This window comes from Podarcis erhardii (assembly GCF_964252035.2).
Source record: "Podarcis erhardii genome assembly, chromosome: 7".
Lineage (NCBI taxonomy): Eukaryota > Metazoa > Chordata > Lepidosauria > Squamata > Lacertidae > Podarcis > Podarcis erhardii.
The window spans coordinates 56857807-56909456 of record NC_138511.1 but is presented as its reverse complement, the minus strand read 5'-3'; the positions used below and the strand labels follow the sequence as shown (position 1 = coordinate 56909456).

Sequence of the window (51650 nt, the reverse complement as noted above, 5' to 3'; positions counted from 1 at the left end):
TTGTGGAGACTTTTTAAAAAATCGAATAATAAATAGGAATTTTATAAGCACAAATATAAAACAGTCAGGTTTTTGGAAATGCATATTTAGTTCAGATGGGAATTTGATATTTAATAAGAATAGCGAAAAATAGCAGAGCTAAGTAGTTGACCAGCTATATAGGTGCTCCTGAGTTTTAGGCTGCAATTCTATACCCTCTTACTAGGAAGTCAATCCCATTGTTCTTAATGGGAGTTTTTGTGTAGACTTGTATAGGATTGCACTGTTGATCATGTGTGGTGTGAAACACTGGGTGGGAACAAGGATAGAAGACAGCCCTCTTGGCCTTTGAAAATGGAGTTCATGCATATCCCCCACATCTCTTGAACACTTTCTTCTTTTCTAGTACTAATATACACACACAAGTACACAGAATCAATTATTATTTATATAGCACCACCACCATCTCCCCCCCAGAAGATTACATTCTTAAGATGAAGCCACAGATGCATAACCTATCCTGTTCTACTCCCATATTTTTTGCACTTCATTTTGTATTGTGCTCCTTGTATGTATTCTCAAATTTCACCTAACATTGCTCCGCAGTCCTGTACCAAGGACACAGCCATTCTTTCCAGTGTTTTTAGGGGAGTCTCATAAAAGTGCAAGGTAAGTACACTCTTCACACTGGCAATTATGCTAAAACATGGGTGGGCAGACTTCCAGCTTGCAAATTCTACATCATTTTTCACTATAACCTCAAGTGGCCTTCAGATGCTGCTGGACTACAACTCCCATCATCTGTGACCATTGATTATGCTGGCTGGAGCTAATGAGAGAAATCCAACAAGATGTAGGGACCATGTTCACTTCCCATGACTTACAATTTTGTGCCCAGGAACTAGGGTATCAGAACTGAATTAGGTGTCTTTCCACATATCTGACGCCCCCCGCCCTTTGTTGGTTTCAACAGTGGGGAGTCCAGAGGTCATTTTGGGCCTGTTAAGAGTCAGAATCCTTGCTGATCTACTGCATATCTACCTTCTACCTAGTCCTGCCCAAGTCAACCCTGATGGCCAGTCTCCCATATTTGTAGACCCCAGAACTTTAGGACCAGAGTGTGAATGCATAAAGGACCAAATTTTGTCCAGCAAATTCACAGTGAGTTGCATAAAGCGCTCTGTACAGAAGGTAAGAAAGGGATTCTGCTAAAGCTGTGGCTAACAGTGCTGGTGGCAGAGAGGAAACCCACCTTTTGTCTGTTTTTCCAATGATCTTATTCCAGGCTCACTTCCATGCCCAAGAGGGCTCTAAAAATAGCCACTGACACACATAGCAGAAAAGCTAGAGAGCTTATCTAGCTGGTTGGAAAGCTCACCTGATGCAAAGGAAGTGAGCTTGAACCTGTATCTTTATATTCAGGCCAATAGGCTTACAGCCCAACATCCAATGATAGGGTTGCTCTTTGGAATACACCTAGTTGTAGAAAGTTGTGGAAATGGATTGTCCATGTCTGCTCTGGATCCATTCGAGTCCGGCTTCCGCGCTGGCCATGGGACTGAGACGGCTCTGGTCGCCCTAACAGATGATCTCCGCAGGCAGCTGGATCGAGGCGGGTCGGGGCTGCTGATTCTTCTAGATCTGTCAGCAGCCTTCGACATGGTCGTTTCTCTCTGGTCGGGGACAGAGGGTGGCGCTTATGGGGGAATTGTCATCGCGCCACTCCTTGGTGTGTGGAGTGCCTCATGGTGCGATTCTCTCCCCGATGCTTTTTAACATCTTTATGCGCCCCCTCGCCCAGCTTGTCCGGAGTTTTGGGCTGGGCTGCCATCAGTATGCTGATGACACCCAACTCTATCTGTTGATGGATGGCCATCCTGACTCGGCCCCGGACACACTGGCGAGATGCCTGGAAGCTGTGGCTGGATGGTTACGTGGGAGCCGGTTGAAGTTAAATCCTTCGAAGACAGAGGTCCTCTGGCTGGGCCGGGACGATATGGGATTGAGGGGGCAACTCCCATCTCTTGCGGGGGTGCAATTAGTGCCAGCACCGTCCGTTAAGAGTTTGGGTGTAATCTTCGATACCTCCCTCTCTATGGAGGCGCAGATTACAGCTATAACAAAGGCGGCATTTTTTCATCTCCGCCAAGCTAAGCAGTTGGCCCCTTATCTCTCTCGCCCTGACCTAGCCACCGTGATCCATGCGACGGTCACCTCCAGACTGGATTATTGTAACTCGCTCTACGTGGGGCTTCCCTTGAGACAGACCCAGAAACTCCAGCGGGTGCAGAATGCCGCGGCGAGACTCCTTATGGGGTCTTCGCTGCGAGATCACATTCACCCAGTACTATACCAGCTGCACTGGCTCCCGGTGGAGTACAGGATCAGGTTTAAGGTGCTGGTTTTAACCTTTAAAGCCCTATACGGCCTAGGACCCTCGTACCTACGGGACCGCCTCTCCTGGTATGCCCCACAGAGAAACCTACGGTCTGCAAATAATAACATCCTCAAGGTCCCAGGCCTCAGAGAGGTTAGGCTGGCCTCAACTAGAGCCAGGGCCTTCTCGGCTGCGGCTCCAATCTGGTGGAACGCTCTGTCACAAGAGACTAGGGCCCTGCGGGACCTGACATCTTTCCGCAGGGCCTGCAAGACAGAGTTGTTCCACCAGGCCTTTGGTCAGGGCGCAGCCTGACTCCCTCCTCTGGCAACCTGCACAGAATATTGCTTAATCGGTTGCCACTAATTTGATTTTAATTTTTATAATGAATATTTTGAATGTGTGATTATTTGATTATTTGATTATTGTTAGCCGCCCTGAGCCCGGCTTCGGCTGGGGAGGGCGGGATATAAATAAAATTTATTATTATTATTATTATTATTATTATTATTATTATGTCCACAACTGCCATCTAAATGCAGAACCTTGTTTTCTTTTTATAGGGCACTCCCCAGTCTGTCACTTTTTTCTAGTGGGATTCCGTCACATTCTGGCAAATTCAGGCAGTGCAATTACAGTTGGTTGGGAGGTCTTGTGCAATAAACCTGCTTCCCTCAAAAGATCAGACTTTTTGAGATAAGGAAAGCGATGGGGAAAATCTCTGGAAAGTGCAGGCTAACATTTGGTTGACGCAACTTTGGCCATGTACACACCATACATTTAGCGCACAATTAAAGCACATTACTTGCCCCAAAGAATTCTGAGGAAACTTATTTGTTCAGGGTGCTGAGAATTGTAGCTCTGCAGAGGGCAAACTATAGTTCCCAAGATTATTTGAGCGAAGCCATGTGCTTTAAATGTATGGTGTGTACACAGCCACTACCCCAAAATGGCTGATTGCTCAGTAAATGACCAACATCGTCTGGCTTCCTTTGCAAACAAATCAGGATGGATCCTCAATGAACAGGATGTCTGGAACACCCATAATCAGCTTGTGGGATTCATTGATCAAAGTAAAGATTCACTGGTTTTTAACACAGTGATCATGTGCAGCAATAAGCCAGTGTTAGGGGTACAACAACATTGAACATTAGCATATAACACTTTAAATCCCTCTTCTCCAGTGTGAACCATAACCAGGGGTGTAGTTAGGAGGTGGCCCAATGGATCTCAACCCTAGATCTTTTGCAGCTCAATAGTCTCATTTGCCTACTTTTGAAACTTAATCTCTTGCTTATAGAGCAGCTGCACCCACTCCAAAGCCACCTGCTATTTTAACGTCTCAGAGGCATCTAAAGGGTAGAGCTCCTTTGAGCAATTTTTATTCTTAATACTCTAATATTAAGCCCAATTTCAGGTTTTCTTTGCGAGGGGAGGGGGACACTGCTGCAGCATAAAACAACTCTTCTATTGGAGTTTTGTTACTGTAGATAGCGGGTGCATCTCAGAACCTTTCATCATGGATGGAAACTGAATGCCCCCCAGGGCTTAACATTTGTACCAGGGGCCACTAGACGGCAGAGCTTGTTTTCAACTGTTAGGAGAAATCAATGTAAAATAAGCCTGCTACAGTGTAATATGAACATACTTTTACTGCATCTTTCTGTGCTGGAGGGACACAAGAACGTAAGAAAGGCTTGCTGTGCACCAGGCAAGTGGCCCATCTTGTCCAACCAGTGGCGTAGTGTGGGGGGTGCAGGGGGGGCCGGCCGCACCGGGCGCAACATCTGGGGGGGGGGGCACGCTCGCCGCCTCCGGAGTTGCCGAAGAGCCTCGGGCGCAGGCTGTAGCAGAGCCCCATGTCTCGCGGAACCGACGAGCTGTGCACGTGTCTGGGCTGAAGGCGTCCGGCAGGCAGCGGCTCTCAGTGCTCGCCACGGTCCCCACGCGTCAGGGCCACGGAGGGCGCGCCAGGCAGCCCCTCCTCACAGCCCCGCCACCGCTGCTGCTGCTGCTACTGCAGCTGCTGGGCCATGTTGCATTTTCCTCGTCTCTCTGCCCTCCTCCTCCTCCGGGCAAGCGGCGTCGTTTGGGCAGCAGCGCCAGTGGCAACTCACCTCAGATCACCTGACACGGACCCACCGCCGCCGCCGTGGCTACCTTACCGTAAATACCCCAGCCCAGGCAGCAGCAAGAAGAAGCTGGCAGCGGCAGCAGGTTAGGGGTTAGGGCCGCAAATTACTTGCCTTGCCCCGGCTTAGGGGGCACAAATTACTTGCCTTGCCCCAGGTGCTGACAACCCACACTACGCCGCTGTGTCCAACATCCTGTTCTCACAGTGGCCAACGACATGCCAACCAGATTTGAACCCGAGGACGCTCTCTCCTGCTGCAATTCCAAGCAACTGGTTTTCAAGAAAGACGCAGTGGCTTCAGCAGTGTAGGCAGAGCATAGCCATTGTGGCTTGTAGCCGTTGGTAGCCTTATCCCACATGAATTTGTTCAGTTCTCTTTTAAAGCCTTTCACTGTACCACATCCCCAGGTTCACGTAAGACCAAATATCTGAAACTGTATAAGGCAGCTTCCAACGAACCTGGGAAATAGTGTTGCGCTTCTCACCCCTCCCTCCCTCCCTCCCTCATGTGATATTGTTTTATTGCCTAGAAATCATGCTGTTTAATTGGCTTCTTTATTGGTTGTCCAGTTTATTGTTCAGCCATTGTGGGGTATTAAAATGTTGCAAACCGCTTTGGATGAGCTGGACCAGGAAAGCGGCTTTAAGAGACCAATTAACAAATTAATAAATATGAGGAAACGAGCTTCTGAGCATGCCGCAAGTACACCCCACTCCCAACCAACCCCAGCACATCTGGCTTCCACAAGATGTGACTTCCTTAGCCCTTGCAATTTAAGAAACTGAATATTGGCTCCACGTATTTTTAAACCCCACCCAGTCCCAAAACGAGAAGCGAGGGAAGGCTGTATTTTATTTTATTTTATTTTATTGGAGGAGACGGTGCAGGTGGGGTGGGTGGGGCGCCGGAGCGTATAAAACGCTACAGGCGAGCCACACGCTCTTCCTCAGGCCTCCTTAAGGCTGGACTACATTTCCCGGCAGGCCTCGAGCGCGACGCGCGTTGCGTCACTCCCGCCTGCGGCGTCCCTTGCTCCAGCTGCTTCCTGGGCAGTCCAAGATGGCGGCGCGCTGGAGTAGCGAGAATGTTGTGGTGGAGTTTCGGGACTCGCAGGTAACCGGGTCTCCTCGGCTTGCGCCGAAGCGGGATGGCTGGCGGGGCTTTTGTTTTGAGGTCTCTTCCTTCCCATACAAGTGTCTTCCCTGGGAGGGGAGGGCAGCAGCTGTCTCCCCCTCTGTTCCTTCCTACCTACCACCCATGGGTGGGGTGCACCCATGTCCCTTGACGCGTCACACGGGGTGGGGGGCGTCCTCTGGTGTAGTTGGGGCACCTCTCCTTCCTTCGTGGTTTGCTGAAGAGGGATGCTTCACCTTAACGGAAAACTTCCAAATCCAGTTTTGGGCAACACCTTTCTTTGTCAGGCCAACCAAAACGCTGCCAAAAAATCGAGTTTTGCAGAACTCTTCACCAGACTTGATGGCAAGCCCAAGTGTATGTGTGTGTGTAGGGAGTTTTTAAGAACATAATTTATTAAGTGTGGCTGTGTTCAAGGCTGTAGCCAGTGTGGTGTAGTGGTTAAGAGCAGTAGACTCGTAATCTGGGGAACCGGGTTTGCGTCTCCACTCCTCCACATGCAGCTGCTGGGTGACCTTGGGCCAGTCACACTTCCTTGAAGTCTCTCAGCCCCACTCACCTCACAGAGTGTTTGTTGTGGGGGAGGAAGGGAAAGGAGAATGTTAGCCGCTTTGAGACTCCTTAAAGGGAGTGAAAGGCGGGATATCAAATCCAAACTCCTGTGGTCACCTAAGAGGCCCATTTATTTATAGTAGTTATATACCACTTTTTAGGAAGACCTCACAAAGCTCTCAACGTAAGATTGTTACAGCAAGCATTTTTTGAAGGTACAATAGAATGGAAAGGGCAACTTGTTTAGAAAAAGAGCAATATGAGGGGTTTTCAAATAGCAGTGTGACCTTAGTTTGTATTTAGTGGTTTTTTATGCTGTATGTTGCTTTTAGATGCTTTTCTACAAGGTAATGAATAAGCTTAATAATAACCTTTTTTTCCTGATGATGGATACCAGGTCTACTAATTTTTCTGAAAGTATTTGCCAGCTTAAGGGGTGTTCAGGGCCCATGTTTTTCATAATATCAGGTCAAAGGCCAAACTAGTCCAGCATCTTGTTCTCCTAGTGGTCAATGTGATGCCTCAAAGGGAAGCCTGAAAGCAGGACCTGAGTGCAACAGCAACTCTTCTCACTTGGGATTCCCAGCAGCTGACATTGAACAGTGGAGGTAGAACAAGTGAAAGAACTAACTTCAGATACAGATAGGTAGCCGTGTTGGTCTGCCATAGTCAAAACAAAACAAATTCCTTCCAGTAGCACCTTAAAGACCAACTAAGTCAGTTCTTGGTATGAGCTTTCGTGTGCATGCACACTTCTTCAGATACACTGAAAGAGAAGTTTCCAGACCCTTCTATATAGTGAGAAGGTGGGGAGGGGTATTACTCAGAAGGGTGGTGGGAATGGGTGATTGGCAGATAGCTGTGATGAGCCTGTTGACGACTCTTAACTAACTTCAGAATTATGCAACAAATAAGGTGCTGTTTTTCATGATGGTGCTGGTATTGAAGAAAGTGTTTTTATTTTTCTTCACTCATCTCCCTAGAAAGGCTCAATTGTGGTTATTAAAACATTATATATTTCGATTTGTAGAACAGCAGCAAAAAATATTAAGCGCTCTGACCAAAAACCTCAGCAATTTTCAGGTAGTCCACCAAAAAATCATTGTATTGCAGCATAAGCTTTTATGGACTTAAGCCCACTTTTCAGGAAACTTACACCATAGTAAATAATTTTGTTAGTGTTACAGGACCCACCTGTCTCCTTCTCCCCACAAGAAACACCCTGGTGTATCATGCAAATGGTTCATCTAGGCAAGCATCCTTACAATAGCCAACCTGCAGTCTCTGGGATTAATTAGGCCTGGCCCAAATCTCAGGCTGGTCTGTGAAACCATTCCCTGCAAAGCATGCTGATCAGCATGTGCAGGCACTGGGGGAGATATTTCCTGCATTGTTACCAAATAAAGTTACTCAGGAAAGAGAAACAAGCCTCCCTCTCCCTGCCTCTGGAACAGTAGGTGCTTCCAGTGGTTCCGGCCATTGACAGCATGTGATTCTTGGCTCTGTGTTTCTTTGAAAAGTGGCGGGGGAAAGGACAGGTGTTTTTCAGAGTAGGGAGCATGTGGCTCTCTAGGTGTTGGACTTGGATTTCTACTGGTCCTAGCCAGCATGTCCTGTGGTCATGGATGATGATGTTAGCTCATAGAATCATAGAATTGTAAGGTTGGAAGGGACCCTGAGGATCGTTTAGTCCAACCTCTGTTATGCAGGAATCTCAGCTAAAGCATCCATGGCAGATGGCCATCCAACCTCTTCTTAAAAACCTCCAGTGAAGGAGAGTCCACCACTTTCCAAGCGAGACTGTTCCACCATCAAACAGCTCTTGCTGTCAGAGAGCTCTTCCTGATGCTTAGTCAGAATCTCCTTTCTTCTTGTTGGCATCTGTCTCAAGACAAGAGACAATGGAAGAGTGTGCCATTGGGGGTGAAGTCAAACTGTTGCATAGTTATTTCCTGTGGCTGTAGAGGCCAATACAGGAGATACATGCTTTATTGCAGCTGGGGCAGATGAAGGTATCCAGTTTCACTGTTACAAATGCACCATGGTGTTTCTTCTCTCTGCTCCTCCCAGTGGTCATTTCTCATCTGGTCACTGCTGTGGCTATGTGACCTGACTCCAGGCACTGTGGTGGTCTACAAGGAATTTCCACGTAGTGGGGTTAACGTTGTCTGCCTTCATGTAGTGTTGTTTCTTGTTGTAGTCCAGCAACATCTGGAGAGCCACAGGCTCCCCATCCTTGCTGTATGGAGTCTATCAGATGTTCCTGTGGTGCCACTCATGATGCTACTTCTTTGGGCAGATAGTATCACTTACTTCCAGCCCCGAGACCTCTTAAGCCAGGGACAGTAACTGTTGAAAGTTTATTAAGTGGTGAATAACGTGCCCTTGTCTACTCCTCTTACTGGTGTTGTTGCTAAGGGGGAATAGCTCCCCCATCTCCCAACAGGATACTGGGCTTCTGCTTATCAGCTGGATGGATGGGTGTCTATTTTGCGCGGAGGGTAAAGAAGCTTCCTTTTTCCAATAGTGGTAGTTTTTATTAATTCATTTCTGAAGCTGTTATTACAGAGCTGCAATAATAGCTTTGCAGCTAAAATGAGACCCTTTACCAGTGTGTTATCTCTGTACCACCTGAAAATTCCGTTTGCAATGTGCTCAACTTGTACAGCATCCTTGTACACAGTAAGTTGCCTTCGTTTCCATCTTGTAGATGGTGAACTGATTGTGGTCTGCTGTTCAGTTTCAAAAAATCAAAAGCTTGTCATGTGAGAACTGAATTTACACAAAGATACAGCGATCTGTCATACTGATTGGTTTAAAAATAGTGTTGAGGAAATTTAACATTTGTAGTTAAGGCTTCCTGAATATTGCATTGGGGTATGCCGTAGGCAGTTTCTATGAATATAGCTTGTTCCTGCTAATTTATTCTATACAGCTGTTGGGCAGTTCCACTTCTAAAGTAATGTAAAATAAGTGTACTTGTGTTTCTTATTGAAGGCATGCTGCACTTAACTAGTGCCTACTTTCAAAGCTTGGTGGAAACAGAATCTTCGTCGCCATCTAGCATGCAACCTTTTTGGCAGCTGTGTCATATCTCATGTTCCATTGTGACTGCTCTTGGAGTCATTTTATCTTTCTATACCATTTACTGGGACCCAAGTGGAAGCGGTGCTGTTGCTATTGGGTTTTGCTTATGGGCTTCCCATAGTCTATCTGATTGACCACTGTGAGAACAGGAAGCTAGACTAAATGGGCCTTTGGTCTGTTTCAACAGGGCCTTTTTTTACATACTTTAAAAGGTTACATTTAGTGTTGGAAGAAGCACAGACTAAACATGCCCTTTCATCATTTAGCACTTCAGCACTATTGTATCTGACTGCAGCAGACAGTACTTGACAGGAATTTTGGACAACTCTGTTTAACCTGTCCAGGCTTAGATGAGACCCTTGCAGGGATGTGTGCTCTTTGCAGAATGGTTCAGGGTAAGGGAACTTCTCCTGTTATCTTCTTCTACTTGAAATCAGGCTTAAGTGTGCAACTAGGAGCATGAGAAGAGGCAAGTATAAATAAATAAAAATAAAATATCTCTCCTCCACATCCTAGAAAACTCTTGAATGCGTGTGAATTCTCCCTGTGTGGAAGCCCCTCATTCCAGAATATTACTGTTGTGGGAACAAATTCATTACATAGAATAATGGATATATCTACTGAGGAGTATCTGTGCAGTATGTTATGGAATAAGACAGGCAAACTCACTTCCTGAAAGGCTTTTCAAGTGCAGCATCCCCAATACATAAGTCACAATACTTTTCTGCACATAAACTGGAGGGGGGATGGAAGTAGTTAAACTTCATGGAAATATGTGTGCAGGTGGTGTACTAATATATTTTTTTTACTAGGATTAGGATGGTGGTCAGTTGACTATTATTTGTCAATATTTGATTGCAGCAAAGTATGCAATGAAGCCTTTTTAATTGCATCATGATGACATCTGATAGTATAGACCAGCATGTGGGATCCTTGCTTGTTGAATCCTTTTTTTTTTAATAAATATTAAAGTTTTGAAATATGAATGCACAAATAATAAACAATCTTACTTCTATCACAAACGTAGTTTCATCACTTCTTTGGACTTCCTCGCATCTCCCGCTCCCATTTACATCGTTAAAAGATTTTTCCAAACAAATTATCAACTTGTTTACAATCTCATGTCCACTCCAAATATAATCTAGCAATTCTTCCAAAAAATTTTATATTTTCTTTAGTCCCACTTATCATCAAATTTAAATCTAATTTAGTGGTGGCCAATTTTTTATAATCTAGCATCCTTCTTAACATTCAACCAAATTACAATGTTTTTGTAGATACATCTTAAATTTCTTCCAGTCTTCCTCAATCTTCTCTTCTCCCAGGTCTCGGATTCTGCCAGTCATCTCGGCCAGTTGCATATAGTCCATCAGCTGCATCTGCCACTCTTCCAGTGTGGGTAGATCTTGAGTTTTCCAGTTTTTTGCGATGAGTATCCTTGCTGCCGTTGTTGCATACATAAAGAATGTTTGGTCCTTCTTTAGCACCTTCTGGCCGACAATACCCAGAAGGAAGGCCTCTGGTTTCTTAGTGAAGGTATACTTAAATACCTTTTTCAGCTCATTATATATCATTTCCCAGAAGGCCTTCACCTTAGGGCATGTCCACCAGAGGTGAAAGAATGTTCCTTCATTTTCTTTACATTTCCAACATTTATTATCAGACGAATGGTATATTTTGGCAAGTTTAACTGGGGTCATGTACCATCTATATATCATTTTCATTACATTTTCCTTCACAGCATTACATGCGGTGAAGTTCAGCCCAGTGGTCCACAACCTTTCCCAATCCTCAAACATAATGTTATGCCCAATGTCCTGCCTTGCTTGTTGAATCCTAGTCTTCCAAGACTCTAGGAGTAAATGCGTACACATTAATGCTATTGAGAAACAAATACCCTGAGGACCCTTCAATCAAAAGGTGGGGTACATAAACATTCAAAAGAGATAACAATCTCAATCAGGAAAGACCTTGCAGGAACCAGAGGGATAACAGCAATTGGATCTCTGCTTTCCAAAAACTTAGATCATGGAGCCTAGTTGGGCTCTAGGAACAGAGATATGTGAATCTTTTGAGTGGCATTTGCAGGAAACCTAAAAATTGTTACTGAGCTGCTGTAGTCCTGTAGTGGCTCCAGATTCCTTGCAAGCTTTGCAGCTGCTTCAGTGCAAGTCTGCTAGCAGGTATTTCTATAATGGGAGCAATTATGGATGCCCCAAGGACCCACTTGAAGGAGATTCTGCTGTTGTTTGGCTCTGGGCAGACTTTCAGAGGTCATGAAGAAATCTTTCCCAGAAGGCCAAGCCCTTTAGGCATTTTCTAATGCTGGAATTTCTCCTTCCAGAACTGAGCTCATCTTTCTCTCCATTCCTCCCAACAGCCGTTGTGTTCACCTACTGACCTAGTCTGTCACATTGACAGTGTAGAAGCACAGCAAAGAGAGGCTGGAAAGGCAAGCGTTTCATCTGCTTCTAATCACTTGCTGCCTTTCATGGTGTTTCTCTTTCATTTCAAGGTAGTCTGATTGCTATCGAGCAGTGCAATATGCTTGCAGATCAAGTGCTTTTAATAAAACAAGTTTACTGAGTTTGCATTGCAGGCTCATTCCATTTGTCTATGCCTTTCTGGGAAAAGTACTACCAAAACACTGTAGTAGCTGCTCTTTACCTGCCTTGATTCACTGCCAATTTGCAGCAAAGCAGTTGGGGTGCAGGATGTGATCCTTGTTAGGTAGATACCGAGTTATGCCACTGATGCATGTAGCTTAGTATTTTCTTCATTGACTGACAGTGGTTCTCCAATCTGAGATGGGTCTTTATGTAGCACTGCCTGGAGACGCCAGGGACTGAACCTGGGACCTACTGCATGCTTTACCACAGAGCTACTATCCTAGGTCTTACTGGCGGACTCAGAACTTGGACTCCAGTATTGATTTGCTTGTTGGGATTAAAAGCTTTATGCTAAATTTTACTACAGCACCCAAATAGAAGTCGAGTTACTGGTTTGAAGACAAGGTAGCACAGCAGAGCTCTAGCTTTAAGCTAAAGTGTTGACCAAATGAGTGACACCCCCCAACTCCCTTTTTGAAGAGCAGGGCAGGTATTTTGGATTAGCTTTAGTTGCTGAACAGTCTTCAAGGGGAGCACATTGCAGCAATCCTGCCTTGAATAACTGGATAACTGGCAAGGCTATCTCTTTCCTTGGGGAGGGGGTGGACATGGTGTATTATGCTCAGTTTTAGAAGGTCATTCCTGCCACTCAGGCTGTTTGAGTTTCAAGGGATAAAGGCAAATCAAATAGCATTCCCAGGCTGCATACCAAAGCCTTTAGCAATTTTAGGTTTTATGATATGTCTTGTCTACTTCAGGTTCTTATCACAGGCTTTTCCATTGTGCTTGTGTGTATTTTGGTTTGCAAATATGCTTGTTTTTTAGTGCTCCTGAAAAAGGTTGTTTTCAACCAAAATGTCATGATCCTTTTTAGTTTTTCATGATAACTACTTTTTAATAGTAACAACTAGTACTATTTTACTGCCCTTCCCTTTTCTTTGCTTCCATTACTTATGTGGAACTTGCAAAACGGGGACAAAAAAAACCCCTTGGCGTGAAGAGGGGCTGCAGCCCTTTAAATTGGGTATGCTTGGATTTAAGCATACTGAGTATATATATTTAAATCTCAGTATCTTTGGAGCAGGTGATTTGTGCATTTGCAGGCAAGAGCTCACTTGACTCCCCCTCTGCTCTAAATTGAATTCCTTTCCTAGGCTTAGAGTGCAACCCTACTCGTGCCCACATGAAGGTAAATCCTGTTGTTGTCAGTGGCACTTACTCTCTAGTAAGTGTGTGTAGCTCGCCTTCCTAATTGTGTGTTTAATCAGGTTTATTTCATCCCTATCAGGTTGACTCTAGTGGTCTCTTTTCCCCACCACCAAATTTTCCAACCTAACATTCTCTTCTTTTTCCTAAGCAATGAATGTATCGACAAGCTAAGCTAATGTGAGGGACCTTATTTCTCTCTCTCTCCTATTTTGCAGGCAACTGCAATGTCCGTGGACTGTCTTGGGCAGCATGCAGTGCTTTCTGGGTGAGTGCCAACACCTTTGGGATAGAATTGCAGTTAGCCCTGGCAGCTGCTTGAAGGTGGATGTGGAGGGAAGATGGACACATCTTCTCGGGTTGATGTTCTTCCTCTTCCTAGTGCTTCACATTCTCAGTGGGGCAGAAGAGAAGAGATTGATAGCATAAGTTCAAGCGCCAAAAGCATAAAAGACCCCTCCTGGATCTGACTCTAGGATCTGTTCAGTCTAATGCCCTGTTTTCATGACTGGCCATTCAAAAGCCTCTTCTGGGAAACAGAGCATGAAGGCAACCCCCACCCCACCCCACTGATTGCTGTCAGGATGTCCTGTTTAGAAGCACACTGTCTCTCAAGGTGGAAGCTCCATTTAGTTGTTGTGGGCTAATAGCCTTTGATAAGACCTAACCTCCTTGAATTTGTACATACCAGCCTTTCCCAGTCTAGCCCCTTCCAAAGGATTTGGGCTACAGTTCCCATCAGCCCCAGTATCAATACTCCCATGATAGCTTGGGACTATGGGAGCTGTACTCTGAAACTTCGAGGTGGGGGAGGCGGTTGTAAACTTTTAAAAAAGCTGTCTGTTACTAACGTTTTCTACACCTTGTAGCATTGAATTCCATATGTCAATTATATGTTGTATGAAGAAAGACTTTGTTCATGCTGAGTCTATGCCATATTTTCCCTCCCAGCAGATTTTTTTAATGAGATGCAATTTATTTTGGCAAAGTCTTAAAAAAAAATTGAGGCACAGGTCGCTGCTCAGATCCAAAATCATGAGGCCTTGACTTCGGAGTCTTACACTTTGCCTCTCCCCACACTGCTTCTTTTCCATGTTGCTGATGTTTGAAGCCTTGTTCAGTCTTATCCCTAATCCCATCTTGCATGTATTCAGCTCTGTTCAGTGACCTTCAACTTCTGCTGATTTGATTATCTGATGTCCTCCTGCTTGTGTGTTTTCCAAAGTCTAACCTTCATGCTTCTTTTCATCCTTGTATGCTGTTTCTTTCCCTAATGCCCTATGCAGACATTAGTTCTCTACATGTAGATGTGGATTGATTGCACTTGCACCAACCCTGCCCCTCCTGCCCCCTCCATGCCAGGTCAGGACATCAAAAAAATTGAAATTAGCATGGGGGCAAACAAAAGGATGCCTTCACTCTAGTGTGGCTGCCCTTTATTTCATACACAGCTCAACAAGATACCAACATAAACCCTCCAACAGCATAGAACCCACCCTTCACTGCAATCAACTGAATACAACTAGTCATGCCCTGGGCTCCCCAATCTCTCCCACTACCAACGAAAATTAATAAATGAATAGATGCAGAACCTATCCACATGACAGTGACACAAAAACCATGCACATACACTATGCAAAAGAAGAAAAAAGCATTACCCCCTTCTTTCTCCCACCTCTCTCTCCCCACCTCTTTCTCCCCCCCAATCCTCACAATGCCTATGATAGCATTATCTCACACCAAATGTAGATAGGACTCCATGAACTGAAAACGTAGTCACTATATGTACGTTTGCTATCCATGAAAAACTTTCAATAAAAACAGTAAGGAAAAAAGAAAAAAAGAACTGAGAGTGTACTGGCAGAGTATCTGAACAAAGTTGGTGCAGCTTTGCACCCAGCTGTTCCCCAGGTTGTTTCTAAGTCTCTGGACATTTACTCTGCATGGGGGTTCATGCCTGTTCCTTCTTGCCTTCCCAGAGTGATATTTTGTAACTCTCATTTTATATTTTGATGTGACAACATTATCCTTGTGGTAAATATTATATTCAAATGTGCCTGCCCCGGATAGAATGCAGTGCTTATCATCTGGAGACAAGCTTATTTTCAGTGAATATACCATAGGTGGTGAATGCCAGCTTTTGCCATGTGAGAGCGCGTTCAAATTATTTTTTTATTAGGTAAAGGCTGGCATCATAGAATCACCTTGTGGTCAAAAATCTGAGATTGATTTCAGCTTCTCAAGCCAGGCAAGCATCTAAATTGTGACCTAGTTCTTGCAATCCACAGACGAGGCAGTAAATCTGTTTCAGGATGACTGGTATGAGTTCATCTAACTGGAAGGCTGCTTCTTCCATACAGGGTTTTTTGTTTTTTGTTTTTCCAAAAGCCCCATGCATAGAATTGGTTGGGATCATTTGCCTTGGCTTACTCGTTTGCATGGAAAGAGCATTCAGTCATGTCAGCCCCACCTGTAGTCTGAAGTGATACACACCAGACACATGTTTACACTCCCTTCCGTTCTTTGCAGAAACTAGGCCAACATCCTGACTGAGAATGGAATGTTGGATATAGTTGTCTCCAGATCATATTCTGTGATATTTTTAAGCCTCTTGGGAGGCATTCCATGGTGGTGGATCTAGCTGCCCTCCCTGTCAGTCTCTCTGGCGCAATGTCACACACCGTGTAGGACTTTGTGTCTTTAAGCCGTCTGACCGTGTAGCCTTACATTGCTGTCAGCCAGCGCCTCCGTCAGTCCCTTGGAGGAACCAGGCCAGCCACAAGCCTGGCGTCCAACTAAGGCAGTTTGCATTAGCCTGGCCTGGAATATGTCATATAGGATTGCTGTTGTGAAGTTCTGCAGCAGCAAAGTTAATGTCCTCTTGTTCACGGCTGTCTTTAATTTGCATCTCTTTCACTTTAACTTTTCACGATTTATGTCGCAGAGCCAGTGTAGGGTTGTGGTTGGAGTGCTGAGCAAGGAGGCCCAGATTCAAGTCTTTGGTCATGGCTGTGAAGCTTAACAAGAGATGCTGCATGGTTCTCGCTCAACCTCATGGACCTTACAGAGGTTCCCAATACTCTGGTGTGACTGAATAGCAGAATCCCATCAAACTTAGCTTGTTTACCAGGGGCTGGGGTCACTGGGAAGAAAGTTTCTCTCCAGCCTCAGAACCATCCTTGAATCAAGTGGCTGCCACCCATTGCTTTCAGGGAAAGTCTGAGCTATTCATGGGAGCAAAATCTGCACTCCACTCGTGATGGAGTGTAGCTTAACCCATTTTGACCAGCATCGATAAAGATCCACCCCCCCCCCCCAAGTTTCAGAAACAAGATGGAGTTTGTAGGTGGTCGACTGTGCTCTACTCTTCTGGTGCTTTGGAAATCGTAGCTGCAGCAACTCACAGGCTGGTTCCAGTGTGATGCTGCTGATGTCTTCTTTGTGTGTGTCTGTCTCTTGCAGGCGCCGCTTCCTCTACATTGTTAACTTAGATGCACCTTCTGATGGCCACCGCAAGATCTCGCGCCAGAGCAAATGGGACATAGGAGCTGTGCAGTGGAACCCGCATGACAGTCACTCACACTACTTTGCTGCGTCGGTATGCTCCATGCTGGCCCTGATCCTGTGATTACATTTCCTCCCAATTGGATCCCAGGAGTGCAACAAATCTGTCCAACTAGCTTGTGGGAATGGGGCTATGTTAGTGTTCAGAGTCCCACCTTCCGCACGTGGTACCCTAAACGGAAATAACAATAGCAACAATCATGTTTATTCCACACACCCCTTTACTCTGCAATCAACCTGCAATAATTAGCCCCTTTCAGTTCTTGGGACAGGCCGCTTGAATTCCACAGAACTTCTTGGAAGCTTGCCCACATCTGGCCCTTTCCAGTGTTACACATAAAAACACATATTCAGCTCTCTTCTAGCCACTTCCCTAGAAGCATTTTAAACATTTGGTGAGGGAAATGTAACATTGGACATGGTCCCAAGTCATGTGTGTGTATGTGGCCAGGACATCTTCATTCATGGACAGGGATTGGAGGCAGCACAGTTAATGACTCTATATGGCCCTTTTTATCCTGTCAATCAGGATATTTCAAGGGTTTGTAGTGGAGTAGTTGCATTGCGTGTTCTTATAAATGCTAACTTTTCTTGGTTGTGTGAAAAGTTAAACATGTTTTCTGGTGGGAAAGGGTGCTCCTCTTTCCCAAGATGGTCAGAAGATTTGCAGTCATAAGAACATAAGAAAAGAATAAGCCTCAGAAGGGAAACAAACCATAAGCCCAGTTTTGAGCAGGAAATGAGTGGAGCAAAAGCTTTTCAGCAGTTCACATGCTGCTTGTTCATATTAAACCATAGGTTTTTTTAAAACGATGGTTTCATGTGATGTGTGGACCAAAGCACAATTTGTTTTTGCTAAACTTTATTTGATGATCAAGGCAACTAACAAACTTCAGAATCAGTAAAGCATTTTGAGGATCAAAATGAATCAGCAAGCCATTAAAAACAGGTGAGGTTGTATAAATAAAGGAGAACTTAAAGCAGCCAAATCAATTCTCGTAAGTTGTCTTGCATCATTTAGGAAAAATTAAATGGGTAGTGCATTGATGCATCTCTGTGGGGATTTCATTTCAGACTTTTGGGGGTGTGGTGTGGCTGGGAGGGAGGGAGGAAGAGCTGTTGTAGCAAAGATGCTGGCAAGCTAGTTTCTCCTGTTGACGTGCTTCAGAGCAGGGCCTTTCTTGCTGATTTTAAAGGGTGGTGTAGTGTTCCAATGCTAGGGAGCACTTCTGTAGTTACATAGCACTCTGCTGCCCGTGTTGTGGCTTCTCATGTCTTCTGTTTAATTTCAGAGCAACCAACGAGTTGACCTGTATAAATGGAAAGATGGTAATGGGGAAGTTGGCACTTCCTTGCAAGGGCACACACGTGTGATCAGGTACGGCCCTGGGGAGCCCTAGCGCACTCCATTGTCATGCGGGCCAGTGAGCCTTGCACACTGGCTCATGGTGTTGGGAATTTCAGTCCTGATGTGATGAGCTTGATGCTTGGACCCCCCCTCCTTTCCCCCCTCTGAAGCCCCCCTTTTGGCCCTCCCTGCTTGGAGTGCATGAAGTGCATCAGTCACTGCTGCAGTAACTTTGGTCTCATAGAATCATAGAGTTGGAAAAGACCCTGATGATTATCTAGTCCAACCCCCTGCAGTGCTGCAGTATGGAGCTGTCCCTTATTGGGATCAAACTTGCAACCTTGGCGTTATCAGCACCACAATCTAACCAACTGTCTGCGGACATGCCCAGATATTCCAGCTTAGCAAATCCTGAGTTTGTCTGGACATATTTTCAATATTCATGCAGTGAATTAGAGGGAGAACAAGATTAAGCACCCCCCTCTCATCCTGATTAAATGATGGTCTCAGCAGCAACAGGGTGTTTTTCTCTGGTGAGCTGGAACTCCCCTAGTCCCCAGAGCTGTGCTTTTCAAACTTTCTACCTCTTTGCATGCCAGTTTGTTTTCTGTGAAACTGCTTTGCATTATGGAGGATTCAGAAGAATATTCCAGGACACAAATTCTGTTGGGAGCTGAGGTAGCGTAAGGGCTAAGGGACTGGGCTACAGGTCATGAAGTCTCCATTTTGAATCTCACCTCTGACATGAGCTCGATAACTGACCTTAGGCAAACAGCACTCTTGGTCACGGCCTCCCTATTTGAAATATGGCTAATAATAATACCGATGTACCTTGCAGGGTGTTAATGTATAGGAAGCATCATACAGATGTTAAGCTGTGGCTGTGTTATAGGGAGATCTCAGTAGTAGTGGGCTAGCTGTTTTTCAAGAACACTGTTTGCCATCATGGATCTTGTTTTTGTGGAACCTTCTGCTCCAGGGCTGTGGTGGGGAACATTTTAATCTCATGGGCAATCTTGTGGGATGAGGTGGACACAATCCAGTGGTGGGTGGAACCAGGGGTAAAAGTGGGTGGATCAGCAGATGTGACTCCTGCCTTTTGTACAATGTGCTACATTCCAGCCACACAAGTGAGTTTTACACCCCCCACCCCCCCACACCCCTTTCCATCCTCCAAGAAGTATTATATTTCAAGAACATATTTTAGCCAAACCAAAGCACTCTGGGGAGGGTCCTGGGAGCTCCCTTTGGCCCATGGGTTGGAGGTTCCGTACCTCTGCCCTAGAGAAACACAGTGGCCAGGAAAATTAGCAAAGGGCATGTATCTAAAGCTCCCTGGATGATGCTTTCTGTCTTTGGAAAAGCTGGTCTTTGGAGCTGTGAAACTGGGCCAATGGGGCATTGTGTTAAGAAGGCAATGAACAAGAGAATTACTAATGACCATGCAGAGTCTGGCGTTTGTAGCTGTCCAAGATAGATCCCTCTTGCTGATGCTCCCCCCCTTCCCTTGTTTGCAACTTTTCTAGTGATTTGGACTGGGCAGTTTTTGAGCCGGACCTGCTGGTTACCAGTTCGGTTGACACGTACATCTACATCTGGGATATCAAGTAAGTGCAGAGGCACATTGGGAAAGATATTGCTGGTCTTTATGGGAGCAAATGCCCTGTGGCACTTTGGACTGCTGCCACTGGAGCAGTATAGTTTGGAAGGGTGAAGCTGTCCATAGTAATATCCTCTTGGTGAATGGGTTTTGCTCTTTCATATTTGGGATCATGAAGGAGCACTCCCCAGGCAAGTGAACTAGAAACCCCAGCAGCCTGTGTCTGTAAGGCCCCTGTGCATTCTGCACTTTGCCTCTCTAGCATAGTCCACCCCCCCCCGCCGCATTGTGCAGAAGCTACCATGCAGCTGAGCTTCAGTTGTGGGAGCTGGTGGTGGCAGAATGATTTGCTATCTGCCTAGGTCAGTCGTTTTCAAATTCATTGCCATGAGAAATGAGCAAATAATAATAATAATAAAAATAAAGAAAAATAAAAATAATAAAATTTTATGTAGACCCCACCCTCCCTGGCCAGGGTGGCTAACACCGAATACAGTGGTGCCCCGCAAGACGAACGCCTCGCAAGACGGAAAACCCGCTAGACGAAAGGGTTTTCCGTTTTGGAGGCGCTTCGCAAAACGAATTTCCCTATGGGCTTGCTTCGCAAGACGAAAATGTCTTGCGAGTTCCTGCGGGGTTTTTTCCCTCCCCCCCCTTTTCCTAAGCCCTAAGCCGCTTATCAGCTGATCCGCTAAAAGCCGCTAAACCGCTAATAGCGCTAATCCGCTAAGCTGTCAATGGGCTTGCTTCGCAAGACGAAAAAACCGCTATACGAAGAGCCTCACGGAACGGATTAATTTCGTCTTGCAAGGCACCACTGTATAAATTACAATAAAACATAATAGAAAAAAAGGAAAAAGAAAAAAAGTTAATTAAACTATTAATGAAAGCTCAGAGTCCTCAACTGCAGAGAAGATTGCCTGCTCTGTCTCTGCATAGTTTCCTGGCCTGGCCTGGCCCTCTTCTGTCCACCTTCTCTGGAGGCAAGTAATGCTGTTGCCTCTCTGTATCACATGTCACTGGTCAAAATGAGTGAAGTTTGTTCCCCCCAAAATTCAAAACTTACTGAGTGTAAGAACTTTGTGTCTCCAGTTTTAAGTTGGAGAAGCAAAAATTGAGAGGTACTAACCTGAATAGAGAGGGAACAGTATGTATGCTTATGCTGGTATTGTTGTATTTCAGGGACACTCGGAAACCTACTGTCTCACTTTCTGCCGTCGGTAAGTACCAGTTGGTTAGGTGGAATTTGAAATATTGGCATAGTATTTCACTCAGTAGTTGGTGTTAAGTGCCCTGCAATGCAAAGAAGAGGTCTTGGCACTGGTTTCCAGTAGCCCACAAGGTGTCCAACCTGTGGCATGCCTGCCACTATTGGAGCAGGCAGTAGCAGATCTGGCAATGGTATTAAGCAGCCTTCCTCAACCTGGCGCTCTCCAGATGTCATGCCCTACAACTCCCATCAGCCCCAACTAGCATGGTTGTGGTGGGTGGGAGTAGTAGCCCTAAGTATGTGGAGGGCACCAGCTTGGGAGAGGCTAGCATAAAGTGTCAACTTCTGCCTTACTCAGACTTTATTTCAGCAGCATAATTTAGGACAGGGCAGGGGAGACATTTTGTTGGTGTTCTTGCTAAGGCATTGTGATCCAGAGCTTCTTGGCAATCAGCTGCAAATCACCTAGGAGTCTTCTAGTAGAGCCCAGTCTACCTTTTGCCTACACCTGCGATAACCTATTTTTCAAACTTGACCCATGCCCCACTTGCCCAGAAAGTTGCCTGCTGCATCAGTAGGAGGCAGATGAGCTGGCTTGGTTCTTGATTGGTGCCCTGGGCTGGCCTTCTCAGGTGGCTGTGCTGCACCCTGCAGCATTCCGTACTACGACTCTGGTGACCACTCCATTTTCGAAAGCTCTTGCCCTATTCGTTGTCAATTATTTGTGCCCAGCAAGATACAATACCCAGGCTGGGCTTGACTTGACACCTCACTTGCATTTGCTGTGTCGTCGTCATACCCACCTGACCGTACAACCTATTGGCATGTTGGTGTTCTTTTAAATTGTGTGTGTGTTCTGTTCCTTCTGCAGCTGGTGCCTCCCAGGTAAAATGGAATAAGAAGAATGCCCACTGCTTGGCAACCAGCCATGACGGGGATGTACGCATTTGGGACAGGCGGGTGAGTCACTGTTGCCCCTCTAAGGGAGATGGTTGTGGTCATCTCTTGTGCAAGCTTTCAAATGAAATCTCTTCTTGCAGAAACCTGGCACTGCGGTGGAGTACTTGGCTGCTCATCTCTCTAAAATCCATGGCTTGGACTGGCACCCAGACAATGAGAACATATTGGCTACGTCCAGCCAGGACAACTCTGTCAGGGTAGGTGGGTGGGTGGGGCTGGGTTTTGAGGGCCCTTAAGCCGAGTTCTGACATGGCACATACCTTTTAAACTGTCTGAAATGTGAACTTCACCAGCCAGGCAGGTGGAGAGTTCCAGCTGTGCTGGTCCCTGCCAGTCTTCACAGCCATTGGGGGTCACTGGGAAATGAATGGAGGGTATGTGTGGGCACCATCCTGTTTTGAGGGAAGGGGTGTCCTGGTGAATAAGCAACCAGTCTTTTCCAAGACTCCTTTCCCATACTCCTCGCTGCATGTCACAGTGTGTGATGCTGCCACAGGCTAAAAAATTATTGCAGTCTTTGTGCATCTTTGCATTTTGTTTTGCAAAAGCTGGATCTGCCTGTTTTTGTGTGTGTTCTTATATTTGTTTGTGAAGTTCCATCCATGTGCAGTGACCCTGTGCGGTAGCTTAGGCTGAGAGGTCAAAAGTCACCCAATGGGCTTCATGGCTGGCTGGGAACTTGAACCTTGGTCTCCCAGGTTGCAACCCAACATTCTTAACCACTGCAACATACCGGCGTAACATAACCTTTCCCCTAATGCAGGGGTGATTCACCTGAGGCCCTCCAAGTGTAGTTGGTTTCCAGCTCCCATCAGCCCCAGCCTAATGTGGCCAACAGGGGTGATGAGAGGCGAAGTCTGGCCACATTTGCAGGGTCAGGCATTCCCCACCCCTGCTTGAAAGCATCATAGCTTATGGCGGTTTATAGGACTTTATGGGTCATTGCTTTCATTTTTTAATTATACCTGGTAGCTTTCAGAGAGATGGTATACTGAGTGCACTTCTCTTACTTAGCTGTGTCTTTGGCCCAGTTCTAGCAAGAGGAGGGCAGCAGCATTTTGTTTCCAGACTGTTTTCAAGGACAGCCCTCCACAGAACATATTTACTGGTACATTAATGGAGGTGACAAGGGCTTTTTCCTCTGAGGAGGGCCCCAACTGTGTATTGTGGTGTTGATTAAAAAGCATTCCCAGCTTCAGGTGCCTCCCGGGTATCTGGAGCAGGATTGGTCATCTTACTGTGGTAACTTGATGCTGAAAGGGCAATGGGGAGCCCAGGTACTAAAAATCCTTCATGAATACCCCAGTCCTTCAGTGGGATGTTATTCCAAATAGCATATGTACACTTACTGAAGGCCAGAAGTCCTTTCCACTCTGGCCATGTTGTAGCGCTCTTGTTGTGCTGTGATCTCCCAGGTGTGTGTATGTTGCTGCTGGTAAGCTTCCTCCTCCTCCTGAACTGGCTTGTTATCTCTTTCGTTGAAGTTTTGGGATTACCGACAACCCCGAAAATACCTCAACATCCTGGCATGTCAGGTTCCTGTCTGGAAAGCCAGATACACGGTAAGGACAGAGCCAACTTGAGAAAGCTGGTAAGCCAAATGTTCAAAGAGAAAAAGCATATTTATCTGTTGTCAGGTGATGGACATATGTATCTCAGCAGGGATGTCTTAAAAGAGGCTTTCCTCCTTTTCTCCCTTACAGTGGGAACGACTCTTCTAAGTGTGCAAACTTAATCTAAGGTGTTTGTGTATCTCCTTCATACAAATATATCCCAAGCAAAAAAACAACCCTCCAACACTCCTAGGTTCACATGTTTACAACTAAGATGATGTAAGACCCTCTTCTTCTCTGCCTCATGGGTGGAGTAGGAAGTAGCAGAGGTGACAGAGAGAAGAACAGTAAATGAAGAGCATGGAACAACTTGAGATTGCAGCCTGCTTCACTCTCCACCCAAGAGCCATAAGGAATAAAGCTTGTGAAAATCACTGAGGTTTGATACATTGGCACTGTTAATTAGCACAAGAGCTGGGCACACACCCAGGGGTGTTCCGCTAACTGTCAGGTCTTTCAGATGTGATCACTCACACATTACAAAGATGCATGTGTGTTGCCATGTTGTACCTTTTTTTGGTGGGGAAAGGGCAACTGAGAAACATTTCAGAGTTTCTGAACCTCCAACCTTCTCCTGTGACTTCTTTTAGCCTTTCAGCAATGGACTGGTGACAGTGATGGTGCCCCAGCTGCGGAGAGAGAACAGCCTCCTCCTCTGGAATGTCTTTGACCTGAACACGCCGGTCCACACCTTTGTTGGGCACGATGATGTTGTGCTAGAATTCCAGTGGCGGAAGCAGAAGGAAGGTGCGTGACAGATGCGTCCTTCTCATAGTGGCCTCAGTGTGCCTGCTTGGCTGTCTGGCCCACAAAGCACAGAGGTGGCTTTGCAGCTTAAAGCCCGTTCTGGCTCTTTTCAGGCAGTGTGTTTTCGATTGCATTGCGTCTTCTCTGACTTCCCTCTCTGTGTCATGTCTTTCTGTTCTTCAACTAGTTCATTTAAAATTAAATTGCAATAAACCATAAGAGATCCACCCCCTCACCAGTTTGCAACTGTATTTGCCGTGGTGTGTGTGTGGAAATCTATGATGGCCAAAAGAAATTGAGAACTTTGGTCTAGCTACGCAGAACAAAATGCCAGGCATTACACAAGCAGGGAAAGGATCTTGGGCACTTGTGGCACAAATATTGGGTTTAAGCTGCATTTCACACAGACTTCAACTTACCCATTCCTTTTCATCAAAGGAACATGGGCTGGTTTGAGCTCTTTGTATGTGATTTTTATTGAGTTTCGAAACAGGTGAAACCAAAAGAGTACATACAGAAGTGGGTCTGCAAGCAAAACCCAACATTACCAGACATCATACAAAGATAATTCTAAATTCACCCTTCTCCCTCTCCGCCACCCTTGAGAGAGCAAAAGTACAAAAATGTGGGCCAAGCATTTAGAATGATTAAGTCCACCTCAAAGAAAAACATCTCAAGCAGAGCACAGAGATACACCTTCAAAATACCAGAACATCTCAAAAGAGCCAGAGTTTAAACTCTTTAATCTGAAATGCCTTTCAGGATCCAAAGACTACCAGCTGGTCACCTGGTCTCGAGATCAGACACTTCGGATGTGGCGAGTTGATTGCCAGCTGCAACGGGTAAGTGACAGGTGGCATAGTCTTTTCTTTTTTGTTTTGTTCAAAGTTGCAGATGTCAGAAACCAAAAAACATCTATTTTCCAGCTAAATTTTCAGGTACCTCCTGTACCTGTTGTCCTGGGTCCATCTCCTGTTGTGGGGTTTGCTTTCTGTGCTTCTGTATCAAACCTCTTTCCTGTTCCTGACTTTATGGTGGTTTCGGCAGAATAAATCAAGCAAATGGAACCCACCTTGAGAGTATCTGGATCAACCCTTTGCACTGGCAAAGTCTCTTAATTCTGATAGAAGTTCATCACCTGCTTAAACATCAGCATGGAAGCACCATTACACTAGTGCCCTTGGTCAATGTCTTTGTACCACTGCTTTTTGAGTCAGGAAGCATTCCCTCAGTCTAGCCTACAGCTGCCTCACCAAAACCTGGGCCTTTTCTCCTTCCCTTTGGGGCCTTGGTCAAGAGCTGTCTGCCTTCTTTTGGTGGCGGAGGTGGTGGTGGTTCAGCAGTTGTGAAACACATAACTCTGTCCTTGTATCTTCTTTCCTCTAAGCCAGCATTCCTCAAACTGCAGTGTAAGCTCCCCTTGCCCCCAACAGGAAGGGGGCATGCAAGGTGTGCCAGCAGGAAAGCTGTACAGTTTTGTCCACCTTTGCAGATGATAAACCTATAAGCAAGCAAGGCTCAGGGTTTCCCAAAGTGTGGGTGGTGATCCCTTTGGGATGGTTGCAAGGAAGCAATAATGCAGGCGAGGTCTCTTGACTCTTGTGAGAATGTTGAAATGCTGCCAGGAGATGGAGCATATTGGAGCTTACGGGGAAAAGCTGGTGTGGAGGTTATATGAACCGGGACGAGGGTTATGTGGGAGCTTGGAACAAGCAGCGTGAAGCCAGTGAGGTCTCTAGACAAGGGATGGTGCAGAAATCCTAGCCAATTTGCAACTTGGGGGGGGGCATGTTTTCCAGTTGCACCATGTTTGCTGTGCCGTATCCGTGGCCGCCTCTGTTTCTGCTTTGCTGCATTTGCTGCTTCTTGTTCCAGCTGTGCTCCAATGACCTCCTGGAAGGGGTGGAGGAGCTCATCGATGGGATTTCTCTCCTGCCAGAGCCAGACAAGGCCCTGCCTTCCCAAGACACTGAGCCCCAGCAAAATGCCAACCATGGAGAAGAGGAAGGTGAGGCGAGGGGATGCCTGGGTGGTTCGTGGAGCTGGCAGACTCTTCTGTGCCTTGTTTTGCATGTCGCTCTGTGGATGCCTCCCTCAACCATGTCCCATTACCTCCCAGTATTACTATTATTAATTCATAAATTGAATTTAAAAACAAAAATGGAAGCAATAGAATTCTAAAACAGTTAAGACACTCCAAAAACAATTACAATTAAGAACATCTAAAAGTAGTTAGTTTAAAACATTCTTGCAGCCAGTGATCTCAAGGTTGCTAGGAACAGTGGTCTTCAGCCATGCTTTCTAATTCCTCCTGAAAATTAATAATGTTGGAGACAGGTGCACCTCGCTAGGGAGGGCACTCCACAGCTGGCGAGCCGTTACTGAAAAGGCCCTGTCACAGGGTCAGCCCTACTACCCCTGGCTCTATCTCTCAGTAGCTGCCTTGCCCTCCACCCTAACAGCCACAATGGGCACCAGCCATCACTGCAACCACCATGGATTCAAAGGCAGTATGTCTACAGAGAAGATTACCAGCAACAGATCTGTGCTGAACAAGCAGAGCATTTTGCAGGCAAGGGGGTTTCTACTTCAAAAGTAGAGATGGTACATAAGTTGCTGAAAGCAATTAAACCATTGGTCTTCAGTGGATGCTACACAACATGCTCTGGTGGGGGGCGGGGAAGGGGCACTTGTTAGTGAACAGAGTCTTCAGTGGGTGTTTGAATAGCATAAAAGGGAGCAGACAAATGGGTGGAAGTCGCACAGCTGAAGCTCTACAACATCAGGAAGGGCTCTGTCCTGAGTTACAAAGACTTGCCTACAGGAGCTGCTCACTCTTCGCAGGTGTCAACTGAGTTGCATATCTGGACTTAGACCCCAGAAGAGGGCTTGGCAATGGTAGCCCTTGACTCATTTTAGGCAGGTGGCAAAGAGAAGAAGAGGTGGCAGAAAGTGTGAGAGGGGGACGGACAGAGGGGGTGGTAGAAAAAGGGAAAGGGGTCTAGCTCAACCCTTTCCCGCTTTTGACCCACTGCTGGTGTTATGTAGACCCTGACAGAATGCTACTCTCAGGAGGAAAAGTTCCCCACTTCAGCCTTAAAAGCACTGCTGAAGTATCAGAGCTCCAAAGAGTCCATCAGACTTCTATGAATAATCCTCCTGTCTGCCGCTGTTCAATTCCACTCTAATTCTCTCCTCATCACCCCGAAATGCCTGGCACTTTCAGCTTGTTGCCCCACCTCTCTCCACTTTCTCTGACGGGGAATGGGAGGAGGAGGGCACAGATCCTTAGCACTGCCTTCTCTCCCTGACAGCCTTGAAAGAAGACTCCCAGAAAAGTCTCCTGGTGGGGAAAAAGCTGGACCAGCTGGGGCTGCCTCAAACCTTGCAGCAGGAATTCTCTCTGATCAACGTGCAGATCCGAAATGTCAACATGGAGGTAGGTGAGGGAGGAGCCATGTCCTCCTGTTGGGTGTTCTGTTGCTTGAGAGGGTGGAATTCGCAACACCCTGTCTGCTGCTGGGTGGGGATCGTTTGCCCTCTTCTGGCAGGCTGCCTTTCTTGGGCCATGATTCCTTGACAGGCCAAGGGAATGGTCTGCAGAGACTTCCCTGGCAGGGTTGCATCCATGATGCCCTCACTTTTTGGAGTATCTCTTAAGCAGAAAGCAGGGGAGGGGGAGAGAATGTGGAAGCAGCCAGCCCAAATACTGAGTTGCATCCAGTGTTTTTACTTAGAATAGACCCATTGATATTGATGGTCATGACTCATTGAGGCTCCCTGAGTTTAGTGAGTCTGCCCAGAGTAGATCTGTAACATTGTTTTCAGCCATCCTCACCTTGAGCCCCATCTGCTTTTAGACTGCTCTGGTGGTGAACTTGCTTGTTTCATTATAAAATACAGTTCATTTACTTTTCCAAAATTGCTTTAAGCAGTATACAAAATCTGTTTTTGAAGTCTAAGGAAGAAGATACATTTGTTAAAACAGATTGAGCCTTCAGGCAAGAACTTCACTTAAATTATTTGCTAAGTATGTACTTTAAGTGTAGCAACAACAATATCAGCAGTTTACAAACAAAAAGAAATGTGACTTGGAACCTTCTATGATGATAATAACAATAATGATGATCAAGAGAGGCTGGTTTATTAGGGTGAATAGGGCACTGCCCCACCAAGCTTGGTCTCCCACAGCCAGTCAGTCCCCCAGGCAACCTCTTTCTTACAACTAGTCTAGATGATAGCACTGGCTGTCAACTTCCTCCTTAGTCTCCATGTTGACCTTACAGAACTCAGCAGAAAGGAGGATGGGGACAATTCCAGAACCACTTGGCTCAGCCCACCATTTGCTCTGGTCTCCTACTGTTGCTCTCCCTGCCTTCCTCCAATAGAATCCAGTTCTAATGGGTACCAGCCACCACTGAGGATGACGATTATTGCAGGGTCCAGGTTGAGTCTGGTCCTCTTGCGGACCTCCACTGTTCCTTGAAGTAGGTCAGTGCAATTGAATCCACTAACAAAATATTCTCCTAACATCTCCTCTGTTCCTCCATTGGCTTTGGCAGATGGATGCTGTAAATCGTAGCTGCACCGTCTCTGTGCACTGCAGCAACCACAGGGTCAAGATGCTGGTGATGTTCCCTGCTCAGTATCCCAACAATGCTGCCCCCTCCTTCCAGTTTGTCAATCAGACCACCATCCCCTCCACCATGAAGGCCAAGCTGCTGAAGGTGGGTCTGCAAGCGAGCAACTCTGGCAGGTGGGGTGGCAGAAGGCTGTGGAGGTCCGGGAACAGGGAGGGTCTCTGCATTGGCTGCCTACCCATGAATTTTATCCCGAGGAACCCTCAGTCCTGGAGCCTTGATCATTGTTTGAGTGTGTGGAGAAGCTGGGTGTGTGTGTGTTCATGACCCAAACTATTCACATCGTATGTGGGGACCTCTTGCAGATCCTGAAGGACACTTCCATGCAGAAGGTGAAACGGAATCAGTGCTGCCTGGAGCCCTGTCTGCGCCAGTTGGTCTCCTGTCTGGAGTCTGTTGTGGTAGGAAATGGCTTTCAGTGCCAACCTGTCTTCTCATTTTGCCCTAGTCTCCTTGACCTTTGTTTGGAAAAAAACTCCTAGTATCCCTTTTTTCTTTACAACAGATTTTAAAACTTGTCCATAGTAGCTTTTCCATGCTTTCAGTTTTTAGCATTGTACTGCTAAAGCAGAAGCATAGAAACCACATTGCACAGAGGTGCCAAAATTTGCTTATCTGCAGGGAGGGTTTCTGATTCTCAAGCTGGCTGGCCCTTGTCACTAGCATGTGGGTTGCTGCCGAGTCTGGGTAGCAGGTTTCTCATCTTATGAATGTTCTGATTCCTGCTTTGGAAAACATTTTGTGCCACTGACAGGAAATGTTCCTCAAACCCAAAGGGGGCATATTCCACTGCCCTCTTCTCCTTTCTATAAACCAGGCACCAGTCATGCAAGTTGCATGCTCTGTGGCAGACTGAGGACTGGGATACCAGGAATAGCACTTCTGTGTACCTCTGCTGTGGGATTTGGAAGTGCTTTGACGTCCCCATCTAGAAGTGCCCTTAAGTCTTAAGAACTAAGCCCTGGTTGGGCACAAAGTGTTCTTCTTTGGCCTTGTTCTTCTACCACTGTGGCAAATGCTTTCTGATTTAGGAAGAGAGCCTCCTTAGGGACCACAATAGATAATGGCAACAACGAATGATGTATCTGGGTTCATTCTGCTGCCTTCCAGTCCTAAGAGACACCTCTCCATTGGCTCTGTGCTTTTTCCTTTTAAAAGCAGAAAGCTGACTGGCATTGAGTTTCTGTGTGTGGTGACAAGACACTCAATTCCCACATGAATAGCGTGATTGCAGGCCAGGGGGAATAGCAGCCCTGCTGTACCTTGCAGTTAAAAATACACAACGATTAGGGTCCCTAGATAACAGTGCATGCAAGACAAAAAGATCCAAAATATGAAAATGGTACTGTATTAAACTCTTAAGAACATGTATATGAAACAGTGATACATAATGTTGCAGTTAAACAGGATGGTATTATATATATATATATGATATATATATATATGGTATTATATATATATATATGGTATTATATATATATATATGGTATTATATATATATATATATATATATATATGAACTCAACACCGGTTGAAATACTGTTTTGTCTAATTGGTTGTTTTCAATTCTGCCTGACAAATCTACTATCCTTAGGTAGAGTAGTAATGCTACTCCCATGTTCCTTCGCTTTAAACATGGCAAACTGGGAAAGTTTAAAAAGGGGACCTGGCTGACCCTGCAGGCCTGCGCAGCAATGTAGGAAAGTGCCTGATCCCAGCTCATACTGTGTCCATCCATCCTCATTTTGCTTCCTGTAATTGGCAGCAGCCCTCTGGAGCATCAGACAGAAAGAGCTTTCTGGGATAGCTTTAACTGGGGTTGCCAGAGATAGAACCTGGACTGCCTGCCTGCAACGCATGCGCTCCAGCTTAGAGCTATGCCCCCTCCCTGACATATTGGCATGTTGGTGTTTCAGGACAAAAGCCCTGTTGTCAAGACGATGGGCTCCATGTGTGCAACTCTAAATCTGTTTTCTGTTTCAGAACCAGGAGGACAGCTCCTCCAGCAACCCCTATGCACTCCCAAACTCCGTCACGCCACCCTTGCCAACTTTCCCCAGGGTCTCGAATGCTTACGGCTCCTATCAGGATTCCAACATCCCATTTCCACGCACCTCTGGAGCCAGGTTTTGTGGGGCAGGTTGGTAGACTCTTAAGCATGTGAAGCTAGAGAAGGGCAGGGAAATGGTCAGGGCTCCCAGCTCGGATCTTATCAGAGCTTTCCACCAAGAGGAGAAGGGTGTGAGTGAGTGTGGCAAGGGTACACCACTGTGCCCTCACCCCCTTTCTCTTTGCCTGTGCAGCAAGCTGTTGCTACAGTGCTGTTGCTGCAGCATCAGGAAACCTGCCCTCAAAATGAAGGAGGCAATTTACGAGGTTTGCGGACAACCCTACAAACAAATTGACATGATTCTGGGCATCTAGAAATCTTTTGTCTTAAAATCTTTGTTTCTAGGAGTGGAATAGAATTGGCAGCTTTGCAAAATAAAAATAATAATAATTTTGAGTGCATATTCTAGGTTTCCAGTTCCAGGATTAGGTTCCCTTTCCTCCAGTTTATTTACTAATCTATGTATATAGCAAGGGAGTAAATTTCTATGTATTTTTTTAAAAAAGAAAACCTGTTTGAGACAGAATAAGATTTATGATTTTGTCAGGGAGTAGGGAAGGCTTGGGTGCTACACTGGCCAAAGGAGTTGCATCCTACCAAACACCGATTTTAAGCCCTTAACAAATTTGTCCCTCAGATTTGCTGAGTAAAACCTGCATTGTTATAAAACAGTTCTTTCTTGTAAAGAAAAGAAGAAAATGGGTAGAATTGCCTAATCTTTAGCAAACTGGTAGCATCTTAAGAAACTAACCCTGAACAAAGCCCAAATTAGAGCAATGGTATTCAGACTTCTGTGCTCAGGGAGCAAATTCCCCACCCATTTGTCAGCTCTGGAATCTTTGCATGTGGACAGGAATTCTTGACAGCATTCTAGACTAGAGTGCAACCTCCCCCCACCCCCTCCTTTGATTTCTGGGCAGTTGTGGGAGCATGATAATGCTTGGCTTGCTATGTGTCCCTAGGCTAAATATGAGCCATGTGTTTGACATCTAGTATAGAAGTTGCAGGTTGGACAGATTACTTGAACTGTGTGATTAATTCTGCCTGCAAGATATGGGGGAAAGGAAAAGTGCAGCAAGGGGTCAAAGCCCCTGGCCATTGGAGATCTTGGCTGGCCTTGTGAGATTCTATATAGCCTTGACCCCAGGCTTTGCAGTACTGCATTGTGTGCTTGGCCAGAATAGACACAGCCCTGATTAAAGCTGCCTTCCTGTGGGAAGACCATCCTTTCTAACTATAGAAGTGGTACCAATTATTACTTTGGAAGCTGTGTTCTTCAGTGCAGGATCTCTCATCTTCACAGGGTACTTGGTGTACTTCACGCGACCCATGACGATGCACCGCGCAGTCTCCCCTACAGAACCAACCCCCCGGTAAGTACGTGAGTAGCTGCAGGAAATGACTGTTGTCGAAGCCATCTCAGCAGCAAAAGGTGTGCTCATGGCAATGCCCAGGCTCCTCTTCCTCTTCTCTGAATGAGGGAGACGGAGTTTTAGTTTTGGCTTTTGGAATGACCCATGACTCCATAGAAACACATATGCTTTGCCTATAGAAGGTCCCAGGTTCATCCCTTGGGCTCTTGGGTACCAGGGCCAGGAAGAATTTGTGCCTGAGACTTTAGGAAAGCATTATCGCCCAGAGTAGACTGTAGTGTGCTAGATAGAACAGGGGTCACCAACATAGTGCCCACAGGTACACATACACCCTTGGAGGCCTTCCCAGGTGTCCATAGGGTCCCCTCCACTGCTGAGAATTTAGTCTTGAAAGAAACATCCTATGGTATAGAATAGTTGTGGTGTGTGTGATGCTCCCATAATAGTTGCTCAGGTTTGCAAATGTGCCCACAGGCCCTAAACATTTGGCGAACTCTGGGATAGACCAACAGCCTGACTGAGTTTATGAGAGTTTCCTATGCTTCTGCTGTGCCCTTTGCCTCAATCCCTGCTTCCTGTGATGCATGGGACTGACTGATAGCTCAGCTTTCAGGAATGTGTATCTTGTGTTCAGCTCCCTGTCGGCCCTCTCAGCCTATCATAGTGGCCTCATCACTCCCATGAAGATCCGTACAGAGACCCCTGGCAACCTGCGCTTGTACGGTGGGAGCCCTACACGCAACGAGAAGGAGCAGGTCTCCATCAGTTCCTTCTACTATAAGGAGAGGGTAAGTGTATGGTCCGTGGAGCTTCCTCGCTGCCTCATTTCCAGCCATTTACGCTTGTTGGAGATCACTGCCCTTAACAGCACTCTTGCTGGGTGGAGGGCAGGATTTGCCTGTCCTGTAACAGAAGCCCAAGGATGAGCTGTGCTGCTGGCTCTCTTTGGGATGCTCTTGATTCTAGATGATGCTTCCTTTGTTAGCATTATGCCTTCACTTACTGGAAAAGGCCAGCTATCTGTAATTAGGGACTTGTCCAGCTGCTAGGTTTTTTTATGCGTCTGAGTGGTTCTTGGGTGGGCCATGCAAGAATTCTATAGGGGTGCCTGACAGCTCTGTGGATTTCTGTGTGTAAGCAATCTGGACTGACTGTGTGGCACAAGAGGGCAGGCTTTTTACACTTAGGTCACACTGGGGACCATCAGGGAGCGTGGAAATTTGCCAACCCCCTGGGTTGCAAAGGCCACAATGTTGCCTCCTGCTCCCCGCTTACTTGTGAGCTGGGCTTGTTGACTGGCTCATGCTGAACACCTCTACTTGCCAGAGATAATTGGTTAGGTGTCCCAGGGCAGACTTACCACATCTAGTCCCTTCCACTTTAGAAGAGCTTGAATGGCCCTTATTTAATGAAACCCCATAGGACACAGCTGTGACTACCTTCTTGGCAGAGCAGAGTTCCTCACGCCATCATATACAGAGGCCTAAAATGACAATCTTGAGAGTGAGTCAAAAAACACTTAACTGAGCTGATGCACTTAGAATCAGGGTTTGGGGCTCTTTGAGCTGGTCGCATTAGGCTCAACTTTTCCAGCGCTATCAGCAGTTAGCAGCTTTGCAAAACCTAATGCAGCAGAAAGAGACCCTCTCCCCAGCGTGGCATGTGCCACTTTGAGCCAGCCAGGTTCCCTGAAGGCTGAGTTTGCAGGGGTCTCATTTTGGAAGGAATCTTTTGCTCTTGAAGCTGTATCTAGTCCTGCCTATTTTGGGGCCTTTCGGGGATTGAAATGCACAGGGACTGGGAGGCCCAACTGACAGGGTGGTTTTATAGTGATGAAATAAAACAGAGTTGCACAGGGCTTTTCCTTGTTGCAAATTCCTGTGCTCTTGGGTCAGTAATTGAGTATATAATCTGAATCATGGGAAGCATATTGTAGGGAAGCAGTGTGTGAAATGCCAGCACCCCAGAAGCTATCCATGCTGCCTGGATAGGTGGAGAGATTGGCACAGGTTGACGGCTCTTCACATCTGGATGCTGAGCATTTGCTACGCACTGATGGAGTCATCTGAGCTCCCTTTCTTAGCAGCTAATTATTTCCTAGGAATTTTTGTGGGTTAAATTAACCACAGGGGAAAAGAGATAAGGAATGGGAAACAACCACCTGAGGGATGTAGCCAGCAGGACCTGCCTGCCTGTGTATTTGACTGCTCTGTGCCTTATAGGACTCAGAGGACTCAAGGCCTCTGACCTCAGTGTCACTGTCAGCAGCGCTAGTTCCGTGAGACACTTCCCTTTCTGCAGTGAAGGAAGAACAGGGGTGGGGAACCTGTGCCCCTCCAGCTGTGGTTGGACTTCTGCTCCCATCTCCCTTGACCATTAGCCATGCTGGCTTGGACTGATGGGAGAGTTGGGAGTCCAGTAACATCTGGAGTGCCACAGGTTTCCCTATCCCTGGAATAGAGGATTGATATGAGGACCAGCGAGGATTCGTATGACATCTTAGGGAAACTTGATTCTGTTGTGCTTTTTGTGGGAAGTGATCATGAGTATGTTTCATATGTAGAGGGCCACAGGTTGAGCCCCTGCAATGGCAGATGGCAGGCTTTTGTCTGCAACTTGGGAGAGGTGCTGGCTCTCAGAGTAGATAGCACTGTGTCACTCCTCTAGAGGGCAGACCTTTCCATCTTTCCTGTGCTGAATCAGAATAAGGAGGCTCTTGGCTGCCCTGGAATGGCACATCTCTGACTTGTCCACAGCTAGCCTCTGCCCTTGGTGCAGCATGAGGCCTCTTGGCTCATGAGTTTCTCAGCTCTGTGTTCTTTTCTTCCTCTTCTCCTTCTCTCAACGGCTCACCTTCTTCCCTCCTTCCCCTCCTGGGCGTAACATTCTCATGCACAGATGTCGCCTTGCTCTGCCAGACGGCGTTGGTCCATACAAGCAATTAACGACTTCCCGGTACTGTTTGCTGTGTTACTGCTGCCCTTGACTATCTGTCCGCTCCCCATGGGCCCAAGAATAACCTGCCACCTGCCTGGCTTTGCGTAACCCAGACTGTAGCTGGGGAGGACAACTGACTTGGGTGGGAGGAGGAATCAGGGCAGTGGGAGGGAAGGCATCCTGTGCTTATGTGAGGTGGTACTCCAGAGTCGGTTGTGTTTTCTAGGACAACCAGGATGATTATATAGCTTTAATGCTTGGTGCTAATTGGAGCAAGATAATACTCTGCCTTGGTCAGACCCCACCTGGAGTCCCGTAACCAATTCTGGGCACCACAGTTTAAGAAGGATATTGACTAGCTGGAGTTTGTGTAGAGGAGGATGAGCAAGTCGATAAAGGGCCTGGAAACCAGGCCTTATGAGTAGTGGTTGAGGGAGTTATGGATATTTAGCCTGTTGAAGAGAAGATTGAGAGGTGATATTATAGCCATCTTCAAATATCTGAAGGGCTGTCACATGGAGAATGGAGTGAGCTTGTTTTCTGCTGCTTCAGAGGGGAGGACCTGAACCAGTGGATTCAAATTTCAAGGAAGTAGATTCTGTCTCAACATAAAGAAGAACTTTCTGTGAGTAAGAGCTGTTTGACAGTGGAATGGATTACCTCAGAAGGTCATGAACTGTCCTCCATTGGAAGTTTTTAAACAGATGGATGGCCATCTCTCAGGGATTCTTTAGTTGTGATTCCTGCATTGGATTGGAGTAGCCTATGAATAGGCTCTCTGACAGGGATGTTGGGTGGGGAGCTTCCTTTTTTCCATGCAGTATGTGGTCTAGGCTGTAGAAACAAGCTTCTTAAGAATGTTGGCCCTGGCAAGTCGATACGATACGATATTTTTATTGTCATTGTCCCTTGCGGAACAATGAAATTGAAAAACTACATAAAACTACATAAAAACTACATAAAACTACCACAAAACTACATAAAACTACATAAAACTACATAAAAACTACATAAAACTATATAAAACAGAGCTGTTAAGGGTGTTTAAGAGGCCAAGCAATCCTCTGTTTCAGATCTTGTTTGTGCCATGAACTCACTAGGAAAGCCTTAGGCAAGTGTGTGGCCGGCCTCCTGGTCTCTGCTCCACATCTGCAAGACAAGGATAATAACAATACTGACCTACCTTTTGGGGTGATTGCAAGAATTATCATATGCTTGCATACGTGTAGCCCTTTGAACCACCTATCTGTAATTTGAACCACCGACAGCATTAATAGGAATGCCAGTTGTTATGCTCGCTCTTCATTTCTATGATAATAGTTTTGTGAAAGATTAATTGGAAATTCCTGGTGCAATCCATCTGGTGCAATCCATGTGGATTGCAATCCATGCGGCTGTTCAGATCTTTGGTCCTCTGAGGATGGGGCTTGGGTGCCCTCTAGATCCCTGCCCCTCCTTGGGAGAGCAAACTCTGAAAAATAGGTGAGCTTCCCTAATTTACATAATTTCTACAGAGCATTTCCTTCAGCTTGCCTGTGCCTGAAATATGCTTTCCCCCTGTGCAACAGTGGTTGGGGTGAAGAGCTGTAGGGTAAGTAAGTCTGAGGAGAGGGTGTTCTTTCCAGAACCCCCACCCCACCTCTCTATGAAGTCCTTCATCTAAGCCACCATTGCCATCATGTATGAGGAATGAGTTCTCCTTTGGGGGGGAAAGCCACTAAGCCTCTTGCAGTAGTATCAGTGCTGGAAGGAGTGGAACAATGTAATGCTGGAGCTATGATGTTGAAGGAGATGGAATTCATGGAAGAAGGACTCTGTGTAAAATTTGAAATCAACTGAGGGGGAAAAGTTAACAATGCCTCCTGCAATACTTTTGAAAAAAGGATGGAAATACAGGAAGCGGGAAATCATTTTTTTTCTAAATGACAAAGATGGAAGCCCATGGCCACAGGAAATGGAATTGGAAGATATGGATACATCTTTAGGGGCTGTGAATTAATGTCTACATAATTTGTTAGCAAGCCCTGATAATACTCACAAGTGTAGCATAAGGCTGAGTCAGCAGTTAGACTCGCCAGTAGACCCATCAAGTCAAAGCAAGTATTTCGCCTTCCCAAGTCTATGCTGCTAGTGCCATCCTTACCAGTACTCTAAGCAAGGTGGCAGCAGCTAAGTTGCAACCAACATTGGGGGGGGGGTGACATCCCACCAGGCCTCCTGTGGGGAGGGGGCTGAGTCCCATTCCAGCAGACATTGAGGTGGGGAGCTGTAGAGGCCTCAGCCCCATAGAGTTGGCAGGCCTGGGCAGCAAAGACATTGAGGGACATATTTTTTAATAAATTATGAATATTGTCTTATTATATAAAGAATAAGGACTGAATGTGTTTTTAAAGTCTGGAGGTAAAGTTGTGAGATTGGACTAGAGGAAGATTAAGGCTTACTTATAATAACTGGACAAACTTTTGGAATTATTGGATGGGAAGGAAAAGGAATGAACCTGCGGTGCCTGGATTTAATATCAGGAAAACATCAGCTAGCAGAGGGATGAATAACTGGACATTACTCTGGATTGAACACTGGATTATTATGAGGAATTTTTGTTGACACAACTGAAAGATGGATAGTTTGAAGTCACACTTACACACACATGTACACTCTGTTATTATTCTTATCTCTCTGTCAGCTTGCTTCTTTCTTTGTTTTGTTTCTGTTTTTATTGTATGCTGAAAAGTCTTAATAAAATTATATTTTTTAAAAAGGAATGGATCCCCCTACCAGTCTCTCCTTCCACATCAGGCAATGGGCTTTGGTGGTGGTAGCAGAGAGCTGGCAGGAGGAGAGTCTTTTCTTGCCCAGGGCCAGTTTAACTTAGACTGTCTTGTGCTCTGGCTGATGGTGGTAGAGATAAGCACCTGCGGGGGCTACCATTTCATATCAGCCCCGGGTTGGGGGGCATTAAGGGAAGCAGTGTGGTATCCCACCCCCTTCCCCAAACACACATTGCATGCATCCAGAGCACATTCATAGTACAAGGTTAGCGTGATTCAAGTGATAGTAGTGCCTCTTTGAGGTCTATATCTTCATCTGTACCAGTGATGGGGAGCCTTTGGCCCTCTAGATGTTGTTGCACTCCAGTTCCATCAACTCCAGCCAGCATGGTCAGTGGCTGGGAATGGTGGAAATTGTAGTTCAGCAACATAGGTCCATAGATTCCCTGGCTCTGACCTAAGTGTCTGAAACTTGAGATGCAGCCTGAGATACCTGATGTAGTATAGTCTACTTCACCACTTAATTCTTGCTGAATATGTGGACTTAGGCCTAAGCCTGCAGACCTGAATAAGTAGCTCCAAGTTCCAGCTCTGCCATGGAGCAAAATGTTGTGCCAGGTGGCAATTTGTGCACCTTATTTTTAAGAAGTGATGAGAATTACTAATCGGTGATGCTGCTAAGTTATTTGTATGGCAGTGGTTGAGTCATAAAGCTCCATTGCATTGTGTTGAGGGAGAAGAAAACAAACAAAAAAAATTGTGTGCATGCGTGCGCGCACACAACTTCTAAGCAGCAGATCAGGGCAAATGATATCTGTATTCCTAGTAGCCAGAATGCAATAACCAACCAGCCATCCTGATTGATTGCTGTGTCTTGTGTCTCTTGTTTGCTGACTGTAGGTGATCAGGGCTTTGCTTTGGATACTGGCACGGAGAAAGCAGAGTATTATGGGACCTCAGTCTCTTTAACTGACTCTGCCCTCCCTTCGCAGACCAGTTTGATTTAGGGGTGAGCTAACATTATTTGACATAATATGGGTGCAGTGCAGATTCTTAGTGAAAAGTTGTTTTTGAATTCTTGACCCCTTGACGTATCAGCTGAGGCTTCATCCATCTAATGTGCTGCTAAAGGGAAGTGTACACGAGTCACCAGAGGGTGGAAGGATTTCATAGCCCCACACCCTGCTGATTGTGCAAATATCCCAGGGGTTGCTACAAAGTGGTTGGTGGCTTATTCTTGGGCTTGCTTCATGTCTATATATCCATAACCAGTTGCCATGGCTCCTCTCTTCCTTCCCGTGTGCTGGTGCAGACCATCAGCTCGTTGTGAGCTCGTTGAGCTCAGTTGCCGCTTCCATCCCCATCCCATGACATCCCTCTTCCTGATGCTTAGAAGTTGAGGAGGTTGCTTGGTCTTTTCATTTCCTCTGTGGCTCTTTTGCTCTATCAAGTCACTGAGTGTGTATCTGGCCAAGCCTTTGCCAAGCCGGTGCCCTCCAGGTGTTTTGAACTGCAACTCCCATCAGTATGTTGCTCAGGGCTGAAGGGAGTTGCAGTCCAAAACACCTGGAGGGTTTGGCAAATGCTGATCTGGATTCCATTTGATTGCATTACAGTTCATAATGAAATTGGAGGTGTAAGCAGCCTGTCCTTGTGTCTCAGGGCAGCTGGTTACAGCATAGTAGCCTCCAAGCAATGTTGAAAACAGGGTGGGGATGGGGTACCAGTGTTACATCACCAGTAACAGCTATGGAGACATATTTGAAATCGTGCCCTGTGGAATCTCTGACACCCAAGTGCAAGAGAAGGGGACAGGCAGACTTCAGAATAAAATGACTGAAAACAACCAGTCTTTATGTGTGAAATTTGCCTAGTTTGGAATAAGTTGCTGAACCCTGCTTTTCTTTCTCTCTTTAGTATAGAGTACACACAGGCCTTTGTGTTTGCTTCTGCCTGAGCAAAGTGGCCTGGGGGACTCCCTGTTCAGCATGATCTCCAAGTCTCTCATTCCCAGTTTGTACTAATCCTCAATTTTTGTCTCCAAAGTGAATGTGTGGAATTGCAGGCTGTATAGTCTGTATGAGAAAGAACTCGTGCCCCCCACGAGGCACCAGTATGACTTTGCTTGACTTTCCCCCTCTGAGATCATAGAGCCCCCTGGGCCTCTGGCCGCTCAGGGTGGGAAGCTTCCTCTGCAGATGTGTCGCTGTGCCAGTGCAGAGTTTGTCTCTTGAGTGTTCACTTTCTTAGGGTTTGCTTTCTCAGGGTTGTGGTCTCTCCTTCAGGCTTCAAATCCCAGAAGTTCTTCTAACTCACAGCTTTTTAAATAGCTGGCGAGAGGTGCATGAACCATAACTGGCTTTGTGCATTCCTCTGTGCACCCACCCACCTCCCTACGTACACATTTCCCCCCTATAAATTCTGTTTTGCTCCAACAAACAGCTTTGGATGTTAATGATTCGTGCAAATAGGGGAACTTCAAGGGAATTGCGCTTTTGTGTATTTGCACGTATTATTGCATCTGCAACAGGGACTTGCATGGGAGGAGGGGTGGGAGGCAGGAATTCCCTCTATTAGGTAGAGGTCATGTGTCGGTTTATTCTGTGAGAGATGCACCAAGTCACCACCTTGGACTTTAATGGCTTGATCACATGCAGTAAGCACAGCTTGATCAGTGTTGCCTGGACCTTTTCAGCCAAAGTCCCTCTGAGAATGAACTTGGACCTCATGGCTTCCATCTTTCCTGACTCTGCATGTGTCTCCCTTCCCCTTCACCCAGTAGGCAGCTAGAAGCAAATCTAAGAACTAAATGGGAAAACGTGGCCAAAGGAATGAGTGAAACCGTGGACTTGAGACAGTCTTTGTGGCTGTAAGCACAGGGCAGGGCATGGCTAGTTTGCTTGCAGCCCATGCTCTTGTTTTGAAAGTGAACGTTGCCTGTCCTCCTGGTACAGCGTTTCCTGCTGTGTGGCCTCTGCCAGGCTCATTCCCTCCAGCTCTCATGAAGCACAGCTGTGTTGGGAGCTGTATTTCTGAAGGGCACCAGATTGGCAGAGGCTGCTTTCGTGCCAGGCTGGCCGTGCACCAGCACACCCTGCCTGCTCATGTGGCCACAACCACTTGGATTCTAGGGAGGTCTCCTTTTTCCAAATCTTTCTTACTTTCACTCTCCATATGCCACATGGAACATACCTTCTACAGTCAGATTGGTGGCTGGGACTATGCCTTTTCCACCAAGGTTATACAAGGATTAGCTTGTTACTTCTGTGGTAGAGCATCTGCTTTGCCTGCAAAAGGTCCCAGATTCAATCCCTAGCATCTCCTGGTAGGGCTGGAGGAGTTCTCTGTCTGAAACCCAGGAGAGCTTCTGCCCGGTCACATTAGCCAGATCAATGAAGAGCCTGACTCTGCATAAGGCAGCTTCCTGCTTTAGCTGCCTCTTCTCTAGGCTTTACCCACTGTTCTTGCTGCTGTCTTGACTGCCTTTTATCAAGTCTCCCTGTGTATTAGCTGCTCCTGTTTGCTTGGTTGGTCCTAAGGCAGAGCTTCCAGGGCCGTGGGCTGAATGTTCTCCTTCCAAAGCTTCCCTGCCTGCCCTCAGTCTGCAGTCTTTCTCCCTCATCACTGCTTTTAAAATGCTGCTCTGTCTACTGCAGAAATCCAGGAGATGGAAGAGCAGCAAGCGAGAGGGGACAGATGCTGCCAACCGGCCTATCAAAGCTGCCGGAAAAGTGATCATTCAGGATGTCTCTTGCCTGCTTCCTGTTCACAAATTACTAGGGGAGATGTACATGTGAGTACCTGGGCCACATGTGCAAGAAACTCTGTGTGGCAACTCAGTCTTGGGTACTGTTCTGGGGGACAGGTTAAGAACTCAGCCTGTGATCCTATTCTGCACTTTCTGTTACAGGCCTTCACCCTATCAGGACAGAAAGTCTGTCCCTGGGCCGCCTACAATCCTGAATTCCTTCCTCCACCCCCACCCCCTGCCTTTTGCAGGCATGCAAATAGCCACTTGCCTGGTTGTCTGTGGTGAGCTTGGTTGCCCCCAGCTGACCAGGCAAATCCACATTCTCTCTTTTAGCCTTAAAGAGCTCCTGGCTGTGATTCAGGCTGTTGGGCCTTTTCTTCCTGGAAGGGGGAAAGCAGGAACCCTGAACCGACTTCCAGAGCTCAGTCTTTCATTTAAGGAATGCTGTGTTCTGGAGACAGTGCACTGGAGTTCACTCCTCCCAGCTTTCCAGCTATACTACTGTATAGCTCGGGGTGAGGTGGGGAGGAGAGACAGCCTTGTATCTCTCTTCTGGCCTTTCTTTCTCCGTCATTCTGGCAGAGAGAACTTAGAGCCTAGTGACTGCTTTGCGCCCTGCTATGTTTCCAAGCTAGGAAATGGCAACAGGGGGCTGAGGTGCCTTGAGTGCTGTGACTCCACCTGTCCTGGGCAGAAAAGAACGGAGATTCAGTAACTAGCCACTGCCCAAGTTGTCTGCCAGCAGTCATCCCCCCACCCCAATGGTCTCAACAGAAGAGGAAGGGAAGCTGCAGAGCTGGCCTCCAGTGTTTGTGTCTGGTTGGAACCTGTCTTTGAATTTTTAAAATGCCTCTTGCTTGATGGGTGGTGGTGGTGGGCTTCAGAAGCCTCTGTCTTTTGCATGGCTGGAATATAGACTACAGCACACAGGTAAAAACTCCACCCATTGCTCTGCCCATCTTTGTCTCTGGCCTTACCCACCACCAGCCTTCAATTCCAGTAAGATTGCCTGTGAAGGAATGCAATTCTCTGACCGAAAAGGGTTCCCCACTCCTGCTTTACATGAAATATGGAGAATCAGGCCAAGCCTTTGAGAGTGATGTCTCCCCCACTTGTGCATCACCTGCTATTCTTGTCCTTCAGACTGAACGTGACTGACATCCAGGAGACCTGTCAGAAGAACGCTGCCTCTGCCCTGACTGTGGGACGCAAGGATCTCTTGCAGGTACTTTTGCTAGCCCAGCGAGGCATCTCCCATCGCTAAGCAATATTGTCTGGGGAGCATCTTGACTTAGGGAGCAGCAGAGAGTGGGCCAATGGTCCAGCCTGAGCTTTTTACTCTCTTCTTTGTTGCTCAGCTACTTGTCTTCTTTCCCCCATCCCTGTTCTAGTGGCCCCCTCTCTTCCATAGGTGGATTTACACCATCCATGCAACATGGAGCTATGGATTTCAGCAGACAACCTTCAACCTCTTCCCTACAGTGTTACTGCTTGCTTTGTGGGCTGCACAGCATGGACATCTGTGTGTGTGTGTGTGTGTGTGTGTGTGTGTGTGTGTGCCCATCATCTGCTCCTTCTTTTCCAGGTCTGGTCACTGGCCACAGTAGCAACTGATCTCTGCCTTGGCCCAAACTCCGACCCAGACTTGGAGACCCCCTGGGCCCAGCATCCATTCGGCCGCCAGCTCCTGGATTCTCTGTAAGCAGCTGGAATAAGAATCGGGGGGAGGGTGGGGAAGAGGCGAGGACCCAAAGGCTTAAACAAAACAGTGCCTTTTATTTTCTTCCTATTTTCTTCCTGGGTGCATCTTGGGTGTTGAGTGGTTGGTCACCTATAGTAGTGGGTCTCAACAGTTTCTGCACTCCCAGTTTGGGGATCATTGAGGTCATCAGGAATCTCTGCTTTGGCTGCAGCTCCCTCAGCCCTAACTAACATGTGCTGTGGGCAGGTAAATCCCATAAGTATTTGTTGTGGTGTAAATAAATCCTATCAGTCTGCCCTGAATATTTTTGCAATTGGTTTCGTTGGATGTCTCGGTTCTCTATTATGACAGAGGGAGGGAGAGTTATTTTGCTATGCCATGCAACACTTCATTATCTTCTCTCACAGCTGGGTGGGGAATCTGTAGTCTGCCAGATGCAGGGAGACTCCAGTTCTCATCACCTGTGATCATTGGCCATGCTGGCTTGGGCTGATGGGAGTTGTAGTGCAACCACTTCGGGAGGGCCACATGTTCCCAATCCCTTCATCTGTGGTATCCCTTGTCAGTCATATTTTGTTCTCAATTAAAAATACACACTCACAAAAAATTACTTAGCTTTTTGTTATTGCTTGAAGCACCAGTGTGTTCCTTTTCAAATTGTAGATCATCCAGGATCTCATTGGATGGTGCTTATGTTCCCCAAGGCTCCCCAGCCCATCTTCTTTTGCAAATATGGTGACCTATAAAACCATAGAGACTTGAGGAAAAAAAGGTGTGTCTCTCAGCTAGGCAGTGGTCTTTGTTTTAGTCCAAGCTTTGTATACTTTGCAAAGTGAATCTGAAATCAGGCACAAAAATTCAGCATCCTGGTTCTCTCACCTTTTCCTTTGCAAATGAAAGCAAAAACAAGTGAAGACCCCTTTTTTTGCTACAAAGAAAAACCCAAGAAACATTGGGAAGTATGAAGAATGTGAAATCCCCAAGCCTGCTGGTGGTAATGCTAAACAGGAATTCTGCTTTGGAGCACTTGTTTGCCTCCTCTTTGGTTTTGTTGAGGGCAAAGCAAATAATGGTTTATATCTACTTGATATTTTCCTCTAAGACGTTGGGTTGCCAAATCTGAATTATTTTTTCTTTGGGGGCAGGTGGCCCGCATCTCTGCTTTGAGCCTTGTGTGTGTGAGTGGCCATTGGTCTACCCAGTCTTCTCTTTCCCTCCCCTTCCTAGGGTGGCCCACTATTGCCAGCTCCATGACGTGCAGACTCTGGCGATGCTGTGCAGCGTCTTTGAAGCCCAGTCCAGGCCACAGGGAGCCCTGATTCCTGTGGGATTCTTTCCTCAACGCTCCTCCAGCCACAGCCGATATGTACGGGTAGACTCTGCCTCTGACTGCTTTCCCCAAAAGGACCAGTCAAGGTCGGTTCTTCCGGTGATGCAACTTCCCTCTTGTCTCTCTCCCAACAGCCCAGCTTTACCTCCTCTGGCTCCTGTTCCAGCATGTCAGACCCTGGACTCAGCACTAGCAGCTGGAACATAGGTGAGTGCACTGCTGTCAGCTCTGAAATACCCAGTAGGAAGAGATTTTGGCATCTTGGAAGATCACCTCCCAGCCCTCTTTGTTCAGATAATTAAAAGAAAGCTTAGGTTTTCATATCTGGGTCTTTTCCTTTGTACTTTGGGGACTTAATAATTGTGAGCCACTTTGAGAACCCAGATTGCATTACAAGTGGGATTTTAAAATCAAAAATAAATTTGGGTGGTCGCTTTGCACTTGGCAAATCTGCTTGCAAAAGGGCAATTGAACACAATTGTGCAAAGCACTTTCCATTGACTACCCAAGGCCAGCTCTTGGGCGACTTTGCCTTAATTCACAATGAGAGGCAGTGACTGGCCCAAAGTGACCTAGTGAGCTTCATGGCTGCATGGGGATTGAACCCTGGTCTCCTAGGTCCTAGTCCAAAACTCCCATCTCCACCAGCACAGCCCTCTGTGAGCTGCCACCTTCTTGTAAGGTCTTCTATCCACCCTTTGACCTCCTGCAGCCAGCAAAGAATTGGACCACATACCAGCCTGGGGCGAGTCTTCACCTGACGACTTCCGCTTTGGGAACTTGGCATTCGCTGACCACCGGGATCGCGAGAAGGATCAGCATGACAAGAACAAAAGGTACAGAAGGGTGGTAAGGCTTGGGAGGGAGGGTGGCAGAAAACTTTTTGGTGTCCTTGGTTGAATGTGATGCCACAAGGGAGGTGAACTGAGCTTCAAATCAACTGCATTCCAATTGGCTCTGCATTCCTTTTTTTTTTTTTTTTTTTTTGAGCATTTCCTGTTCCCTCCTAGAGTGCAGTTAGGCTGAGGTGGGGGTGGGAAGTGGGGAACCTTTGCAACTCCAGGCTAGCTCTTGGTTTAACTGGGGAGTGCAGCTGAACCAGCAGGTCGTTTTGGTCTGCCAGGGAGTTGGAATATCAACACACACATTTACTTTTGAGGTCCTCATGTTTTCATTTCTTTTTAAATCTTCCATTCCAATCTCCCACAAACAAAAAAGTTATCCTTCCTCAAGCTGCACCCCAGGCAGCACTTGGAGATCGTGAACTTGGGCATGGGTGCAGCCAAGATTGTTTTTTTTTTGGGGGGGAGGGGACAGGCTTTTGTTAGGGAAGCAGAACCTCAGATTTTGATTGATTTTGATTGAGTGGGGGGGGGGACAGCTGCCTCCCTGGCTACGCCCATGAGCTTATTTTTTATTAAGGATTTTCTTGTTTTACAGAAGTGTAGTGCCTCGTATTTTTTTTTTCCTTCTTCTTCCATGTAACATTTTTACAAATCCGTTTCATTTGTTGAGGCATTAGGGGGAGAAGAAAACAGAAAGAAAAAAAGGAAGGGGGGTGGGGAGAGGGAGGATGGATGGGGGTGGGGTCGGGTGGCGGTGTTTCTATTATGCTTAATGTATGTAGTTTGGTGTCAGCGTTGCTTGTGTTGTTCACTTGTGTTCCTTTGGTGGTGAGAGAGGTTGGGGTTGGCTTAGGGTGTGATTGTTTGCTTGTGATTGGCTGTGGTGATCTTTGTTTTCGTGTGTGAGTGAGGTGGGTGGGTGTTTTGGATCAGGTTAGCCATATTGATTTGTATGCTGTTGGTGGATTATTGTCATTGTCCTGTTGGGCTAAATGTTTGTGCACAGTTTTCTCTTTGGAGGCATCTTGCCAAACCTGAGGAGGAAAAGTCCTGCTGCTCTCCTCCTTCACACTGATACAGCTGGTGGCTAGCACTGTGCTCCTTGAATGCTGTGTCTATTACATTATTCAGCTGTACAATTTTATATTTCTGCAAACTATTGCCAAGATAAAAGTTTCTCTCTACTTTACACGAACATGCGTGCTCAATCATTCTCCTCCGCCTCTTCCTCCCAATTTTAGAAAGTTTTATTCTTTGTGAAAGTGCTAGAATCTGAGCCACTTTTCTTAACTGTTTGACCTACAGAGGCACATACAGTAGAACCTCAGCTTTCAAGTGTTTCAGAAGCTGAACAATTCAGAACCAGAACACCGAAAACCCAGAAGTAATTGCTTCCGGTTTTGAACGTGCCTCGGAAGTTGAACAGCTTCCAAGGCGTGTTTCCCCATTTTTCCAATTGATTTTGTCGACTACCCTTTGTCTTGGAACTTTGAAGTGTCAGGCATAGCTCTAATGGCTTTAGCCCAAACGTAGCAGAGTTTTCCTGCACAGCGAAGAAGCTAGTTGAGGTGGAAATGACTAGTCAGCTAGACTCAGAATAACTATTTACAGGATTTATTAAAAGGAAAAAGAAACCAGCAGAGTTTCTGCATACAAAACAAAGTAAAATAAATCCTTTCACTCTCTCTCTCTCAAACCTAAACCCTTGCACATTTGCTTGTTCTTTATCTTTGCCAATGGTTTAGTTAATACATCTGCTACATTTTCTTCACTTGGTACATAAGTACATGTGATTATATTGTCCTGTACACAGCAACGTACATTTTGGTATTTTACAGAGATATGTTTGGAACGTGATTTGAAACCCTCTGTTTTACTTAAGGTTATACAAGCCTGATTATCAATGTAAACTCGTACTGGTTCTCCACAATTTACATTTAAATCTGCTAACAAATGCTTGAAATAAATCACCTCGTTGCACAATTCACTCAATGCGGCGTACTCAGATTCTGTTGATGACACACTTACAACGTCTTGCTTGCGTGACCGCCAGCTGATTAAAGCTCCACCGACCATTATGACTAGTCCTGTGACACATTTTCTATCTGGCAAATTTCCCCAGTCACTATCACAGAAGCAACTCAACATTTCATCCTCTGAAGAATTTAATTGTAACATATAGCCAATTGTCTGTTTGAGGTATCTCAGAACTTGTTTTACCCCTTTCCAGGCATTTAGTGTGGGTTTTGAGACCAATCTACTCAATATGCCTACTGCATAGCTAATATCAGGTCTGGACCACTGTGCTAGATACAATAAACTTCCAATTGCAGAATGATATATATCAGGATGTTCAAATTCAGGACTCTCATCTATATGAAGTGTTTTTATGAAACCTGGATCCATAGGCACCACTGCCCCTTTGCAATCCTGCATCCTGTATGTAGTCAGTAGTTGTTTAACTTTGTTCTGCTGACTAATTAGGCAGCTGCCATCTTGGGCCCAGCACACTTCCAACCCTAGATGTGTCCTAACCGGGCCTAAGTCCTTCATTTTGAACTTGCTGGACAATTGCTTGGCAAACCTTTTAGTTTGTTTATCTGTTTTGCAAGCATACAATACATCATCTACATAAATCAGACAAAACTCTTGATCACTGCCTGTACCACGTACATAAACGCAATTGTCAGCTGTACTCTGCTTGAAACCAAATGACACTAAGGCCTCATGGAAACATTTGTTCCAAGATCTTGCTGCCTGTTTGAGACCATATAAAGCTTTGTTTAATTTCAACACTCTATTGGAACCTGTCTCATAACCAGGCGGTTCGGCTAGATACAGGTCTTCTGATATTGATGCATGTAAATATGCAGTCTGGATATCAAAATGGTTTAACAGGAGTTTTCTCTTTGCTCAAAGCGTTAGAATCAACCTTACACTGTCCCCCTTAGCAGTAGGGGGAAAAGTCTCGTCATAATCTTTTCCAGGCCTCTGAGAGTATCCTTGAGCCACTAAACGAGCTTTGTATTTGTACTTTCCTGTCACCAGAGGTTTAAGTTTAAGAGTTTTCCTGCACAGTGAAGAAGCTAGTTGAGGTGGAAATGACTAGTCAGCTAGACTCAGAATAACTATTTACAGGATTTATTAAAAGGAAAAAGAAACCAGCAGAGTTTCTGCATACAAAACAAAGTAAAATAAATCCTTTCACTCTCTCTCTCTCAACCTTACACAGCGCTCCTACTCCTAACACACCACACCCCAAACGTACTAGCATTCCTAGATAACAGAGTTGAGTGCTGGTCGTTAACCAATCGGAGTGAGTAGTTTCTAGGTCAAGCAGACCTTGGCTTTCTGCCAAGAGTAAATTGACACTGCCTTGAGTTAATTGTGTGAAGCCAGAATCTGCAAGTTTTCATGAGAATCAATTAACAGAAACTGAACACTTTGATCCTCGGTTTTTGAATGTTTTGGAAGTTGAACTGTCTTTCGGAATGTTTTACGTTTGAAAACCTAGGTTCCACTGTACTACGATAATACTGCATACTACAGACATACAAAACTGAGAAGAATAAAAAGCAGCAGCATGAAGCAAAACCCATCTAGGTAACTTGGAACATACAGAAAAACCTACATAAACACAAAACAAAATCAGATAGGTCCCTGCCCCTAAGAGCACACAATCTGAGTTTTATTTGGATGGTGGGGGCAAAGGGAAGAGAGGTTGCTGAGGTGGTATCATGCAGTGACTGTGAATAAATGCCAGCCTTCGCTAGCCTGGGACAAAGGCGCTTAGGTGCCCTTTGGCTTCATTGTATGTGGAGATGAGGACTCTGTGATCTTTCTCCAGGCTTCTGGACCCAGCCAACACCCAGCAGTTTGATGACTTTAAGAAGTGCTACGGAGAAATCCTTTACCGCTGGGGCCTGCGAGAGAAGCGGGCGGAAGTTCTCAAGTTTGTCTCTTGCCCCCCTGACCCGCACAAGGGGATTGGTGAGTGGAAACCTTGATGGAGGAACTGTAGAACTCAGTGGAAAAGTAGATGCTGTGCATGCAAGAAGGTCCTGGGTTTCCTTCCCACAGAAATTGTCCTTGGACTGGGTAGTTCAGGCCTCTCTCTTTCCTCTCTCCCTCCTACAAAATTGATCCATGGGAGCAGAGTCTTTCTACTTTGGTTAATGCGATATTTGCCGGAGGGGGCTTTTTAGCTTCTTCTTTTGAGATGCCCTCTGGCAGAAAGAAAAGAAGGTAAAACCAAAGAGCCCACAGTGGTGGTGTTAGTACCATGCTGGCGTCCAGATCCTAGCTTTCTCATATGCCAGCCTTTTCCCTGCAGGTGCAGCCTTGCTTGCAAGAGCCCTTCCCATAACTTCTCCACTGCTTCTTCTTTTTTTCTCTCCTCACAGAGTTTGGAGTCTACTGCAGCCACTGCCGCAGCGAAGTGCGTGGTGTTCAGTGTGCCCTGTGCAAGGGCTTTGCGTTCCAGTGTGCCATCTGCCACGTGGCAGTCCGAGGCTCTTCCAACTTCTGCCTGACTTGTGGGCACGGAGGACACACCAGCCACATGATGGAGTGGTTCCGCACTCAGGAAGTGTGTCCCACAGGCTGTGGATGCCACTGCTTGCTGGAGAGCACTTTCTGACCAAGCGTCGTTGGAGCCTGATTTTGTCCACACGTGGTCTCTGTTGGGCCACTCTTGGGAAGCAGAGAGGCTGGTGTCTTCCCATGTTGCTTTCAGGAGGGGTGGCCAGTTGTCTTAGTTGCTGATGGGTTGATGCAGCACTCTGCCAGCAGACGTTTGGGTGGGATGGCTTGTGGTCCATGAGCATCCCATAAGCTCCTGGAGGGCTTCCTGTTTCAGCAGAGTATCTTCCCTAAAGTGCAGGGAAAGAGCCTGTTATTTGCAAAAGACAATCATTGGAGAGGGATGGAGGGATTACAGGCCTTGCAGTCAGTCTGGAGATGAGGAACAAATCAAATGCATTTGCTGGATACTTGAGAAATTTGCAGCACACGGGGAACTGTGTTGTGATCCATTTTCCCCTGAACTACCATTCCTTGCCCTCATGAAGCTCTCTGTACTGCACAAACAGAAGTATCAAAGTTAGCAGAGAGAGAAAGAGCTTCGTATACATACAAGGAGGAAGATGCACAAACAGGCTGGGTTGGCTGAAGAGTCCCTTGTGCATAGAATGCAGCATAATCATTTCTGTGAGCATCGAACAGAAAGCTCTCAAGTGGATTTCTTCTCTCTCTCCATCTGAGAATTGGACATGGCTTCATTACCAGAGATGGGTGGCCTGTTTGATTTGCTCCCTTTCCCTTCCTTTTCGTTTTATAAAAGGCTGTTACTTCTGGGCCTACCTCAGTGACCTTTTTGCTTGGCTGCGCCTTTTGAACTCCTTGAGGACCTGCCACCCGTTGCAGGACTGGAGTCAATGGCCTGCCAATTCTGGTGGTGGATTCTGTAAGGCCAAGAGGGTCTAAGAACAGCTGCAAGGAGCAGCACCAGCCACCGACTTTGCAGTAGTGATTTCAGGACTCAAAGATCAGTATTTTTTTCTTGCCAAAATGCATTCCGGCCCAAAGGGAAGGGCAAAGAAAGAGGCTCCCCTCCGGCCAGCAGGTGCCCAGATTCCTTGGCGGATGGAAATGGGAGCCTGAGTGGAGTTCTTCTGTCTGCTGTCTGGGGCTTTGACCGTCAGGCTAGCTGAGCCAACTTAGTGCATGGACACTGCCTACATGGTTCTTTTCCAGCCTTGTAGTTCAGGAAGTGTATTTGTGTATATTCTGTAATAAAATGAGAACATTTTATAAAGCTGTCTTGCTCTGTCATCACTGCTTGTAAGTCGTCATCTTGCACTCAGTGAACGCTCATATTTCTGCTTTGTGGTGGATTGCTTTTATTATTAAGCTGCCAAATGCATGGCATTGTGCTAAAAAAAGTATTGTAAATTAGGCTGCGGAGGGCAACTTGCCCTTGGCAGGCCTGATGTTCTTGCTAGGTGCCTGTGACATCATCATGGCAGCTTAACCAAGATTGTGGAAGGCTTTTAGACAAGAACTAATAACAGTC

General features: G+C 46.3%; 1 protein-coding gene across 3 annotated transcripts; it reads left to right on the top strand.

Moving 5' to 3' along the window:
- Positions 1-5525: 5525 nt before the first annotated feature.
- Positions 5526-51392, top strand: WDR59 (WD repeat domain 59). 3 transcript variants are annotated; one of them, XM_081872246.1, is made up of 27 exons: positions 5526-5604; positions 13298-13347; positions 16542-16677; positions 17936-18021; positions 19518-19598; positions 20774-20811; positions 21673-21761; positions 21842-21958; positions 23246-23323; positions 23965-24121; positions 24884-24963; positions 25997-26129; positions 27436-27560; positions 28684-28848; positions 29067-29162; positions 30745-30901; positions 32175-32244; positions 32879-33032; positions 35143-35199; positions 41606-41742; positions 42844-42925; positions 43286-43398; positions 44630-44768; positions 44867-44939; positions 45445-45568; positions 49425-49567; positions 49981-51392. In XM_081872246.1, the coding sequence occupies exons 1-27, from the start codon at positions 5551-5553 to the stop codon at positions 50214-50216; spliced, it is 2970 nt and encodes a 989-aa protein (XP_081728372.1). In that variant the 5' UTR covers positions 5526-5550; the 3' UTR covers positions 50217-51392. The 3 variants fall into 3 exon arrangements, with proteins under 3 accessions (XP_081728372.1, XP_081728373.1, XP_081728374.1); XM_081872247.1 differs by lacking the exon at positions 35143-35199; XM_081872248.1 differs by lacking the exons at positions 5526-5604; positions 17936-18021.
- Positions 51393-51650: the final 258 nt, after the last annotated feature.

Excerpts from the sequence above, each read along its gene's own strand:
- WDR59 (XM_081872246.1), top strand. The coding sequence starts at position 5,551 with ATGGCGGCGCGCTGGAGTAGCGAGAATGTTGTGGTGGAGTTTCGGGAC. Across the intron at positions 13,348-16,541 it reads CAGCATGCAGTGCTTTCTGG|GCGCCGCTTCCTCTACATTG; the intron begins GTGAGTGCCAAC and ends TGTCTCTTGCAG. Across the intron at positions 18,022-19,517 it reads GGGCACACACGTGTGATCAG|TGATTTGGACTGGGCAGTTT; the intron begins GTACGGCCCTGG and ends CAACTTTTCTAG.